This window comes from Pholis gunnellus (genome assembly GCF_910591455.1).
Source record: "Pholis gunnellus genome assembly, chromosome: 3".
Lineage (NCBI taxonomy): Eukaryota > Metazoa > Chordata > Actinopteri > Perciformes > Pholidae > Pholis > Pholis gunnellus.
Window position 1 is genome coordinate 25,999,521 of NC_136529.1, and position 72,089 is coordinate 26,071,609.

The 72,089-nt window shown below is 42.4% G+C and overlaps 1 protein-coding gene across 1 annotated transcript; it reads left to right on the top strand.

Annotated features, from left to right (window-relative positions):
- Positions 1 to 22,663: 22,663 nt before the first annotated feature.
- On the top strand, positions 22,664 to 29,200 carry nicn1 (nicolin 1; the record flags this gene model as incomplete). Its single annotated transcript, XM_079156679.1, has 7 exons — positions 22,664 to 22,677; positions 23,559 to 23,708; positions 24,827 to 25,006; positions 26,626 to 26,739; positions 27,598 to 27,666; positions 27,920 to 28,024; positions 29,159 to 29,200. Exons 2-7 carry the CDS (start codon positions 23,562 to 23,564, stop codon positions 29,198 to 29,200), a joined length of 657 nt encoding a protein of 218 aa, XP_079012805.1. The 5' UTR covers positions 22,664 to 22,677; positions 23,559 to 23,561.
- Between the last annotated feature and the right edge of the window lie 42,889 nt (positions 29,201 to 72,089).

The following is a 72,089-nucleotide window of genomic DNA, read 5'->3' on the forward strand; positions in this document are numbered from 1 at the left end:
ATACCAGCGCGTGGAAAACAACATACGCAGCGTGAATGAAAAGAAAAGACAAAATACAGAACCTGGAAGTATCAGGAAGGTCTCATTTCAGCCAGGAGAGGAGAGGAGAGGAGAGAGGAGAGGAGAGGAGAGGAGAGGAGAGGAGAGGAGAGGAGAGGAGAGGAGAGGAGAGGAGAGGGGAGAGGAGAGGAGAGGAGAGGAGAGGAGAGGAGAGGGGAGAGGAGAGGAGAGAGGAGAGGAGAGGAGAGGAGAGGAGAGGAGAGAGGAGAGGAGAGGAGAGGAGAGGAGAGGAGAGAGGAGAGGAGAGGAGAGGAGAGAGGAGAGGACGACGACGACTTACTTATAAATCCAAATATCACCTCTCAACATGGAGAAATTAATAAAAACATGTCCCGATCCTATAAAGGTGCTCTTAGCCTCCTACGAGCTGATCGGAGGCTCATCTACGATCATCTGTAAGAGCATCTTAAGTATTGACACTCTGAATCTTAAGAATGTCTGTATGATGGATTTAACAATCATCTTATCCTCTAGAAGCTGTTGGGAAGCGAGGCTCTGATCTTTTTTTTAAATGATTCCATGTATTGATCGTTCAGAGTGTTTTTTTGTGAGAACTCATTGATCCCACAAACTGAGACAGACATCTGTCCAAAGGAGCTTTTATGAAAGGCCATCTCAGACTCCACATCCCTTTGAACAGTGTGTGCGTACACCTGTACATGTGCTTCTCCTATTGTGGATACAAGTTTCAGACTGTGGTTGGTTTCACTTCGTCACTGAGTCTAAAAGTGTGTGGACTGCCCCGTCCGTACAGTCTGGTGGTGTTTTTCATGGTTTGGACGAGAGACGCTTCATTCCAAATATTGGAAAATCTCACAGCGTATAATAATATTTTAGGCAATTCTGTGCTTCCAACTTTGTGTCAACAGATTGAGATGGGACCGGATTCAAGGTGACCATGCTGAAGAGCACGAAGCCAGAACCGCTTACCAAAACTGATCTCCTCATAATCTTCTGGAGGAGGAGGAGGAGGAGGAGGAGGAGGAGGAGGAGTGGATGTGTAAAAAAAACAACACAGGATTTAAATGTCCCACGCTTTCATGTCCCATATGAAACCAAAATGTGAGCGTTTTTTACTGACGTTGTGTGACGTAATGTTCATCTGTAGCTCACGTTACATTACAAACATACTAACTTAAAACCAAACAATGATGGTTTTGTTGCCTAAACTACGTGTTAAATAGTTAATTGCAACAGTTTCCCGATATCAATCACACCCAAACCTTCAGAAAAAACAGATGAAAAACAGACGTAAACTAGCTGCAAAGAGACCAAAACAAGTACACAAAGATGTAAAACAACCACGAAGAGATGTAACACCGCTGCAAAGAGACACAGACAACAATAAAGAGACACAAACAACTACAAAAACATATAAAACTGCTGCAAAGAGACACAAAGACACAAAACAACTACAGAGAGGCAAACTATCCACAAAGAAACAGAATAATTATAACACAAGGAAACTATACAAAGGGAGACAAAACGCCTTCAAAGAGAAGCAAAAGAACAACAAAGAGTGACTGAACAACTCAAACATGTAAGAGCGGGACACAGATTGTAGAGGTACTGAGGCCGTGGATGTACCAGGTGCTCATACACAAATACCTCATAATGAGTCAACCACACACACATGTATTCGTTGATGTACGTTCCATTAAGGGGCTTCACTCTGCTCCGCCCTCCTCCTGCACCATCCTCCACCTTCCTCTCCCCCCCCCTCCCCCCCTCTCATGCTGGCACATCCATAGGAAATCGATGGCTGTCTGGGAGAGAAGGGGCGAGAGGTGGCAGCAGCAAAGCTATTGCTCCACCTGCTGAATGCAGCGTGCCTGGAATACCAAAAACATGGGGAAGACAGGAGGGGGGGGAAGATAACAGTGGGAGAGTTAGGAGAGAGCGAGAGAGAGAGAGAGCTGGTGGCTTCAAAGATTTCCCTCCACATGGAAGAGGAGAAAGGGGGAGAGGGAGCGTATTGACTGCAGAGGATATACTGTACGAGGAGTAAAGATTATCTCTCCCTCAGAAGACTTCACGTCTCCATGTCTCTTTCCCTCTGTTTGTCTTTCAGGCCCTCTCACTCGCAGTGTCTCCACAGCTGATGGGGGGGGGGGGGGGGGGGGGGGGGGGCATCAGAATTGGATCGCAGCGATCCCCGCATGATACCATCTTTCTCTGGCGCCAATAATGAAGGATGCAGAAAGAGGTGGAGGGTGGAGGGGAAGGTGGTCGCTGGCGGAGGGGGGAGAAGACATGAAGAGATAAAACGGTAGCAAAGAAGAAGGTCAGTTGAGAAGGGAAGGAGAAAGGAAAGAGGGAGAAGGGAGAAAACAATGATGCAAAGTGGTTAATAGCGAGGGAGAAGTAATAAAGAGAGGGAAGGAGGTACGGAGGCAGAGAAGGATGGGACGGGAAGGTCAATAGAAGAGGAAGGGCGGATGGAGGGTTGGAAAAGAAGGAAGAAGTGTAAAGGAAGGACAGTGAAGATGAGGAAGAGATGGATGAAGGAGGAGGAGGAAGAAAGAGATGGGTGACTAGGGAGAGACTGAGCAGTAACGCTCAGGGAACGGATGGACAAACAATGATTGATGAGAGCAAAACTGAATGAGGAAGGAGTGTAAGAAAGGAGGGAATGAGACAGAGAAAAGGACAACAATGGGGGAAAGAGAGAAAGGAGGCGAGGGAGTAAAGAAGAGGGGAATACAGGGAGGAGGTGAGAAAAGAAGGGATGACGAGCAAGGGTGAAGATGGATGGACGAAGGGAGGGAAAGACCTGCGGGAATCAGGAGAGAAAAAGTACAGAGAGAGAGAGAGAGAGAGAGAGGCTGCACACTGCAGCATTATCACCCTGATTTTCCACCCGCATGCAGTCAGACTTCAAGTTTTAATTTGTTTTTCCGCAGAATTCTCAAAAGGGACGAGCTGAGAAGTCGGGAGGATTACAACCATGCAAGCATATCAATTGGCTTCCATGATGTTAATGACGAGAGAGAGAGAGAGAGAGAGAGAGAGAGAGAGAGAGAGAGAGAGAGAGAGAGTTTAGAGGGCTCTAATGTAGCGTCACTATTTTACAGTAATGGCAGCCTCAAACACAAACCAGTGGATGTAATGGATTTGGTTTGATGGGGGGGGACTAATGGAAATTTGCTAAAACTTGAAGAAATGAGCGCAGTGAAAACTCTTTAAACATGTTTGTTTTTATCAGATTACCATATGTGCGTTGTCGTGTTGATGAGCTGCACATCAGAAGACTTCAAGGGGATAAAGTTTCACAGGAAACTTGAAAGCACATAACAAATTACGAGCCGCCTCTTTTGATCTGGTCTACCGATGCGCGGGATGCACCGCAGCCCTCCACGTGTTATTCTGAGGTGAACATGGCTTCCATGATGTAGGAAAGTGTTTTCCGGCTCAGAGCAGGTGTGTCTTTAATAACAGGTAGCTGCTTTCTATCAATAATGCAACCGAAACGTCTTCCGCTCCTTCTTTACCCAATCAGCGCTGATCACAGGCTGCACCTGCAATGCGCTGACACCGCGCTTACACTTGGCCCGGCAACATCTCACTCAATAATTTACAACTTCACCTCCAATCGGAACAAGTCGAGGCCAAAGAGAAGCTTAACCCCTGCTGGCCTTCAAATGGCCCGAGTCAGCGCTTCAGAAGAATTAACAATCACGGGGAACGTCGGACGCTACGGGGAATCCAAGTTTCATTTCTACGGGGTGACACATTTCTGTTTTTCCTGCAGTAATGATGATATTCATTATTTCATGGTCATTACGTGATAGTGAGTCGAATCGCAGAATCAGCAGCTCTGGCATCTGTCTCCTACGACCAGGACTGCTTAGAGCGGCATCACACGTCACGCTGCACGCTCTGCGTGGTCGGGGGACCCGTGTAGCGTGTCATTCCCTAACCAGCCCTCTCTCCCTAAAAACAAAGTGCCCAAACATAACTGCATTGTGAATTATGTTTGGAGGAGAAAAGGTGTTTTGTTAAGGGTCATGTCTGCTTTTATACCTAATCACAAAACGAGTCAGCAGGAATCTGCATCGGGTGGTTTAGGGTGGTGGGACGGGACATAAAACACGAGGCTTTAAACACGCAGGTGGCTGTTAGTGTCCTGTTTAAACCTCACCAAGTACTTTTGTTTTGTTTCAATTTACAATGTTAACGTGTTTCAAACCGTTTCAAACTAATAAAATACGTTTCTCTTAAACCGCTCAGCACGGACGCTCTCAGTGGTTCTGAGCTTCACGCTACGCAGGCTGGCCTCATCCAGCAAACAACTAAATGTTGCGCCTTCATTCGTAGGTATTCCACAAAATGATTTTTGTTTGTCATCCACAAAATCCTGAATGAGGAAGTATGAAGAGCACTAAAGCAGCCTCGGGTGGACGGGAGGTATAGACGGGTGCAACAAACGGCGATCTTCCAGTCAGGAGGAAAGAGAAGACGATGGTGATGTTTTTAATCACGTGACTTCTGTGCTTCAGGAACAGCGCTTCATTGGTTATCTTCAAAACCGGACTCAGTGGCTTTGTTGCCTTACTGAGTTTCCTGTGAAGTTTATTTTGAAAAGACTGTATGCGTGTAACGAGCAGAAATTGACACGTGTTGCTGGCTTTCAAAGCAAAAACGTCATTTTCCATAGGATAACATACGTACCATTGTATGAGGATAAGTGAACACCCTCTAGGGTCAGTTTGACAAGTTTAACGATTGTTAAATGCTTAATTTTTGTTGTTGTTTAGGGAACAAAACCACTTTGTTAGGTTTAGGAAAAGAGCGTGGCGGATGTTACCTTGACTAACTAATGACAAAACAAGTCACGTGACACTAAAGACTCACGTGACTAACGACTGACGAGACAACATTTCAACTTTACAAGAACAGCGATCTCCTGGACGACAGTCCTGTGTTTGTTCGGACCTAAACCACCATTCATTTCAATCTGGATGTGACACACATACATCCTTTTCTCCTCTGGGAGTGTGTGTGTGTGTGTGTGTGTGTGTGTGTGTGTGTGAGAGAGAGATAGAGACAATGCACTCAAGGGAGACAGAAGGTCCTTCATTAGCCAGCTAATTATTGTGGAGATGTGTGACAGTGGGAAGGAGAGAGAAGAGACGGAGAGATAAACAGAGCTCTCGCTGCATGGAGGGCCTTTTCAAAACATACTCCACTGTCTGTCTAATAAGTCACAATATCCATGTACCTCTGTGATAAACTGTTGTACTTGTACACGAAGGACTGCCACGACATATTTCTAGATAGATATATGAATATTCTTTGGAGCCCTGAGTTCCGTTTCTACTCTTTGCGGATGATGTGGTTCTGTTGCCTCTATTAGACCTTCAGAATGAGAGTCAGTGCCTTCCAGTCTGAGGTCACGGTCCTCTGTCACAAAACGGTGGACTGTGGCCTCCGCTCGGGTTTGGAGTGAGTCACTGGCCCACAGTGAGGGAGTTCGAGGATCACGAGTCTTTGTCACGAGGGAGGGTAACATGGAGAGTGAGATGGACAGTAAGAAATAACACAAACACAAGTTCTCATCCCGACTGAAAACACTTGCTTAGGTCGAGGAAAGAGTTCATGGTTTGGCTTAAAATAAGTATGTAAACTAAGTAAACAACGTAACACGGAAAACACATAACTTCTGATAGACTGTATATGTATATATGCAAGGATCAGGACAAGATCATTATGGTTATGAAAAGGATGACAGTAATTGTGGATGATGTATCACATCGCACTGGTTCCTTCAACAGAAAGCCGATGGGATTTTTCCTTTGACTGTTAGATTATTGCAGAAAATAAGCTCTGTGCCAAACAAATGTTTATGATACTTCCGTGTTTTGGCTGACAGTTCTGGCGTTGTGTCATTTTGACACGTTTCGACACACAAAAGCTTCTAAATTCACCACAGGGGTATTTACTGACGTATTTTATATCCGAGAACAAAGTGTTTAAATCTCTGCAGCTTGTGTTAAACAAAGACCTTGTTTCAACCATCGAACCAAAATTCCTTTTAAAGAAGATTGACTTTGAGACGGGGGAACCAGAAGTGCAGAAATGCTGACTCATTTCCGGGTTTTATGACTCGTTCTTCTCACAACTTGTTTGTCCACAACTACTCGCAGCTGACGGTCCATGCTGAGCCCTCCAGGTCACACAGCAGTGGAAAAAAAAGGATACAATCTTCCATTCTTCCACATCCTGCCTCATTTTAAAAGGGGTTAAAAAAAAGTTAATAACACCAAATCTTGCATTACGGCAGCAGCAAAATCAGGTTATAAGCTGCAGTGAAAACGAGGAGAGTAATCGACACCTTCCAAAGCTATAACAGCAGCCGCAAGATGGTATCATGGAGAACGGGACTGGGAATGTGTGTGTGTGTGTGTGTGTGATGGTGTGTGTGTGTGTGTGTGTGTGTGGGAGAGTAAAAGAGAGAGTGAGCATGTGTGTTCTACAAGGTGAAAAATGCAAACAGAGAGCTTGACTGAATTGCTTCCCTGGACTACAGTATATGCAGTGGTAGAGCACAAGAAAACACACACACACACACACACACACATAAATGTGCACACACGGTTAAAGCAGGTGACTTTCAGAAATGTAATGAGGTGAAGCAGCAGATAGCAATGTCATCTGTCTGCTCAATTTTCTCACAGGATTTTTGGGGAATTGCAAAGACACAAAAACTGGTCCTTGTGGCACAATTATTGGAATTCCTGTTGACTTTGAAGATTTCTTTACTGAGTTTCTGGAGCACAATTTATCATTTTTAAATGACAGAAAAGAAATGTGGTGTAGGTACGAAAGATTATATACATTAGTTTAAAAGTGTCCCCGTACACAAATCACTAGATTGAAATGTCAGTACAATACAGTTACTGTGATTATGTCATGTTCTAGATGTGTATTCTAATGAGCACGTATACAATAAGATAATGTGTCATTTGTATATTTAATGCAAAATTGCATTTTCAAAAAAACTTGTAAAACCAAAAGAAAGACCTGCGTTAACGTAAGTAATCAGCCGGGGAGGTTTAACGGTAATATCTCTTTATTATTCTTCACCCAGAGCGTCGCCCCTCAAACATAACTCAGAGCTGTTTACACACTGCTAGTTAGTGGTGTCCATTGGTTATGAGTCAAAGAGATACAATGAATAGTAATGTATCGTATATCATGATATATTATGGTATGTAGTAGTGTAGTGTTTTTTTATTCAGCAATCACACACAATGCAATAAGTTCCTCCAGAAAATAAGATACAATATGAGTGATGTCCAAGTCTCAACATTGGCTGCACACACAACAAGATAAAGCATGTGTGCCCAGAAACACAGTCAATGGCACCACTGCAAAAGAAATCAATTGGCTTTTATAGACCCCGAGATTTGTTTACCTCTGCCTTATACTGTCTTATTGATTTGGCATAAAGCTAAATTAATTAAAGCATGCCGAGCAGATGCAGGAAGGTGAAAGGTCCAGAAAGACACATTTAACAAAGAGGCTGTTTATCGACTGCAACCACGGCAATCATAGCGAGTGAAGACGGACGGCTGCAGAGCTCTGATGGTGGTATCATCTGTACTTTGTCTTTCGTTTACTTCGTCTCCTCCTTCTCAGCGTCTCGTTCTATATAGAGGACACTCACATTGTCAAGCTTGACTGCCTAGCTCTCGCTGGGAACATCTCTTCGCACCAATATGTCACTCAAAGAGAGAGACGGGCTCGGTGAGAGACGAGGGAACCAAAAGAACAGAGTGAGAGGACAAAAAAAGGCTGGGGGAGAATTATGAGTGAAGGACTGGAAATGGAAGATGACCCGGGGGAACGAAGCAGAGGAAGAGGAACAAAGAGAAGAATCAAGACCAAAAAAAAAGACTAATACACGGAGAGAGACGTCACGTGACAACAACACTGTGACAGCATGCCAAGTATGAGGACTGTCGCTGGTAAAATGAAACCTCCAGCCCCAACAAAATCAGTATTTCCAGACAGATGGACAGAAGTTAGATTCAGAATGCAGTCCTGCTCGGTATCGGCCCCCCCCCCCCCCCCCCCCCCCCCCCTCTCTGATTGGTCTAGCCCCCCAGCTGCTGGACTCAGTTCATGCTCAGAGTGCAAATGGGCTGATTGAAGTGTTGATTGATAAATACTCCAAAACCAATCGCATCACCGGTCTCATCGCTCTGAAACGGATGAGCCAATCCCAGGGCGGCATGACGCTGACGACTCAAAACAAGGAAGGAAACAGCTTCTCCAGGTGTTCGTAGAGTCGCCTGGATGCTGCGGAGACATGAACTCAAAGCATCACAGACCTGCAGCCAGAGAGGTTTCGACAGTTAATCACGACAAACACGATAAGAATGAATCATTATAAATAAATCGGCGGAACTGGTGATATGATCGCTTCAATCGGGTATGATGTCATACATTCAACACATTTCATCCACAGGATTTTAAATAAACAATTGGCCGCGTTCATTTTCTATCCCACTTTGAAAAGTTTTGACTTCTGTTTAGGATCTTTGACTTGTGATGACAGTGAGTTTGAGATTAGCAGTCGGTGGTGGTGTAGTCGCCTCACAGCGAGAGGGCCCCCTCTGCGTCTTCTCTACAACCAGAGGCTGCTGAAGCGTATTAACAGTTGAACATATAAGTCCTCTTCAGGATCACAGTTTTCTGACAGTGGGAGCTGAGATCTCAAAGTGTTTCACGGCGCAGATAGATTGTGCCGAAGGCGTCGGGAGCAAGAGAGGAACTAAACAAATTGAGTCCTCTGGAATTAATTAGAATTTTGCCAGGTAGTCAAACATTAATGCATGTCCCTGATTGGACTAGAATTAGTCTCTGTTTCTCCCTCAGTCTCCCGGTGTCGCCCTCTATCTCTCTCTCGCCCTTTCTGTCTCCCTCTCTCTCTTTTGATAGCCTGTTGAGGGCAGATAATTAAAAACACATTCAAATGAGCCAAAAATGGAAATTTCTGCATTGCACACGACCAATCTACACACACACACACACACACACACACACACACACACACACTCACACACACTCACACACACATACACATATTAAGGACAGACAGGGGCCCAGATCCCAGCAGACACTGATGTAATCAGTGACCTTTGGATGTGTCCACATTTACATTTACACACAAGGTAGGGGTGAATTCATTTGCCGTTTTAGACAAGAGGGAAGAGGGAGAGTGAGAGAGGGACAACAACAGAGGGGACGGATGGAGGGACGGGCGGGGGGGGGGAGGGGGGGGGGGGGGCGTTCGTAGAGACAAACCGAGTCAGGGAAGCTGAAAGAAATGGACGGTTGAGCCAAATGCTTCCAGCATCAAATTCTAACTTTATTGGAAGCAATGTTTAGCACGCCACATATAGCAGCCACCCTAAAATCATGTCCTCTGACTTTTTAGTTTGGTGTATTGTAAAAAACTGCCATTAAACTTTGTCAAAATGATAAAGGGTTCAAATACTGTGGATCGTATTTCATCTTACCCCCCAGAACAAAGTTTTACTTTTCACACAGGCAGGTGCAAGATTCAGTTCCAAAAGCTCGTCAGGCCCTCAAGAAAACAACTAACTGGCCGTATAGTTCCCACTTGCATAAATCTTTATCGGGCTTTTAAACAGACAGACGGCCACTCGTATATCCCTCCTGCCAAACATTTAGCTCAATCACGGAGGGAAAGTGGGACAAATGAAAACAAACTACAATACACAACTGTATTCATCCATCTAATGCGTTTACACATCACACAGTCATTTTCAGACACTTACAGAAAGAGTATTTCTCAATCTTTTATTCAACACTGACATCTCAGCTTTTAATAACTCAGCTCTTTCGTTCGCCGTCATTTGTCTTCCCTTTTAAGGAGTGGAGGGCCTGCGACTGTTCCTGACTTGTCAGCTGTGATTTACTGCGCCATTACAAGACCCAAGTATAAAACACAGGGCTGATAACAAATGCATGGAAAATAAAAATCTGCAGGTGTTCGCACTGGTGGCTTTGTGTGCCTCTCCAGGCGAAAAATCCGATGGAGTTCCCGAGATCATTTCTCTTCTTCTTTGACGACGCCACCAATCTCTTTCTCCCTCTCCATGACTCTTGATGCCATCTCTTTTTTCGAACTAAATCCTTCACTTTTTTCTCTTTCTCCCTCTGTTCTCCCTCCAAAAGCAATGTGCATTCTTCATTGTATGATTAAGAGGAAGCAGCCATCAAAAATAGACCCAGACATCGCCGAAAAACCACAAAGATAATACGTTTGCCAGAGGGAGAAACAATGAAACATTGTTTCGGTATCTTCTTCAGTATGTGACATTGTGTAAATGCAATCCATCTTTTCAATTGGGAGGTTGAGGGAGGACAAGGAGGAATCAAGTTAAACTAAGCATAGTCATCGTTTTAATGTGTGGAATAAATAATGCCATAAAGTTTCATGTTTCCTCAGTCTGTTCTGGTCTACACGTCTAAACAGATCACACTTTTTGTGGTTTCCGGATATTAGTTATTACATTTTAAGTTGTAGGTTGCATAAAGAGGGAAACTGCTTTACTCCATGCTGCTAGTGTATTACTGTCAGGGTACATCAACCACAATCTATCAACTCTAATGTACGTTGTGTCTTGACAGTAGGAGATATAAGAAAAAACCTGCAGACAATAAAAGTTATGATGGAAGAGTTATGATGGAATGTGTGTCTAACTATAAACCAAACTGCAGAGAAAAATGTTGATTATTGGTTGTTTCTGCAAATCATGGGACACGATGTATATCGACGTTTCATATCAGCCTCATAAGCCGCGGCGTTGCGAAACGATTTCTTTAGGTTGAGCCAACAAAACCAGTTGGTTCGGGCTAGAAAAAAGATCATGGTTCATGTTCAAATATTAACACAAGAACTAAACGTAGCAATGTAACGTTATAAGGTAACATAATGTAACGTAAATAAATAACATGACTTTCTTATGTATCATTAAGTAACTGTGACAATGTTGCCTAACAAGTGTAAAATCGGCACATGTTGGTCTCATACGGGACAAGGAACAGCTGCCACCTTGATAAGAGTCCTGTGTTTGTGGATGGGTCCAACAAACAAGGATGGCTTTCCTTGCGACTGGGTTGCAAAACTTTGATGGCAACCAGGAATATTATCAATGTATCTGCAGCAGTTAGTCTGTACGAAAGCTGATAACAGCAGCAGCCGAGTCAGGTCGGATCAAGTATACGGGTTTGTACGACTGAACGATCTCAGCAGGGAGCACACAGTAGGCCTCCAGGGAGAAACATGTCATTCTGTCACAATGTGCACAGTTTAAAGTATCTAAGACACAGAGGGCCACAGGGAATAATTCAAATGCACTTTTTAAGGTGCAAATAGCAAATACATCTCTTGAATCTTAAAACTTGACTTTGTGAAGCTTCTAATGTTTCACCCGGTTGTTATCAGCGGTTGTCAGTCTCATAGATATGGGTTAAAAGAGGGCCATTCGTATCCATTCACATGGTTGACCACCGATACCAGTGCAGGAAGATAATGCAGACCCCTAAGAGCGAGGGGGGCATGGGGTGGCATCAAGCTGGGCTTTGAAGTCAATTTTCTTAGAGGCCAAACTGTGGATGTACGACTTGTAGGTTCCTGACCTAATGCCATCGGGCCCAAAAACAATGTTTCCTGCAGACACACATCAAGAAAGAGACATCTGTAAGCCAGCAGATTTTTTCTTTTTTTTTGCTTTAACTCAACTTCCCAGTGCGAACACTGAAATAAAAAAGGTTTAAATACACTCGTAGTCGAATCCAAAGACATTTTTGTGGCGTCCTTCATGTGAAGGAGATGATCACATCCCTTCCAAAGAAAGAATCAGTACAAACGATGAAATGGTTCCTGCCAGCACTACTCCTAAAGTGGATTGAGATCTCATCCTTTAAAATTGGAGCTCTTGTGAGGGATACAATTTGGGTTCATCTAAGTCAAATGAAAACAAATCAACTATTTTAATTTGTCGCTTTCTAACGGAGTTCGTACTGTGCAGACGTAATCTCGTCACTGACTGGATGCCAGGGATCCTCAATTTGATATAATTTAGTACCTTTCTTTCTTAGAGTGCTTTTCATCTTTTATGACAATCAATAAAGCCACAAATCATACGAGTCTTAGCTCTGCATTGCTGCAGAGAGGTCCGTGCAAATCATCAAGGTGTTAAGAAATGTTGATGGGGAAGAAAATTAAACTGAGGCGGCGGCGGGTAGTGATGCTGCAAAGCCTGTTTAATTTCTGATTTCACACGATGTCACGTAACATACAAAGAAAAACTAAATCTATGTAAATTGCATATAAACGAAAATCAATGTGTACTTTTGCACTTTTTGTGACAAATATGAATCAGATTTTGTAATGGTGATGATGAAAGGGTGCCATCTTCAAAGCAGTATCACCCTGGAAAATACCTATTGCACCGTACAGATCTTCCAAATCTAAAAACAGGGTGTGGGCCAGACTCCCATTCTTTTGATTCATTTGTTTTTTCAGGTATTTTAGTAACTTCCAGTTAATAAAATACCAGCTTGTGTCTTTTGTCAACCGATCATGCCAGGACGCGTTAACTGTCAAGTCAGCACACTCCGAGATCAGATCTAGCTCGCATTGGGATCCGATCAGCCAGACCACATACCAAGGTGGCCTGGCTGGCTTCGGACAGCATGTGGACACAATCCGGACAATTTATCAAACGTAGCTGTCTGAGTCCTGTTAAGTTAAAAGCTTTTAAATAACAAAATAAAAGGACTTTTATTTTGGTGAACTTATAGGAAATTATGAGAAATTGTGTTTATCAGCAAATTAGCGTAGCTTTGTAACAGGGGACTTTTATTGTGAAGAATTTACAGTAAAGGAAATGCCTTTTACAGCCGCTCCTTACAATATATCCGATCACTATCCGATCAGGCAGGTGGCATTGAAGGATCGTGTGTGGACACACATTTGTCTGGACACAGCTGACTTCTGATCTGGCGAGTCCGATCACAAAAAGTTGCATTCAGGAGACAATTAATAACCACGGCCTGAGTAAGTCAGTGTAAGAGTGGCACAAAAGCTCTGGGATGGAGTGAGGTAAAAGTCTTGAAAAAACACACAATATCTGTCTTGTTGTAGAAATGCCCAAAAAAAACGTAAAGAAAAAAACCACTGACATGTCCCTTTAATGAGCCCACTGCATCCGGAGGCGCCGCTCTAGAGCCACAGATCGATGGGAGGGGAGATGGGTCTGACAAGGTTGACTCACTGAGGTTAAGACAATCACAGCATTTCTCCGTCTGCAGGCCGGAGCTCACTGATCTGTAGAATGAAACAGGGACTTGTCTGCTCCTTCAGAGCTCCCTGTTCTTTGAATTGTTGTTTCAGCTTTTTCCCTCTCTTGTGCTTTCTGGGTTTTTTTCATATGTCATAGCACTCTCATCCCAAGCTCTCACTTGCTGCACTACTCCTCACAGGAGTCACTTTTGACCGTCATGTAATAACATGGCAACAACTTCTTTGTTTCCTCTGTTTTACCATTTACTGTTAACCAACCGAATCTCTCCATCAATCTCAAAATCTCTGTGCTGCTGACAAAATTGAAATGTGTAAACTGTAGTAATAAAGCTCCTCCAGTTACCTGCAGATAACTGTTTGTTTGTCCCCTTATCTTCATCAGATAATGAATCGTATCGTACTGTATGCTGCTTTAATGGGATTATCAACTGCTGAACATTTTCATTTCAGGGTATATTCACCCACAACTTGATATGACAATTATATTCTGTCATGGTAGAAACCTGCTGCTTTGCTTGTTGCACGTTTATCTCCAACAAATCACAAAATGATCACATTGTAAAATACACCTGACAGCGCCATTAACTTTCATTTGACTTTTGAAGGTTTGCTATTTGTTTATAGACAATCTCAAATCTCAGCAACTATTTGATGAATTGCCATAACATTTTGCACAAATATCCATTTTGCACAAATATCCATGTTCCTCAGAGGACGAATCCTACCGATGTAGACGATCCTCTGACTTTTAGTCTCCAATTTTAGAATAGAGTGCTTTGAAATTTGGATCAATTGTAAATCATCATTCAACCGTGAAACATACCAGATAACCTTCATAAACGTTATTATACCAGATAACCTTCATAAACGTTATTATACCAGATAACCTTCATAAACGTTATTATACCAGATAACCTTCATTAACGTTAATATACCAGATAACCTTCATTAACGTTAATATAGCAGATAACCTTCATTAACGTTAATATAGCAGATAACCTTCATTAACGTTAATATATCAGGTAACCTTCATTAACGTTAATATAGCAGATAACCTTCATAAACGTTATTATACCAGATAACCTTCATAAAAGTTATTATACCAGATAACCTTCATAAACGTTATTATACCAGATAACCTTCATTAACGTTAATATACCAGATAACCTTCATTAACGTTAATATACCAGATAACCTTCATTAACGTTAATATAGCAGATAACCTTCATAAACGTTATTATACCAGATAACCTTCATTAACGTTAATATACCAGATAACCTTCATAAAAGTTATTATACAGATAACCTTCATAAACGTTATTATACAGATAACCTTCATAAATGTTAATATACCAGATAACCTTCATTAACGTTAATATACCAGATAACCTTCATAAACGTTATTATACCAGATAACCTTCATAAACGTTAATATACCAGATAACCTTCATAAACGTTATTATACCAGATAACCTTCATAAACGTTATTATACCAGGTAACCTTCATAAACGTTATTATACCAGATAACCTTCATAAACGTTAATATACCAGATAACCTTCATAAACGTTATTATACCAGATAACCTTCATAAACGTTATTATACCAGATAACCTTCATAAACGTTATTATACCAGATAACCTTCATAAACTTTATTATACCAGATAACCTTCATTAACGTTATTATACCAGATAACCTTCATTAACGTTAATATACCAGATAACCTTCATTAACGTTAATATATCAGATAACCTTCATAAACGTTATTATACCAGATAACCTTCATAAAAGTTATTATACCAGATAACCTTCATAAACATTATTATACCAGGTAACCTTCATAAACGTTATTATACCAGATAACATTCATTAACGTTATTATACCAGATAACCTTCATTAACGTTAATATACCAGATAACCTTCATTAACGTTAATATACCAGATAACCTTCATAAACGTTATTATACCAGATAACCTTCATTAACGTTAATATACCAGATAACCTTCATAAACGTTATTATACCAGATAACCTTCATAAACGTTAATATACCAGATAACCTTCATAAACGTTAATATACCAGATAACCTTCATTAACGTTAATATACCAGATAACCTTCATAAACATTATTATACCAGATAACCTTCATTAACGTTATTATACCAGATAACCTTCATAAACGTTAATATACCAGATAACCTTCATAAACATTATTATACCAGATAACCTTCATAAACGTTAATATACCAGATAACCTTCATTAACGTTATTATACCAGATAACCTTCATAAAAATGTTATACCAGGCAACTGACTGATTTATTCCTGGTGATTGGACTGAATTTTCACAACCCAAAATGAAACGTACTGCTTTTGTAATCGTCAACGACATTTTCATTCTCTGTCTTGCCCTTTGCAGTGAACTTCTGTATTCATGGAGGACAGATGCAAAGCAGATACACAACCACATATATGAATGATCAAATAATGACTAGATTATTTCTCCTGGATTCCCAGAGACACGCTCTCGTTTACAGCACGCCTGAGCTTTGAGTTCTGCAAGTTCTCTGGACTGACATGCTATCACATGTATCCATAAAACATGCAGGTCTGTTTGAATTGAGATCTGCATTCAGTCTCCGCACCGTCTCCTATCTCTTCAGCCATGGGGAATATTACAAACAAAGGTTTCTTGTAAATGTCAAGTAATGATTCCAGCAGTGTTTATGTGAGGAGGTCAGAGTGCAACATAAGCAACCAGTCTGTATAGTATATATAATGCATAGATATGTATTATGTTTCTGTAAAACAAATGTCCTGCTCATGTGATATACAAAATGTATGAGTCCCTCTTTGCTGTGGGGCACCTTATCTAATCTAATCCTTTTTGCTTCACTTAATCTTTAATGCACTGCTTCAGTACTGTTTTATGATTGTGTGTGTGTGTGCGGTGGCATAAGAGGTTTTAAAAAGTCCAAGGTTGAACAACTGCCGTCAGGCCTCTATAACTCCACGGTTCCCTTTAACCCACCTGACCTACATCACAAAATGGTTTGAAGGCAATTCAGTTGGATGACAGGCGCATCACTTTTGTCATGATTATTTTTATCTGTGAGTACAACATTGAAAGCTGTGTAGCGATACTGTTGTATCAGTTGAGGTTGAGTGTCTGTGTGCCCGTTATCCACTCCAGAGAAACAACAGTCAAGAGTCAAATCTCTTTTCTCTCTGTTAACCGTTGTGTTGTTTGCTTTCTGTCTGTCGTCCCACTATGCTCTCTGTGTAATACTAACAACATGAATAACATGAAACGTGCATGAAAAACAATGTTTTTGCTGTGGTGACTCCCATATTGATTTCCTTTTCCTCTGAACCTTCTCAAGCCTGTTACGTAGAAAACGTATTGAACTCCTTCCTTTACTGGATGTACACATTTACTGAGGGTGACACAGTTTAACAATGACCATAAAGCAGTTAGCAGATATTCATGTTTTCTTTCTGGATCCTTGATGGCTAAAGGCTTTAATTTTAAATTATTTTTAAATTCATTTTAAATTCATTTTAGCACCTGCTAAATAGCTACTATACAATGACAAATATTACATATTACCCACATATTCCTTCTGCTTCAGTCAAATAGAAGTACAGTGTGTTGGCCTATAGGACCCTGAGAGGTTGGGTTCCCTATTAGACCTTTTATGAACAAAATGTTCTAAAATCCCGTAACAGAAATCCAAATAACATATCTTGGAGGAGTAAAGCATAATATAAAGCTCTGTCAACATCAATCGCAAATATAGAGTGATCTCTGATGTATTTTTGGAGTCCAACCATGAAGTTAGCATCGTGCTGGTTCCCTCTACAACAAGCCAGAGTGATTCTTCCATTGGTTTTGTTTTATTGGAGAAAATAGTCTCATGTGTCAGACAAACATTTATGATTACTTACACGTTTTATTCAGGAAGATAATCTTCACAAATTAACACCATTATTATGGTTTTTGAATGCAATCAGGCAGATGTAAAAAGCTAACGTTATAAATGCTATAAAGGAACTCCACCACGGTCACGTGACTTCACGTTCGTCTATAAAGGAACTCCACCACGGTCACATGACTTCATGTTAGTCTATAAACGAACACCACGGTCACGTGACTTCACGTTAGTCTATAAACGAACTCCACCACGGTCACGTGACTTCACGTTAGTCTATAAAGGAAGTCCACCACGGTCACGCGACTTCACGTTAGTCTATAAACGAACTCCACCACGGTCACGTGACTTCACGTTAGTCTATAAAGGAACTCCACCACGGTCACGTGACTTCACGTTAGTCTATAAACGAACTCCACCACGGTAACGTGACTTCACGTTAGTCTATAAAGGAACTCCACCACGATCACGTGACTTCACGTTAAGTCTATAAAGGAACTCCACCACGGTCACGTGACTTCACGTTAGTCTATAAAGGAACACCACCACGGTCACGTGACTTCACGTTAGTCTATAAACGAACTCCACCACGGTCACGTGACTTCACGTTAGTCTATAAACGAACTCCACCACGGTCACGTGACTTCACGTTAGTCTATAAAGGAAGTCCACCACGGTCACGCGACTTCACGTTAGTCTATAAACGAACTCCACCACGGTCACGTGACTTCACGTTAGTCTATAAAGGAACACCACCACGGTCACGTGACTTCACGTTAGTCTATAAAGGAACTCCACCACGGTCACGTGACTTCACGTTAGTCTATAAAGGAACTCCACCACGGTCACGTGACTTCACGTTAGTCTATAAAGGAACACCACCACGGTCACGTGACTTCACGTTAGTCTATAAACGAACTCCACCACGGTCACGTGACTTAACGTTAGTCTATAAACGAACTCCACCACGGTCACGTGACTTCACGTTAGTCTATAAAGGAAGTCCACCACGGTCACGTGACTTCACGTTAGTCTATAAAGGAACTCCACCACGGTCACGTGACTTCACGTTAGTCTATAAAGGAACTCCACCACGGTCACATGACTTAACGTTAGTCTATAAACGAACTCCACCACGGTCACGTGACTTCACGTTAGTCTATAAAGGAAGTCCACCACGGTCACGCGACTTCACGTTAGTCTATAAACGAACTCCACCACGGTCACGTGACTTCACGTTAGTCTATAAAGGAACACCACCACGGTCACGTGACTTCACGTTAGTCTATAAAGGAACTCCACCACGGTCACGTGACTTCACGTTAGTCTATAAAGGAACTCCACCACGGTCACGTGACTTCACGTTAGTCTATAAAGGAACACCACCACGGTCACGTGACTTCACGTTAGTCTATAAACGAACTCCACCACGGTCACGTGACTTAACGTTAGTCTATAAACGAACTCCACCACGGTCACGTGACTTCACGTTAGTCTATAAAGGAAGTCCACCACGGTCACGTGACTTCACGTTAGTCTATAAAGGAACTCCACCACGGTCACGTGACTTAACGTTAGTCTATAAACGAACTCCACCACGGTCACGTGACTTCACGTTAGTCTATAAAGGAAGTCCACCACGGTCACGTGACTTCACGTTAGTCTATAAACGAACTCCACCACGGTCACGTGACTTCACGTTAGTCTATAAAGGAACTCCACCACGGTCACGTGACTTCACGTTAGTCTATAAAGGAACTCCACCACGGTCACATGACTTCACGTCTCCACCACTAAGCTAAAGGAGGACTAGTGTTCTAGTGAGGACGTTTAGTCGTCTCATTTAGACTCTTTTTAAGATTCACCAGAGGGGCGTTCACTGACCTGTTTTTTATAATCAGAGAACTAAACGTTCTAAACACAGACATGATTTCAGATATCGAACCAAAAAAACATTCAAGAAACAAACTTTGAGAGCCAGAAGTGCAGACATGCTGACTCATTTCCTGGTTTTAGGACTCATCCCTGCAGCACTTTATAGAGTAGATAAAAATACCATCGGATTTAACCATGTTTAACAGCTGGAGGCTGAAAACAGTTGGAAAGCATCATTTTCTGGAGCGAACTTCTGAAACATGCCATTAGCTCAAAATCATGTTTATGAGTAATTATTTTAAAATTGTGAAAATGTATGAAGTATGGAGCTGTTAAGAAGAGCCTTAGATCTCCAGGATCCCAAACACAAGAACATGTAAACACCGTTCCAAAGTGTAGAGCATTGATTCAAATCTGCACCATGACTTCACCGTTTATGGAAAGCGGTATCACACCGCACTCATTGAAGTTTCAAACAAACTGAATTCCAGTTGATTTTTGGTTCTTTATTTGCCGTTTGCCATTTTTGTCTTTTGTGACGTAAACTTCTCTTGAAACTCATATTTCATTGGACTTGCTTGAGGCCTTAATTTGAAATGATTTCAAATAGATTTCACATTTTGGAACCTGAAATTGGGTCTTCTTGTAATTTCACCATGACAAACGTTCTCTCCCTCCCTCCTCCTTTCCCTTTTTCTCAAGGTTATCCTCTGTTCAAAGGCTGAAGCAGCGGGGCTTTGTCAATTGCATGTGTCTTACATAAGAGCGACACCTCAGTGGTGCTCTCTTATGTAAGACACATATCATAGAGCGAGCCAAATTACCCCCCCCCCCCCCCTCATAGGTGCTTTACCCAGCGGGGGGATCCAGGTTCAAATACGAGAGAGAGAGGGAGACAGATAGCAACTCCCAGCGCAGTACAATATCCTGGTTCTGTTTTAGTCCAGCTTTGAAAAAAACAGTTGTTATCATGGAGAAACCAGACAGATGGCGCTGACAACTGGCAGAAAGACACACGGAGTGACAGAAAGAGAAAGGAAGGATGAAATACAGGATGAGAAGAACGATGAAGAAGGGAAGGAGACAGGGGTATATGGGTCTCAGAGATAAAAACCCAGTGGACATTGCTACTTGGATGGGAAACAGTGTCTCTTTTCTCTCTCTCTCTCTCTCTCTCTCTCTCTCCCTCCATCCCTCCCTGTCTCTCTCCCTCTGCCTCCTCTAAGCCCCTGCAGCTACATGCTTGCTTGCACAGACCATCTGGGAGAAACGGGGGATTGTTTTTGCAGAGGGGCCGACGGTGCCAGCTTCCTACACTGACTGATCTGAGGGCTTTGGAAAGCCCTGCTTCCCCCTGCTTCAAACACAATAAACAGAATGGATGAATGTATGCCATTGTACTGTATTTCCAGGGGGGGGGGGGGGGGGGGGGGGGGGTAGAGATAGATAAGGTAGAGCAGCACTTCACTGCTCTGTATACAGATTTACATTTGACAAAAAACACATTATAATAAAAGGGCAATTAAAAAAGATGTCCTCGCCAAATTAGGCCCATTATTCAGTTTGAAGATCACAGGGATTTGTGATTTGAATTGGTTATTTCATATTTGGTGTTTTGCTCTGATATTCAGAATGTGCTTTTGTATTTTGTGCCAAAAGCACGTTAAAGTGAAGATGAGGAGGTCTGTCTTTCCAGTGAGTTCTGGATACTGAAAACAAACATATAAAACTGATCAAGTGCACTGCTCTCTGGATCTCTGACACATTTAAAAACTGCCGGTGCATCTTTGAGTCTGTCCAGAATGCTGTCAGTGGCAGTCCAGAAAATTAATGCTTTGTATATGAGGACTGATTATTGCACCTAGACCACTAGACATTGGTCTTAATGCTGCCGAGTATGTAAACAGATAGAGCTCATGGATGCTAACCCCACTTGCTATTTGGAAGCAGCTTTTCATTTTCATGATGTGATTATTGCGATCTCTTTCTCTCTCTCTGTATCAGGTGTTTGTCAGGAAGAAAAGTACCGTACAATCATATTTTTCTATCTTTTATCTTATCCTCTAAGCGTATTTCAGTGCATTGCTTTGACAGATGTGAATTGTTCATATCTTCAGGGTTATTTAACAGTCCACTCAGATACAATATTCTCCAGTGCGTTTGCAGGCAATTTGTCTTGTTCAGAATTGATATGAAACCTTCTAGAAAAGCGTGTTTCAGTTTTACAGGGAAATCATTACAAGGCCACGGAGAAATAACAGCTGATTCCTGCCGCTGACTGATAAAGCCATAGGTGTGCTGTCTCGCCCCGATACCACGGCTGCTCACCTGAATCTCATTTTGACAGGAGATTGTGCCTGGTGGGGATGAACATATATATCTTTTTTTATTTCGGGGATGGGATGTTTTCATAAAGGTGTGGAGCTTTGAATGAGGGTGTGAGCTTAGTGGAGGAGAGGCCTTTACATTGGAACACACCACCTTCTCACTGACTGTGATGGAGGACTAATACATGGAGTAAGCCTGCCCTCTGCTGCAGGTTTTTACAGTAACATATTAATATCTGTAAAAAAAACTGCAGCAGCTGGCAGTGTACAAAACAGAGCTGTTATGACAGGTACGAATTAATCATCAATGGCCCAATCCAGAATTATATTCATATATTCATTTTTTTTATTTGCCTCTACCAAACTGTTGAGGTGTTCATTTTGGGTAAAAGTCATAGATTATCCTCCAATAAAATGAAATATAATACTTTAAAAAACAAAATCTAATAAACATAAGGGTTTGAATGAACAATAAAAGATAACAAAAAATAAACAAGGGTCATGTGAAAAAATATAGATCATATAATGTGTGTTCTGTTATTGTAAACACAGTGTAACTGTGCAATATAAAGACAGGAGTTATTCATGTTCATATTAATAATATTAGTATTCTGAATGTTATATGGAGTGCAATCTGTCTAGAATCACATAAAACCTGTTTGTCTGTTTTTTGGGGGCAATGTTTTCTTCAAACCATCACTAAATAGTATTCAGCCTCAAGAAAAAGTTTGCTTTTGACATCGATTTAGACTTGAAGAAGAAGTGTTACTGCCGCCAGTGATCACAGTGAACGCTCAATTTCCACAACTGTCATTACAATTATAAGTATTTCCTGATTATCAGTGTATTCATACCCACATAATAATTTCATCAAATATGTCATGCTGTTAACAATACATGTGCAATACCGGCAGGGTGTGTGTATAATACTGAACATGAAGAAGCAGCCGAGAATCCTATTTATCAGGACCGGGTCAGGAGCGAACGCAGCCCGCTAACAGCGCTACTGGCCCTTTAAGACGCTCACCGTCGCCTCGGTTACAGGCAGGAAGGAACAGCGCGTCATTAGCATGTCAGTGTATGCGACTTCAAGCATTTCGGTCCTGCTTTTCTTGTCGCCGTCGACTCAAAAGAAAGGTGAGTGCTGAATCAATACAGCGTCACTTTGTGGATTTCTTTCGACCCCATGTTTAACCAGCAACGCCGACTCGTCCGTTAGCCCGTCTCTGCACCGGTAGGTTCCGTGTTAACGTGACGTTAACGTCGTTAAACTTCGTGTGTGATTTGCAGCATCACGACGTGAAGAGTTCACGCTACACGCCGTCAGTGCTGCTGCTCAGTTGAGCTGCATGAGTCCTGCTGTGTGATGCAGTGTGTCGCTGTCCATGGTGCTAGCAGAGAGAGGACCAGCTAACGCTAATAATGCTAAATATGTATCACACATAGCTACACCAGTTTACAGTCACGAGACTTTCTTTGTTATGTGCAAAGAGAACTATACAACCAGTCCATCTCTTATCTGCTGCAGCCTTGTTACCTGCATTGGAGGACATAATGCATAACAATGTAATATCCACTACAGACTTGTTTTAAGATATATGCATGAATTGAAAATACTTTATGATAATTTGTGTGAATGCTCAGACTACATGTCATTCTCTTATGAACCGTTTACCTGCTCGGCCCCAGATGTCCTCGAGCAGTCTGTTCTCAGTGTGACCCGGAGACTATGATCCTGCTATGGTATGAAAGGCAAGGCAGGAGCCAAAATGCAAGAAGCATGAGAACACACACACACACACACACACACAGGTGTATGCAAGTGCATGTGCAAATAGCCCGGGGTGCATCTACGGGTAATTGTAATGAAGAAATCTCCTTTTGTACGGATACGTCAGCACTGTGGTGTCGGTGGGTACTACGAGTGCTCAGCCACTAACAAAGCGTTTGCTCTGACCACTTTCAACACATTTCTGTGTGTCATTTTAATCAAGTGTGTAACTCTTGTGCGTTTCCAGAAGATGAGCGGCAGCAGTGACGACGTCAAGCCTGTGAGCTGCACCGTCAAGCCTCCGGTCCACCTGCAGATCGGAGACACCAAAGCGGACGCAGCTCACTCTGGGGTCTGTGTTGTAGACGTCACGCTGCCCTTTGGGAAGCCTGTCAACGTAAGCTGCTTCACTGTCTTATTATATATTATATATCTATTAATGAATATTAAAATAATCAGGTCTGGTTCTCAGAAGAAAATGTCCAACAGATTCAAGTAACTCGATCACTTGAATGCTGTTTCTTTACAAACTAACCCCGGTGTTCACGAAGCTGTATTTCCAACCACTCCACTGATCTTCACTATATGTCGTGAACCAACACCGGGCTTCTCTTATAGAACAAGTCTTATAGAACTGTGAGCTCACAGGGGGTTTCTTCATGAATAGCACTGGACCGGTAGCTCCAAATGACCCGAGAACCGACGGTATGACTCGTGTACTGCAGCCCTGCAGAAGACAGCGCAGCGCATCACTGAAGAAACGTGTGTAATCTCTTCACAGTTAGATTCTCTTGGCCCCCAGCATGCAGTTCAAATAAACTCTCAAAGCAGCATTTTCCCTCAACCTTCATTTTATTCTACATCCATGTTTCTGGTGTCTTCCTGCGGCACCGTCACAAAATACACACGCACACACACACAAACACACACATGCAAAACATTTGTTTAAATATTAAGCTGCATTCCTTGCTCGAGAGAGAGACTTCAAACATTTTGGGGCATTGACCTACTTTTTAGTATTTAGTCCTCATTAAAAATCATTTTTTTTAATGCAGAGTGACTCCTCATTAGCTCAAAGCTTCGAGCTTCAAAGGCGTCGGCTTGGAGCAAGTTTATGCATGAAGGAATTATCTCTGCCAAGCGTTTGTCTTTAGGTTTCAATGTGCTGTGATTTGGCAGACTCAGTGTTTCCTAAAACAGAAGGTTTAGACCCGGTCTGTTTCTTCTGGGCACTACAGTCTCATAAACAGTGCAAGACCATATGTTTGAGTTTCATTTCATCCAGCAGGTAACCAGAAAACTTAAATTTATTTATAATCGACGACCCTGTTATGTGTGCTCATTTTACGCTAAAACACTGAAGCAAGTCGTTATTATTCATCTCAAATAGGTTATGCTACACAATCTACATTTGTAATACATGTAGCAGAATGATAACGTAACATGGGGAGCTATTATTTGTCATTGTTTGCCCCCAATTTGTACAGTTTCCATAATCCACGGTCTGTGTTTCAGATTCAGGAAATCACCTTTAAGAACTACTACACAGCCTACGTGACTGTCCGCTTGCTGAGGAGAAGCCCCGGACAGGAGGCCCCGGCCAGGTGGTGCACCGCCCTGAGAGACCTGCCGCTGATGGACAACCCCCACACCGAGGGAGGCTCCCAGGACTACTGCTCCGTCCACAGGGCGCAGGTGGGAAGTGAAGCTCGGTCTGTGCGAGCTTCCGCTCGTTGGCGCGCACACACACAAAGGCGTTTATGCTCAACGCGCTGTTCGTTGCACTAATCTTGCAAGAGAGCGAACAAACAAAATGATCTGTGAAGAATCAAGAAGACGACGAGTGTAACCCAGAGATATGCCCGTAGACTGTAGGTGTAACCGGCCATGAACCAACCTCCACAATGCCGAGCAGATGTTGTGAGATGATGTTGTACAAGCCCTGGAAAGAAAGAAGTCAAGTATTACATGTATTATAAAGAAACAAAGGTTCAATATTAAGTAAACAATTTGATTTGGCTGCAAAATATGTACTCAAATGAAGACATTTTTCTGTACGTTATAGGAATAGCATGCACACCTTTGTTCAGTTTGGTCACAACACTTCCTGTTGGATCACAATCCGTCCTCAAAGCGTTCTGGGTGAATTCAAACCCGCGCTTTCATGTGGTCAAGCCAGGCGGCAACATCCAGGTCTGCTGAGTGAAGCCGATGCGGAATTATCTTAAAGCTGCATTCTCTCTAATGTCCACCAGGGGGCGACTCCTCTAGTTGCATAGAAGTCTATGAGAAAATGACTCTACGTCTCTCTTGATTTATTACCTCAGTAAACATTGTAAACATGAGTTTATGGTCTCAATCTCTAGTCTTCTTCAATACAGCATGATGTTCATTTAGTAAATGATGGTCCATTTAGAGTCAAACAGACCATAATGTCTGCCGAACTCAGGGATTCATAACATCAGTCCACAAACCAATGAGTGAAGTCACGATGACTATACGTCCACTTCTTATATACGTATTCTAATGCAAGAGCTGTGATTAGTGATCGATCTTCCAATCAGTCCACTCTGAAGGGCTGACTACACCAGAGCATGAAGACGGGTAAACATGTGATGGACTCGTGGACGGTATTCTCTCGGCAGCGCTCAGGTGTTGTTTATTCTCCTCGTGTTGAAATGATGATTTCACACCCCTGAGTATTCCTGTTTATTTGTAATTCCTCTTTCATCCCACTGAATGTTCCACGATAGCCCCCCGACCCGAGGCTGCTCCCCGCTGAACCGCACATCCGATCTGTAAACCAACAGACCCAATTGGGCATAAAACCAACGCGGCCTGTCGGAGATTAGTGCTGTTTGTTTTGCCTCTCAGCCGGCGTTGGAGGAAAGCCAGCCGACTCTGCAAGAAAGGCTCAATAAGCATTGTAGTGGTGATCTGTGGAGACAATGCAGACTGAGTAGTCTCTCTCTTCCTGTTTCCTCTGCATGCAAATAGAGCCAGATGCTGAATGGGGATTTAGTTTGTGTTAACTTCAGAGGCTGCTCCGAGTCTGACACAGTTTAAAAGGTTCATCTTGATGGCGTACATTATGTTTATTCACCTTTTATTACCTGTTGTTGTTGTTGGTCATATCTAGCTTTCCGGGTGCTCGGTGTATTGTGTTACTGCAGTAAATGATTTGTATGGAACTAAAACACAAACTATTATTTGCTCCTCCTGTCTTCATTGTATTTAACTCTCTATACGTCGTACTCATTCGTCGATTTCACGTCTGGCGTGACTCACGTTAGTCTTTCATGTCGTTGGTGTAGATGCAGGTGGAGCCGGATCACGTGATCTCTGTGAGACTGATCCTGAGACAGCCGTCCTCCGCCTGGCTCACCTTCAGCCTGGAAGACATCAACATATTCCCTCACGTGGAGCCGGTCAGTTCTTCTTCTTCTGTTTTTTATAGAGAGAGAGGAAAGTGTGCTCACTGCTTCTGAGTATCAGAGTAAACTAACATGAATCATTATTCACTTAATGAGGCTGAGCGTGGAGGCAATTATTCAGTAATGAACATATTATCAGTGTAATAGGATGATTTGATTTGTAGTGTAATTAGGCTTCAGTTGTGGCATTAATAATAATATTAATACTAATAATTATTATTATATTATATAATAATAACAATAATTAAAAATATTATTATTGTTATTATTATGTTATGGCTGTATTATTAATATTATTATTCTATTTTATTATTCTACATATCTATCATAATATTACTTGTTATTGTTGCTACTGTGGTTGTTAAAATTATCATTAATATGATTATATTAGTATTGCTAATAATAACCATAATAATAATTGTAATACATTTTATTTTATTTATTTGGGGGGGGGGGTGGGGGGGTTATCTGGTGGGTTTTAACAGGTGGGTTTGGAGGATGTCTGAGGTGTAAAGAGTTAATTAGGTTGGTGTTATATGCAGCTAGTAATATGTTAAACTTGCACCCTTCAGCTCAATATTCATACGTCAAAATAAAAGCGTATGTATTTTGGGGATAAGGAGACAGATTTCTAGTTTCATCAGGAAATGATCCGTAGTGACTCAAAGTGAGTTAGTTGGAATCAGAGGGATGAGCTGGACAGCAGCTGGACAGCAGCAGGACTCGTAGCGGTTGACTATGTGTCCTCCGTTCTTTATTCTAGCAGCAGATGGAGCCAAAGTGAGGTCGAGCTGAAGTATTCCAGCATTGTGATTGCAACATTTGACTCAACCGTGCGATTTGAACTTCCAGAACCCGGAGAAGGAGGTTTCTGATTGGCTGTCTGACCTGACGCTGGTGGACCAGCACCCTGACCTGGAGGTATACATCTCGTTTTCTCTCTGTCTGACTGTCCTTCTGTCGGACATTCTTTTCATACTTTCTAGTCTAAATGTACCATTTAAAAACCCCTATGGGATTATTTGAACAATCCGGTCGTCTCTCAACTCAAAGTCTGGCGTCTGGAGTTGCTAATCGGACGGGAAACAATCAGCAGAGCACGGAAAAAGGACGTCTTGGTCCAGATACCCGCCGGCTGCTTCACATGTGTTTCCTTTTCTTTTACGTCTCACAGGGCCTCCCGGACCCCCAGACCGTATCATCCAGCATCCAGCAGATGTGGGCTCTGACTGAGGTGATGCAGACCAACCAGACTACAGCCTCCATCGGACGATATGATGTGAGCCTGAAACACACGGATCAGCTGCTGCCTCCAGCCCCATGCTGAACATACGCTTCAGTTCACCCAGACAAAGCACACAGCCTCTTGGCTTCTTCTATATCTATAGATATATTATATTATAAGTACATATATTTTAGGAAAAATAAATTATAATAAATACTACATCAATACTTTATCAATTGACTGGTACTTGTGGATACAATGTGTTTATATCTCTCAAGTGAAATATAAACAAAAAATGTTTTTATAATTTTATAATAATAATATAAACTATTTATATAGCACCTTTTAAATGCACTGTTTAAAAACAGAACACATTTAAAACTCAAAGAGAATGAAATGAAGTCAGTCAAAGGTAAACGTATATAATAGAAGAATAAAGTAGAATGAAAGAAAAGCAGCTTTTTAACAGTGATGTAGAAGGTGAGACAGAGTGCAGCCCTGATGGACCTCAGGTCACGCAAAGGCTCTGTGACCTTCATGTCACAATCTGAGGACCTCAGTGTGAGTGCAAGGACTCACGAGATCTGACAGAGGACTTGGGGGCGGGGCCTCTCGGGGCTTTTATATATAATCAATAAAAGGCCAGTTTGAGCTGAGCCAGTCCGGATCACAATCGATGCGCACAACGCATGCCGGTGAGATTTATGTTCTGCTCTGACGTCATGAACACGAGGTCAGCGATGACCTCACGAGATCGAGGCGGCCACAGTCACACGAGATTGTTGGCTATTAGTCTCAGGTTTAATCAAAAAAACATGATGATAATAATACAAATAATAATAATAAAGCTCATTTATCAAAACGAGCATTCAAGTGTTTTACAGGCATTTCCACATACAGGTCGGATCTAACAGGAAGTAACTCTTTCTGTGACTTCCTGTTTATTCTTTGAAGGCTGTTGAAGTCATCTGGCCGACGCCCCCTTCTGCTCTCGTCCACTTTCCAGGCGAAATATCTTAAAATCAGTTGTAAGAAGCAACACGTGTAACGTAGGTGTGGTCTGTGGTCTGTGCACGGCCATCGGGACGTCCGATCAGCCAGGACGACAGAGAGCACCTGTGTGAGTGTTCACAGCCCGTTAAAGACACGACGAGGGGAAGAAATCCTGTTTCCTTGTCTTTGCTGCAGGTGGACGGATGCTACGACATCAACCTGCTCCCCCTGACGTAACGCGGCCGTCGTGATCTGATATGGAACTCACTTGTGGAAGAAGTAACGACAAAGAAAACAATAAAAATGTATTAAACAGTTTCAGAGAAGAACAAAGACAAAGTATTGAGTGTGTGTTGCTGGAATCGCAAAGATGAGAGAACTATCATAACTTTTATTTTATTGTGAAACATTGTTATGCACCGAAGTCTTTACCAGGGCTTATACATTAAAAATAACTGTATTAAATGCATTTACTGATGCAGTTATTTGTTAAAAAGTCTACGTCCTCAGCAGTGTGCTATGGTGATGCTTTCTGCTGGCAGCACGAGGAGGCTCCTCCCTCTTACTGGTGACTGGGTTGAGCGTGGTGACGGGCTGCAGGAGGTTCTAATCATCATGACTACATACCGAACACCATCAGTCTCTGAATGTATCAGAATATACTGTACGTACCGAGAGGAAGCTGCTGCATAGAGCAGTGGATTATTGAAGAGGTGTGTGTGTGTGTGTGTACACTGTTAACGTCTATCTTTGTGAGGACAAACTTAGGTTAAAGACCTCGAGAGGACGATGAGGACTTACTGTCAGAGATGTGATGCAGTTGTGATGGTTTAGATTAGGTTGAGGCACTATTTAAATTATTATTTTATTTGTTTAGTCGGACTCTCTCTGAGCAGGAGGATTTTATTTGTATCTGCTGGAATATCACTAAATATTTAACATCTTTACTGTTGTTAAAACTCGCTGCCTCATACGCGACCAACAACTTTAATCGTTTCTAATTTGAATGTCTTTTTTTTGTGCCGTTATTGTTGCACAGAATAAATGTATTGTCTGTGGCGGATGGTTAAAACAATGGAAAGAGAGTTTCAAATAAAGTCAAGTTAATGCCTTAATGTCTCATTGGTGTTTGTCGGTATTCGTTTGCTCGTAGAAATCAATCCTGCGACACGCTTTGATTACTTCATGACGACATCTCTCATCGGACACTTTTATGGAAGTGTGTTATGGTTTGCATGGTCATCATTCTGTTGCCCGTGTGTCATGCAGTGTGGGTCTCGCCCTGTCCTGGTCTCGGCTGGGCCTATACCCCTCAAAGTCTCATCTCGGTCCCGATACACTCCGGTCCTTGTCTGGATTACGGCACACAAGCTAAAAAAACATTAAGTCAGTGATTGTCCTCACAAGTACGGATGTACGTGTGTGTGTGTGTGTGTGTGTGTGTGTGTGTGTGTGTGTGTGTGTGTGTGTGAAAAGACAGGAGTGTACTTTATGTTGTTATCCACAGCTGTTGTTGCCGTAATAAAAACTAATATCCTCGTCTCTGCTGTGCAGAAGACTGAGCAGTTATCCAACAGGAGTATTAACGTGGCGGCTCGTCGGGGAATGTGGGACGCGGACTCTATTCATCAGCTGCTTCTTAAAATACATCAGCCGTGTTCTTATTTCAGTTGAACTGCAGAACAAGATCGTAGACTCCAGAGGTTCCCTCGACGACGCCGACAGAAGGAAAGAGGACGTGTGCTTCCTGTTTTACTTTGCAGAGAACAGCTCCGTGTTTACAGACCTTATCCACGTTACTGTGAATGTGTATTCATTTTGCAGGGAAATGCACATTTGTTCCCCTCACAGTTAGACATTGATTTGGTTCGTCCCTGATTAGCACTCTGCATGACTTCATTATGAGACATCCTCTAAATCTGTCAGGATGTTACAGAATACTGTTGGAGGAGGAAGAGGTGGTGATTCCCTGTAGTTCAGTCTCTATTACGGACTCTGATTTCTAATTATTCATTTGGTGACCATCAATTGTTGCATCTGATTTGCAGCAAGAGGTAAACACAGGAACACAGGAACGTGTCAGCTTGTGGTTCCACACCCTCGATGGCCGTGGTTGTTTCCTCTCCTCGTCTCCTGCTGCTTGTTGCCTTTATCGCTCGTTGAGACGTTACATTGGTTGTTGGGCTTCACACATAAAGCACCCAGACTCACCTTCAACCCACAGCTTCCAGCAGCAGAGCTGCAAATAGCAGAGCAGGTTAGGAAGAGCAAACGAGAGAGGGAGAAAGGAAATTGAGCCGAGATTGAAGGAACAAATTGAGAACGGACAGGAGACATGTCTGCCCCCCCCCCCCCCCCCCCCCTCCCCCAAAACAACCAGCACACACATACAAATCAGCGACTACAAAAACTGAGGTAAGCGCAAATCTGCAGAGCCCATGGTGCCTGCTCGAGTGCACTTGACATTTAAACTCATACAGCCGGCTCCTCTTCTCTTCTCTCGCTCCGAGCATATTGATGCGCTCTGGAGAAAACAGAACATTTGTTAGTGAGCGAGACCAGGAGGAGGGGGAAGAGGGACACTGTGCTGATGTGCAGAAGGGAAGGACAGACCATTAAAGAGACAGACAGACGCTCTAACATCATACAAATCTCCTTCAATCAGCTCTGAACCCAGAAACCTCCATCGTCCTCCACATTGGAGGCCTCTCCAGTCAGTCCCGGGTTACACTTGTCTTTTAAATGGCACTTCTGTGATCGGATGCACCGCATTGAAACCCTGTGTCGCCGTGTGTGTGTGTGTGTCCACACCGGACACTTCAATGGTCGGATATATATTCTGTGCTCACCCGTCCTCCCTGCGGTATTTGTAGACTGTTCATTATTGAAGAATAAATCGAACAAAGCTCCACTGATTGGTTGATGAACACATTTCATTTCCTGTAAATATTAAAGCCCCTGTTACACTGAATGCTTCCTGCAGTGTTGACTGATGTGAGCTGAAGCGGAATCTTGACGAGCAAACGTTGATCTTTCAAACTCCGAGCGGGTTTCTCCTCGCAGCAGCTGTTATACGTCATGGAACTACAGTGAACTTCAGAACTACAACAAACTGGAAATGATGTGAATTCAGAGGCCCTGATGTTTGCATAAGTATGCTGAGAGGTGGTTTGGAGATCATCTTTGCTCGAGGCTCAAATCCTCAAACTCCACTTTCCCCTGCTGGCGTTGCAGTAATCCTAAATGAACTTGGACCGGACAAACTCAGAGAGAGTTTGAAGCATCAGCCAAATAAAAGAATCCCCAACAGGAGCTTTTCTTTGTTGGCGTCACTTAGTTGAGTTGGAGGAAACAGGATGTCTTCTGTGGGCCTGAGTCACTGCTGTCGTTCTCCCTGTTGGGTGCAGTTTGAGTGTTATTGAGTTCCAGCGGATATTTAATAATGTAAATGACATCTCGACAGAAAAGACAAGAGAGTGCTTTACTCATGACAGTAGAAGACAATGCATCCATATATCCATAATCCATATATCCATATATCCATATATCCATATATCCATAATCCATATATCCATGTTTTTGGACTAAAATGAAATGCGTTTTGCTGCGTTAGGAGACAAATCTCGCTCTCTTCCGTCTCTCTCCCATCTCTCTCCCACCTCTCTCCCGCCTCTCCCACCTCTCTCCCGTCTCTCTCCCACCTCTCTCCCGCCTCTCCCACCTCTCTCCCACCTCTCTTCCACCTCTCTCCCGTCTCTCTCCCATCTCTCTCCCACCTCTCTCCCATATCTCCCACCTCTCTCTCATCTCTCTCCCACCTCTCTCCCACCTCTCTCCCATCTCTCTCTCTCATCTCTCTCTCACCTCCCTCCCATCTCTCTCCCACCTCCTCCTGTCGTTCCGACTCAAGCTTTCAACCTCCGCCCATCACTCTCTGTTTTCTTCTTGCCCTCCACGTTCAAAAAATGTGATTTGATCCACGCAACATTGCATCACTTTCCAAGTTGAGATGATGAGCGATGCGGCTTCTCAACCCGACGCCATGAATCATTGATTGAGATGAGTGTGTGACAGCGGTGTCGTAGCCTCTCTCTGATACCTGACAGCCAGAACAAAGAGACGCTTCGTGCTGTGAATGGAATGCTTTCTGCTGCGCTAACAGGGAGAAACCTGCTTCATGGGTGCTTCTTAAGGACGTTGGGCTAAAATGTAGTTTTTTTTGGAAATGCATGGATTTTGGGTGTTCTTATTGTTTTTATTACTTGTTGGGCATTTTTAAAACAGGAGGTGCTTGTTCTCTTCATTCTTTTATACTCCAGTTGGTACAGTAGGACCTCAAAAGCAAGACGAATTGTTATGAAATAATGTATTCCTATTATATAAAGTCAAATATAATATATATATATATATATATATATATATATATATATATAATATATAATATAGTGAACGTTCACTGTCCTGAAGGCACAGCTGGACTGTACTCAATAACACAACCTCAGGATCAGGATGTGCCTCTACTGTATTATTAACTAATAAAAGAGGTTTTAACAGATGTTGATATATCTGACAAAATCATTTTTACCCCAGTTTGTCCTTTTATAAGAATAACAAGTGATGTGCACATAGACAGAAGCTTCTGTATTTAATATATATACTTATAATACACTAACGAGCAAACATTTGTTTCCAGAGCAGTTAGCGTTACTGAGCTCACTGCTGAGTTACAGTAATACATCGTTAAAATGATGAACGTAATAACGCCGTCTTCCTGCCGGGCCTCACACGTGCAGTGAATTACTGCTTCTCATAATTGGAACGGAGGTGATGTGCGATGTGCTTCAAAGCTGATTCTTTATTTGTTTTTTGTTTGTTTTGTAGAAGAAATGCAAATAGCTTCCAGATGAATATGGAAGCCCATCTGAAGGAATAATAACGTCTTAATGGAGAAGAACAACCTCAATTAAAACTTCCTAAGAAATGGTGCTAATGCAGAGACTGCACCAGAGAGTTTCCTGCTGGAAAGATGAGGCTATAACAAATAAAAATAAGTGCTAACTAACGGGCTCAGAACATTTTAGAACATATTTATTAAACACAAACTTGTCCCATTGCATAATTGAGAGAGGGAAGAAAAGACAAAGCAGCGTGTCGTGCGTAGTAGCCTCAATTCCTGCGAAGACTAATTTAAGTTCCACAAATAACACCAGCGCCACCTCAGCAAAATAGAGACAACAACAATGAATACATCAGGAAAACTCTGCTCAGGTCCCGAGACAGTTCAGGTTCAGCCAAAGTCATCCGAGAAGGAACATCACATTTCCTCCAAACGTCTTAGCTCAGCGGAATCTGCCTCCGTGTCCTCGGGTAGTTTCTGTGTTTTTGCTCTCGGCTCCTGCAGGAATCTCATGAAGCTGCAGGACGGAACCGTGCACGTTACCGACAGTACATGCACAGCATGCAGGTGTGATTACTAACCACATACAGACAAGCAGGTGCTGCATATCACAACTTGAACTAAAAGATATTTCATTGGGACATTTTGCAAGTGTCTCTGTACAAACATCTCTGTTTAATATGAAGGACTTTTATTTTCCAGAACAGGTCACTTTGTGATATTCAGGAGATTAAGGACCAAAATGATTCTCATGCACATACAGTGGAAACAAAAGTTACAAGCTTGAATCTGTTGGTTGCTCGGTGAAATTGAGAACGAGGTTCACGTTTAGTTTTACTGTCTATCTACCAGGAAACAAGGGATGAATTCTTTAGTAAAATGACTTCCATTCATGTTCATGTCTGTTAGCTGGATGAAGAACTTGAGTTGTGCTTCTTTTGTAGGACATTGTAATTGTCAGGCCTGCTAGAGAATTATTTTGTCTAAGACCAAGTGCTGAAGTAATTTTGTAAATAAATTAAACTTTTTGAAATGTGTGTCCACTGCAGCTGGGGGGGGGGGGGCATTAAGACACAAGGAAAAATAAACCCATTTCCACTCCATCATTCCAAGCAGCGGAGCGCAAACCAACGCGATTAAGTTGAGTAAGCATTAAAAGTCAGTCTAAGTGTTTGAAAGACAAAGAGAGTACGAGAGAGAGGAACCACCTGGGGTGTAGCGTTCGGCCCCGTCTTATTCTCAGAGCATCGAATACGGATGTTTTTGCTGTTTAATACCGAAACACGGTGATTTTTTTTAGACTTCATGAGGCGCACCCAGCTTTCTAGTTACTCTTGTAGTATATTAGACGCTCACAGCAACTGCTCTGGACGTCAGGGTGGCGTAGAATAGAGAACAATAGTCAGGTAGGAAGTCAGGCTGGATGGGTGGGTCGAACAAACACAGGACTTTCACCCAGGAGACCACTGTTTGTGTCCTGAGTGAAAGCATCAGTCAGTGTTGAGCAGGCCACTTCCCGTTAATATGTAGCCTACTTACTCCACACCGTATACGTAACATGAGCTACGTAAATGAAGCCACATAACCAACGTACTTTATTTTTCTCCTAACCGCGATCTGTTACAAAACCTAAGCATGTAGTTCTGTTGCCCAAAACTTAAAGTGACAGGTGGGTTGTTGACAGCCAGTTGCACGGCTAATTTGAGCAAAACTAGATCAACAGCTGAGAGCATGTGTGTTATCATACCACCAAACTTGCATCATCAATCTTTGGCTAAAAATAAGCAAGTTTAGTGTGTAATCTAAATTACGGCTGGAATAACAATAAGTCAATGTTGACATTTGGTTGCAAGCGGGACTTGAACAGCGGTCTCCTGGGTGACTCGCCTACCCCCCCCCCCAAGCAGACATCCATGTACTCTGATTAGAAATGCTTTTCTTTTCAGAAACCACCGCAATCAACGAAGCAATCACTTTCCTCGAAACATAATTAAGAGTGCAGTGCAGTCTGCTTGAGAGAGACCAGGCTGCCTGAAGGAAATGAATGTGTGAGAGAGACAAATACATTTGTGTACTACGAGGATCAACCCGTCGTAAAGATAGGTTGTTTGTCAACTCTCTGGCTAAAGCAGTAACTGTAAAGTAGTAAAAACTCTTAAATTAACCAGGACAGCCTCTGAGGAATATATATATTTTGTATTTTCCAAAAGCGTGCTGGCCAAGATAAGACAAGATAAGGCTATTTGATTGATCCCTGGGGGTAATATTAACGAATACAGAGACAAGCTAAGATTTGAATGAAATTAATTCAAACTCAAATTAAAAATCTGACATCTGTAGTGGCAATGTTGACGTATGAAGCTGGAAGATAATTCCACAGATAAGGATTGAACCCGGGTCTGTCAGCTGGGCCAGACAACCTCATTAAGCAGCAGGCCGTCCTGCTACACATCTCTGTTCCCTGCACGAAGACCATTTAACAATCCTTTGTGTTTGAAATGCTTTTTCAAGTTAATAAGTAATATATTCTCCATTGAAATGTAGGGAAGTCAAATGATTAAGTAGCATGAAATGTGAATACTAAAGACCTGCGAGCCACATTGCCACCAACACTTTTTATAAGGTGATGCGTTTGAGCCACACACAACACTTTCTCCTGGAGGAAACGTATTTGGTTTCTTAAAGGGCCGGTAGTTAGCAGTTCAGGGGATTTATTACCAGTAATGGAATATAATTAACATAACTGTGTTTCCATTAGAATATAATCCCCTGAAACTAAGAACTGTTGTGTTTTCCTTAGTTAAGAATGGAGCATTATCTACAAAGGGAGCGGGTCCTTTTCATGGAGTCCACCGTGTTCCCTACAGTAGCCCAGAACGGACAAACAAACACACCGGCTCCATGGAAGGCTTTTTGTGTTCGTAAGTTATCTAAAGGTAAACAGGCAGCAGCGTCGCCTCCTCCATCAAGGAGCAGAGAGCTTCGCCTCGCTGCGGAACCACTCTGGTGTTCTTTGCAAGTCAACTTTTAAAACAGAGATTCAAACAAAACGGAGGAATAGTTTACCGTTAGAACCGTTAGAACCGTTAGTTCTTCGACATGCTTGTGAAACTGCGGCACAGTGAGCGACGAGTGTAAAACCGCGGCGCTGCTCCTAAACCACGGATTTGCACTCGGCGACTTGCGTTACCGAAGACTTGTAAAGGGAGGAGTCAGCGGAGGGGTATTCAGTTGGTTGCAATCTGCAACCTCCCCACTAGGTGGCACTAAATCCAAGTCCCTCGAATTATAACTTAATCATCGTTAAATAAATGTGATAATTTCAGGTCTTCTTATTCAATTAGAATTGCATTATATGCATTATATAAATAGCTTATTAGTCGATTCAGGAAACAGGTTTGGATGTTTTAGCTTCAGCTTTTACCACCAACTACTGAAACAAAAGCAAATGAATGAATGCTGACTTGACCGGGTTTTCCTTGCAGAAGAAGAAAAGACAAAATTGTGTGATGTCTGTCTGTTTTTTCCCATGTAAAGACAAGTGGGACAGGGCGCCACATGCAGCCGGATGTGGCCAGTTGTGGCCCTGATGTGAAACTTTAGGACTTCATGAAGCTGTAAGTAACACAATATCGTCACCAAACAAGTTTTCTTTGTAGAAAATCCACCATAATTATACCTCAATGCTCCACCGTAACATGTCAAACACGAGGCTCCACTACAGATGAACATGTACAAATGATGCACAGCACGTCAAGAATATTTCTCCTTTAAATGGAGCAACAACACAAAACCTGCATCTTGTATTTTCTGTCAGTTATTTGTCGTCATATTATTGCTGTTATTACCAAGGTAACGGGATATCAGAGGTGACAGCTACACCGGCCCCACTAGATGGAGCTGCTGTTCTACGCTCTGCCAGCTCTCCTCCTGCTGTTGTAACACTGAAAGCTTTCTGCTGGGAACATTTTCAAGGGATAAACTCTGGGGTTTTTTCGGATCACCATAATCAAGTGATGCTAGAATACACCATGAAGCAGACGGGCTGCACGGAGCCTCAGCCTTCGCTAAATAAGCGACACTAGCGTGTCAGAGCGACGGCGAGGGTCTTATGGAAACCACTCTGGACCAAAAATCCAATTTCCAAAGCGCTGATAGACTGTCAGAGCGATGCTAATTGCTCTCTCTCTCCCGCCAATAGACAGAACAAAGACTGGCAATCAAAGTCACACTCATTACTGTCCATTTATTTCAGATGGCTTTTCACCCCTTTAAAAGCGTCACAGCCGAGCGTTAACGACGTTATGTGGGGATGCTATAAATACTCCCGGAGTCCGGGGTGAAATTCAATGCATCGGGAAAATGTTGTTGGACTTGTGGAAGCTGCCGCTGTGTCGTGTCACTCAGCCTCACCTGCCTGAATGTGTTCAGCCGCCAGGTACATCCAGCAATAAGCTGCTGGGTTTGGACGGCGATGTGATGCATGAATGCAGCAAAAAAAAAAAAAAAAAAAACAGAAACGGGAGATTATACAATGTGCAAATCTGTCCAAAACGAACAATTTAACGCTATCCAACAATTCAGAATATGCAAGGAAAGCACGAGGACCGGTAGATTAGTTTTACTCTAAGCCTCTTGAGAAGCAGAGAAGCAGCACATCAGCAGGATATCATGAGGCAGCAGTTTCTTCTTTCCGGGTGCACGCTCTGCAGTGAAACCCCACAACGTACACCAACACCTGTGAGCACAGATGCAGCCATTATTCTCACATTATCCGCCGTAAAAAGAGGCGAGATTGTGCAAAGTGGGTACACAGCATTTATTTTTATTCATTATTTAAAACAATTGGGTGTAATTGATTGTCAAGTAGAGTTATTGAAACGAATAAAGAGAGAGAAAGGCTGTGTTGGTTCACCAGAAGGATGCTAATTAATCACGAGCCCACCAGCTGACTAGTAACAAGTCACAACTTAGTTACATGATCAACTTTTAACTGGTTATGAAACAGTATCAGTCTAATACTGACGCCTCTATACGACGTGTAAGTAAGTGAAATAATCAGCGAGTAATTTGGCTATTTTTATATTGTTATTCTTGATGAGATTCTGACAAAATTAGACAAAATCCTGCAGGTTCAGCAAAAGGATCCTTCAGCTCAGACTCCAGCAGAGACCTGGTCCACTGTGGACAGACCCAGATCCTCCAGCAGAGACTTGGTCCACCGTGGACAGACCCAGATCCTCCAGCAGAGACTTGGTCCACCGTGGACAGACCCCGATCCTCCAGCAGAGACCTGGTCCACCATGGACAGACCCAGGTTCGGCTTCACCTGCAGCCTTTGACCTGCAGTGTGATCTCCGGAGGGAGGAGGAGAGCTCAGCTCCCGGCAGCAGCAGCAGCGTCTCCTCCTCCTCCTCCTCCAGGAGCAGAGCTTCTCCTCTCTGCTCCTCCGGTCCCCGCTGGGAGCCAACACCAACAACGGTTCCTCAAAGTAGCTTTAAAGTAGCCGCCCAAACGTCATCAAGTGAGGATGCAGAGCGTTTGTGTCATTATTATATCAGAAGTGTAATTATTATTTGTCTCTCATATTATTTCCGTTGTTTTGTACATGTTGTGGCAGACAGATGAGCAGCTTATTGTTTGTTGTTCCCTGACAGCTGATTGCACTTTGTGCTAATTGAGGGTCAAACGCTACAACATGTATGTTATGTTTGGTTGAGTTGGAGACGTTTAATTATCAATCAAGAGAAACTGTGTTGAAGGCTGATGGAACCACAACAACACAATTAATCCTGCTTGTTCCTCTGCAGTCACAGCTCTGTGGCGTCGTGACCTCTTGTCATCACCACCATGAGAAATTCACGAGGTCACCCGAGTCCAGCTGGGGAACGGTGTTGCACGAGCTGCGTCTCCGTAGTAACAATCAGTGACACCTGCTGACAGCTGACAAAGAGACAAACAGCTCAATGCGCGTCCTCTCACAGAGCGTCAGAGCGAGTAATATGAAACAAAACTGTGTTTTGACAGAAGAAACCTCCTCGGAAACTGTTCACTTGCTTTAGCTTCAGATCATTTAAACTGCCGTGTCCTCACTGGTAACTTGTTTTCTCCTGAAGTGAACAAACCTGTCAGCCATGTTTTCAACTTTTACAAGAGTCCTAATTTCACAGTTCAATATGTGTTTGTGTAAATGAATGCCTCATGTTTTTTTGATATTTTAGTAAAAATGAAAACCAGTGGTAACAAGTAATAAAGTATGTTTACTGAAGTACTGTACTTAAGTACAATTCTGAGGTACCTTGATGTATCTAGGAGCCAAAAAGTATACTTTTTAGTCCACTACATCAACTTATCCTCATACAACGGTTCATTTCATATAAAAAGTGTTTTCCTACAAAAGTCCTGTGAAAACTTCCGTCTTCACAGGAAACACAGTTCGGTTTATCCAACAGAACGACTGAGTTAGGTTTAGGAAAAGATCATTGTTTGTGTTAAAAAGATTCAGAAGTGCCAACACTGAAGTACGCAAGTTAAGTGACAAATAAATCAACATTGACACTGAAAGGTTGCTGCTTGTTGGACCGGTGTGTGACTTAGCGGTCTTCATACTTCCGCCTTCAAGATTACGTGAAAAAAAATCATAGTTATTTCCACGAATGCTGTATGAGACCAGCCTGATGACATCTATTTGACGGTTGTACTTACTGGTTACTTTAGAGATACATCAATCATACAGAACATTTCATCAGTGAAAAGAATCGTACATTTCCTTATAAAAGCCCCGATGGAACGAGTATTACCTGGTGACCTCTCGTAGAAATTGCAAAAGAATTTTTAATTTATTTTTGCAGTCTCCATCTGGCTAATATATATATGTATATATATATATATATATATTTTTTTTTTACACTGTTATTTCTACTTTTACCACCGCTGATGAACACCCCGTTAGATGGAGGTGTGAAGACTCCCGTTATACACAGTTCATGTGGTTTCAATGAAGGAGCACTCACTGTGGAGAATTGGAAGTTTCATTTCTGCGTGTGTGCACTTCATCAAAGTGCAGTGCAGTCAGGGTTGTAACGGCTCTGCTGCACATCGTTGCTCTTTGGACAAAGGGCATCGACCATGTGACCGGGAAGAGAAAGAAAAGGACAAAGGACAGCAGGTGTGTATGCACAGAAAGCGAGTGCTGGGTTATCTTCTCTTCCTGGAGGACGGAGCACTCTGCAATCATTTTCACAAGACTTTTGTACCTTTCCTGTGGAGACAGATGTCACTATTTGAGGGGGACAAAAATAGGTCTACTGTGGAAAATTAGAACTCTTCATTATTTCACAATGCTGCCTTAGATTGCCACACAAATGATCTGATTAACTTTGCAGTGATCTGCAAATCCCAAAGCCAGCTTGTTTTCCTTGTATTCCGCTTTCATCTTTGTATCAGTGTCACAGTCAGTCAGTCAGTCAGTGCCTCCACACGGTGTGTGTGGGGGGAGGGGGGGGGCTCCTTCAGTTGATTGACTTTGTGTCTTCCTTTCCTTCCATTGGGATTTGCAGCAAATAGAGCTCATAATTGACTCGCTCTGTCTTTTGACAATGAGCTCAGTTACTAAATTAAATCAGGAGGTTGTTGTGTCGGATGCTGGTTATGTTGCTGGAAAAAATGAAATAAAAAACGATCACATGTGATTTGGTGATTGGGTCAAACAAACACTCAAGGGACAGGAGTTTATATCTCATATGAAACCAAAAAGTTAAGTTAAGTTAAGAGTTTTACAGACAACTCTGTGACGTGACACCACTGAGTCACATGACGTCCGTAGCTCAAGTGTACCTTATTTTAAGCGAAACGTGATGTTTCTAAACCTAACTGAAGGGTTTTAGCTGCATTTCTGCCAAGAAGTTCCTGATATTTGAGTCCCGGGACTAGATTTGGAGACCTACGAGATTCCTTAAGCCCATTGCTGTAAAGATGTTAGAAAGATGATGTACACACAGGACTCACAGGACCAAACCGTTCAGTTCATTTATTTGCAAAGTAAAATAAAACAAATAATACATTTCATTATTAATAAATTGGGCTTACAAAAAACACACCAAGACAAATTGGTGAAAGAGACTTGGTTTCCTAATGAGCGGGTTCTCGATCCAGACCAATCTGGACTCGTTTTGTGAATAACTGTCATCAGGTAGGTTCTTCCTAAATCTAGGGGCTTCGGCGGCAATTGCAGAGTTGACACTGAACAGAAGAGAATTGTGCGTCAGATAATATTTGTGATTGCATTGACAGAAAAACATGTTTTTCTTCTCTTTAGAAACAACAAAGAGAAGCTGTCATTAGTAATTGGGAACTATTATCACGGTGAGGTTCACAAAAGCCTCGTAGATTTCCAACAAGCCTCTCATTTAGGTGCAGAACAACTTCTTAAGAAATAATGAGGTGCAGAGATTTGGCCTCAAATTCAAATCTAACGAGGGAGGTCAAGGTTAATAATATGCCTCTTTAATATCTGGAAACAGGGGGATGGCAGGCTTGATCAAAGCACGGGTTAGCCACACATTTACACACGATGCAATGTCAGCAGTACAAGATGCAGAATGTGTTCAGGTTCTGTTAATAACAACAGGTTCTCATTTAAGACACCCAGAAAGCTTCAGACACAGCAAAGTGTGCATGTGGAGATCAGGAATATATGTGGATCCATAAAGAGGCCTCACCGTTAATGGAGTTCCGTAGCAATTTTGAAGAAAGGTCCCTGAGAATCAACGCTGCTCTCTGACACGCTTCAAGCGCAGTCCATTGATCTCCGGCTGGAGACCTTATTGAGGCACTGCAGGACACGCTGGAGGAATACAGAGGTGATTCATCTCTTGATGAGCTGTGGCAAGGCATTGTAGGCACAGCAAAGTCGTGCAATGCTGCAGTAAAGACTGTTCTGACAAAAAGGCTGCAAGAGGCAGCTCTGCACTGAGACGATAAATTGTGAAACCGACAGTTGGGCAGCATCCTGTAGACTAAACGATGGGCACAAGGACGGGTTCAGCAGAAGGTTATTCTATCCCACGTTAAGATCACGTGAATGCAGATATGCAGACGGGTTTCAGTGGCACAAGCACTGAACTCTGGGTAAAAGCTTTCTGCTAGTTGAAAATGTTATTACATGGCGTTAGGTAATTATGTGTTTCAAGTATTGTCAGAGCAACCAAGGAGCCCAACCTATCTGCACTACCTGAAGAAAAACTAAAAAGCAATTTCATAAAGAAGCAGACAGAAAGGTCGACAATATGCGTTTGAAGGCTATATCAGGATGTCAAAACTATTTCAGCAGTGAAAAGGTTAAAAAGATAGAAATAGAAGCTAAAGATCACATCACCTGGAGATCCAGACAGAAGACAATGAAGTAAAGCGGGTAGGTCTTTATTCACTGTTACAATCAATAAAAAGCAAAAGCAGCATGAAGGCATTCAGTATACCTTGAGTAGCTAGCGTAGCATAAAATTGCCAATGCTAGTTAATGATGTGCTAATGTGTTCTGCTAATGTTAGCTTCACAGATTTGTAGGTAGAAACGTAACGTTTTAGAAACGTTTATCTCCTTCCAACCTCTCCGGGTAACGAGTCTCACTATCACACAACGTTTAACCACGACGAGCTCCAAATCCACTAAACCAGCCTGAACATGAAGAACACCTGAAACCACCGATGAGTCCGCGGAGCAGAGCCGGAGAGTTGTCGGACCCTGGTCAGAGCTGGATGATGCTACGCTATGATCGGCCAGTCTGCGTTCGTCAGTTCTAGTAATTATCTTGTCCTTCAGGAGCAATGGAAGAACTCAGGTTTAACAGGATAAACCAACTTGTTCTCACTTCCAACCTGTCAATTAATGCAGCTTGGTCATTGCCCTTTGGTGTGTGATACCGAGGCTTTAGCGTCTATATGGGACACACCAGGGTTTAAACTACCTCTAATGTAAGCTCGTCTTCATCATTATTACACCTGACGTGGTATAAAGACCTGCACAGGGCGGGTGGAGGATTTGCTGCACGGGTCAAACAAACACAGGACTTTCACCCAAGAGACCTCTGTCATGTCCCGTGTGAGAACAAGTCAACATTGACTTATTTTACCTCGGTTTTGTAACGTAACATCTGTACTTAACTATTGACAGTTACGGAACTAGCAGACATGTAAAAAAAAACATACTTCTTTGATCCCAAACCTCAGTCTAGTTTGAAGCGCTATTCTGCTGAGTTGGGAGTGAGAACGTGTTGAAGAAACGGCAGATTGTGTCATATTTCCTCCCAACAATGAACGTTGGTTTCTTTGAACCATGACCACCATCTTTCACTTAACTTTTCGTTTTTGTAACCGTGGCGGTTTGGGTTTAAGGTTAGGCGACCTTCATCATGACTTTATCCAGAGCATTGTCACATCAATAGTTTGTATTTTGATACAGAAGACTGTTTTTAATAATAATAATACATTTTATTTGTCTGGCGATTTAAAGGCTACTCCGAGACAATTTAAATGGAAAACAGAAACAATAAAGACAATTACAATACAAAGAAAACACATGACATAACAATGAGGAACAGCACAAAAACATACACAACTAACTTGACAGGTTAAAAGCAGGTTTAAATAGATGAGTTTTAAGTGCAGTTTGTGAAGGGGCGAGTGACGGAGAATGTGTGAGGTGCTGGGGGAGGAGCTCCACAGGGAGGGGGCAGCAGTGGAGAAGGCCCCGTCCTTTTTAACGTGCATTTGATTGGTGATGATTTAAAGAAGTCAGTTCAGCTGAACAAAACAATCCCAATCAGATAGGTGATTTGTAATTACCTCCTTTGTTTTGTGGAACCAAACAAAGAAACCTCTTAACGGCTTCACCTCAAGCCATTCTTTGTTTGAAGTTGTTCTGTCGAAAAGATGACAAACGACGTCCTTCTGCAGAACTCCTCTTTGCCCTCCTCCTCAGCATAAGGCCCTTGAAGAGATGGCAGCCAATTTAAATGCATATCGACGAGGGTTAGACGGTCAGGAATGATGTGGTGCCGTTTGGCATGTGGCAAAACTGGTTAAGCAGCCTTCTTCGCTTCTTTCTGTGGGAGCAGTCAAGAGGCGATGCAAAATCAATCAACATCCTGCTTTGCAACTCTGGAGCATGGGCCACACGCCTCGTATATCTCAACCATATTAAAATGCAGCAACATGAGAAGGTTATATGTGCACCGAGGCTGCATCTGCTGGCGTGAAGAGGTGATCGAAAGCACGGAGAGACGAGATCTAATCAGACATTCCTGAAGTGTGTGTGCAGAAAACGTGAAGTGTGTATTACTTGGAGATCCACCCTCGCGGATGTGCTGCTGTGTGTCTCAAATACAGCCGAATCAGCTCTCCTCTGCTGTCAGATCTCACAGATCTTAATGAGAGAGCGTCTCTGCCCTGAATGTTAAACCCTCCCAATTTGCAGCGAGTCGAGGTGGAGAACCTCGATCACCGTGGGGTAAGTTACAGAGTGATTTTGAGTGGGTTTTTTTCTCCCCGCTTCACTCGGGACGCTAACAGAAAGAGGCAGTGTGTTCACGAGTGTGAAGTGTTATTTGTTAAAAAGGTTGCGACCCACCGTAAGTGATTTCCTGCCGTTTATCCGTTCCTCTCACTCTGTGTCACGGCCCTCCTCTGCGTGCGTGTCTAATCCCCCAAATTTGACGTTTATTCCATCTGAGAACACAAAACATATTTGAATTGTATTAACGAAAAAAAAAGAGAAATTACATTTAGCCTAACGTGTTTATGGACCGACAGGTGGAGATAACAGCAATGTCCCAGCAGACACTTGATTGAATGAAATCATCTCTTTAATTTACAAAGAATTGTGGCAAGACTTCCACAGAGGTTTGTGACGTGAGCATCTTTCCTCATCTGTCTTTAGTGATTATTTTCTTACTGCTCCAAATGTTGAATATTATTAACATATTTGCTTTACTTCTTTAAACAACTATTAGATAGATTACCATTCAATTTGGTTCAGACATTCATGGTGCCCAGAGGATGAATCCTACTGATATTGATGATCCCCTGACTTTTCCAGGAGGCACCAAACCCGTAACTGCTAAACACTTAAACCATTGGATATTAATGAAATACTACTTTGTCTGGAAACGTCTCAACAACAGTTTGATCAAATGTGGTTCAGACATCAGGTCAACACTTTATTGTGTCTAATACTTTGGTTTATAACTAAATATCTGCAGAACCAATGACTTACCTCTCATCCTCAGCGTCTATGTGTTAACTAGGGACGTCACAGTACCAGACATTTAGTAGTCGACACCAATATCAGTGAATTATAACATTATTGACATCCAATCCAACACCACGGTTACATTTAAACACATAATAACATATAATTTACCTTTGCATGAACCAATCATAATGTAACTCAATATAACCTCCGTACCTGTTAGCTGCTAACAGCTAACAGCTAACAGCTAGTCATGTTTTCTGAATATTGGCTTGGTACCGAAGTATCTGTTCTTGTGACTTCCGTCGTCTTTACTGCTGATGATCTAATGTTAGCATGCTGACGTTAGGATTAAGCTAAAGTGACATTTAAAAATTCTGGCACGTTGTCTTTACACACATAGATCACATGTCACAAACCACCTGTCAGATACGGTATTGGTACTTTCACCTAATAAGTGCAGCACTTTTCTAGTCACAGTGATGTTTTTAATACATTAACTTTATGATGTTAAGTTATTTTAACAATAACCGTGATCTTGTTTTCAAACCATAACCAACTAGTTATTTTGCCTGAACCTAAGCAATCATTTCACAGTGTTTACCATGTGCCTTCCTTTAAGCATGATAACAACGTTCAACATATCCCGTTGTTTGCAAAAATTACAAAGCCAACATTTGTTTCTCTGGCGACGGTTGAGCAATGATAGGGGCAGAGAGTGGAGGGCTGTGTGACACGGGGCTCCTCTCTGCTGCTGCTGTCTGACACTGCTTTCTTTTCTCAGCAGTCAACCAGGGCAACTTGTCAAAGCACCAACTGACAGCACTGTTACTGGCATTCTCGCTACCTCGCCATCCCTGTCATTGTGTCTGACTTTTTCTTAGACTCTGCATCTGCCTCCGTATCAACGGTCTCAGTTTCTTTTACCGCTTGTGTTTGCAGGCCAACCACCACGAATTATGGACAGAGAGACTCAGAGAGTTTTCCAAAATTGGGCCCTTTATCCACACCCACTCCTGCACCACAATCACCCATCCACCCTCATTCCTAAAACCAATACGGGAAACCACGATCGCCAGTAATGTGAAGAAGATGCTCTGTGAGTATGCACAGATCTCTGCATTCTGAGTCGCTCCAATGGGCTCAGATTCTTGTGAGAAGATGCGGAATGTTGCGCACATGACTCCTCTCACACCAAAACTTCCACTTCCATCAAAATATCTAGTGAAACGTCTTGATGTTGAGTTTCTGACTCTGACCGGTCTGTGTGAATCTATGGCAGTGATTCAGCAGTTACAAAGCTGTGAGCATGTTATATAATCGTGTCTCCCTTGGTCCCCTTGTCTCCTTCACTCTGCCTGTATTTGTCTTTTTCACTTTTACTTATCTCCCCCCCTCCCCGGCCTGCGCCGTGCTGAACAAGGCTCGGCTGACCCAATAATGCTCTTTGATATGTAAAAATATAGTTGAGATGTTTTAGAACTCAGCAGCAGCCAGTACCAATTTTATTTTTTTTAATTCTGCTGCTTTTTTCAAAGCTGCTTCATATCACTTGTTGGCAGGTTCTGACCTATATATGGTCTCTAGCGCATTCAACCCCATCGCACCAATTTCATGTCATGTCTTCTGTATGTTGCCTGTCTCATACTCTGGGACTCACTTCTCTCTCTACAGTCGTAAGAGCATGAACTTGTTTTGCTTCTCCCTCTGGCAGACTCTTCAGCTAATATGTCTCTCAGTGTCTGTCGCTGTCGTTTGTTTAACCTCTCTCTCTCTCATATAGATATACACATATAGGGGACAAACAAACAAGACTTTTACTCAGGGAACCAGGGTTCCTGTCCCGTGTGAAACCAGGCGGCAGCCTCCAGTACCTGCATTCTCTCTAATGTCCACCAGGGGGCGACTCCTCTGGTTGTATAGAAGTCTATGAGAAAATGACTCTACTTCTCTCTTGATTTATTACCTCAGTAAACATTGTAAACATGAGTTAATGTTCTCAATCTCTAGTTTCAAGTCTTCTTCAATACAGCATGATGTTCATTTATCCATTTAGCGTCAAATAGACCACAAAGCTAAAGTATGCTGTAGGGCGGGGCTTACTGTGAAAGAAACCAATGGGACACGTCCCGACGACTACGTCCACTTCTTATATACAGTCTATGTGTGAAACCAAAAGTTAAGTCGTTTTTTACTGATGTTATGTCCCGTGACGCTGCGCCAGAGTCACGTGACCTTTCCCTGTACCTGACGTTCCAAGCGTATTTATTCTAAGCCGAACCCATGCTTTGTGGTTTATATTCACCACATTTCACAACTCTAACCCTCTGCATTAAGATACGACGCAAAGGTCTGCCCCCACTGGGAGCTCCGGATTAAGCGGAAAAATACGATGAGTAGGGATTAGATCTGTTGATAATGAATAAAATGTTGTCATCGGCACGAGGAATAAAGGCCCAGAACTAAGAAAAATGAGACCCGGGTCGTGGGAAAAATGTCTTTTAAACTTTATAATTCTCAATATTCCATTAAAATCAAACCCATATTTGATACAGATTGTTTTTTTTAATTCTGCGATTGCCTCACCATATGGTAGTTTTGATTGTTAGTGGCGTAGTCCACCACTGCATCACTGCAACACCCACAAGCGGTTGTCAGTAAACGATGCAGCATGTAATCCAGTGTTATTGAGCAGGGAGTCCTGCCCCCCCCCCCCCCCCCCCCCTTTAGAGGGGGGGGGGGGGGGGGGGGGGTTGTGCGACTGGCCATGGCCGTGACTGCTGATGCCAGAGGATCCTGTGTGCATTAAGTACTGTTGCCTCCCGCAGCTTTCAAAGGAACCCCCTCGGCTCCGAGATCACTTTGAAGAGCCCCTTATCGATCGGTTCCTCTTACGTGACGGTCCCTCGAGGTCCAGAACATTGAGGAAGAGGAGAGAGAGAAGAGGAGAGAGAGAGAGAAAGAGACATTGAGACTTCACCTCCACCTCACCTCATTGCCTCCTGGAAACAAATACTGCATTGTTGCTGTGCTCAGATGCACACATGGACGTATATAAAGAGACACTAGTAGGCACCGTGTACATCTACGGTATCAGAGCTGAACGTTTTCCTGTTTTCAAATTGTTTGCCTCCCGAAAATACATATTTCAAACCAAAACTAGGTTGTTTTGCGCTTATTTCAGGATGTTGTCCTGGTGATTTGAGACATTATGTTTAGTTCAAAAATAAAAATAATAATAATAAATAAAATACACTCTGCTTTCTGATTTGGAAGCCTGGATGTTTAATCAAGCTATTTGTTCAGGAGAGACACCCCAGGAACTAAAGTGCAGTTGTACATGCGCTGGTCAATTGTGGTATTTTACTATTATTTAAACATAACATTTTAGAAAATACAGAAAGTAATTGAGGTTGTAGATTTATATGAATCCATATTCAGAGCGGTTTATTCCTGTATCCTTCAGAACCGGATTTATACATTTTATTCACAAAAACACTTATTTCTGATGGCTGTTGTACGACAGTATTTTCTGATTCATGGATTGATGAGAATAGATGTTCGAAATGTTTTTAATTTAAGTGTAACTGGTAGTTTCATGGCGAAATCTATTGGTGCAACGTTTTACCACATTCACCTGTATAGCGTTACAACACATAGCTTTAACTTTAAACTGCCTGCATTGTGTTTCCGTGCTGATTTTGACATGATGCTGATGTTTTGTTCGCACTTATTCCTAGATTACATTTTGCCACACTGCTGGACTGTAAACTGCTACGACGAGCACATTGTGAGAAACTGCTGCAGCTGAAAAGTTGATCCCGTTGCATCACCAGGATAACATTTACAAAGTCAAACCTCAGCGCTCAGCTTCAACAGTGTCTTTGTTTCTTTACACAGACACGCACACGACTCAGGGTCGTGTGCGTGTTTTGGTGTCTTATTTGACAGATCTATTCTCCTGTGTGTGTGTGTGTGTGTGTGTGTGATGAGCTACAGGTGGTGTCTTATGAGTGGACTGAAATTGCTGCATGCTGATTGGACGGCTGATGACGCCCTTCAGTATTTAAAGCCCAGCTGACAGCAGTCAGTGAACATTCACGTCGTTCTGTTTCGGGCAGCTGAAGTCTGTGACTGAACAGGTTTGAGGCTGTTCTGATTCTGCTAGTTTGTAGTTGAGCGGTGTGTAGAGTAGTGGCCGTCTGCTGAAACAGCGCAGAGGGCTGCGTGTTGTTTAACGAGCCACCGAGACAATAAAAAAATTATGATAAATGCTCGTCTTGTTCGTCCCTCTAAGATCACTGCAATAAATGAATTATCTCATTCCATCTGTTGATCCATTTCCTTCCGCTTATCCGGCGGCCGGGTCAGCGGGCTTAGCCGGGTATTCAATCTTATTGTAGAAAGAATATAAAGGCAATTTAATAAACTTGGAAACACTGTCAGAGAGCCAATTCTCAGTTGTCTCAGATCAGATCGCGATGACAGAAGAAGTTAAATAACTCTCCAGCCTCAGTGATAATTCCACCGGCAGTTTCCCTCATTATTTTCTCCTCTGCCTCCCCAAGGAGCAAAGAATCCAGTACAAGATTCTCCTCATTACATACAAAGCTCTCCACAACCCTGAACCCCTTCATACCTTTCTGACCTACTGCATCGACACTCCCACCTGCAACCTCAGATCCACCGATCCCAACCTCCTTGCCCCCCTACTCGATCCAAGCACTGGACCTGGGGGGACAGGGCCTTCTCCATTGCTGCCTCCTCCCTCTGGAGCTCTCTACTCCAGCACCTCAGACATTCAGACACTTTCAAAACTGCACTTAAAACTCCTGTGATGCGAGTTATGTATGATTTAGTTTTGTTTATTACTGTTATGTCATTTATCTGCTTTGTTCATCTTGTTATTGCTTTTATTGTTTCTGTCTTTACCATGTAAAGTGCCTTTGACTAGCGCTATACACAAGTACCCTGTTGAAGTGTCTTTGAGCAAGTTCTCATGTCTTTAAGGCTGTGCTTTGTTGCTGAGGTCTGGCCACTTCGAGGATGGAGTCTCCGCACTGCTTCCTGAGGATGGAGGCGGTCACGGCGATGCTAATCGTTCTTCCTCGTGTGAAGCGGCCGCGCTCCCGTTTCGTTCCGGCGGCCCGAGGTTGAGAGTGAGTGCTCGGAGGACGGTGAGAACAGCCTCGAGCACAGCGCGGGCCAAAACTTTAGCTCTGGCTTCACAGTGTCAGGGTGAGTTGGGGGGGGGGTAGGTAATCCTTTTCTCTCCGTCTCGCTTTCCCCCTCTGCAAAAAAATCCTCCTCCTGCAGAGCAACAAGCTCGGGGTCACCGTATGCCGGATTAGCACCTGTATCGCCTCAGATCTGCCTCGCGGTGTCAGCGCGCATTTCCACATTCACAGGTGGACGGTTTTGTGTCATTTAATGCCAGAATATACTCTGTGTGCTTCTGTCAGTGAAGCTGGTGAATAATTAACAGTTTGTGAGGAGATTTTGAGGGGGAAACAATAGCAATCCATCATTGTAAAGGTCAAACGTTTGATGCTCGGTGTAGGTGTCCAAACAACCAATGGCCGCTGTCGATCCTCTCTACACCACGATTTAGCTTAAAATGTCCCAACTGTTCATATTTCATTGTTTTATTGTTCATATTTCATTGTTTTATTGTGGAATCTGTTTCAGCACAGATGGGAAAAAAACTGACTACACTGACATTTACAACACGTAGATTTCAGTGCAGGAACATAAACAGGAGCGATGGATGGTGCATCATGACAGATGGGCTGGCTGAAATCTGAATGGTTTGTTCTGCGATATAGGCAGCCCACAAAAAAACTGCCTGGTTTGTCTTTTTTTTTTTACAGTTTGTGGTTTGGAAGGAACTCCAGATATCCAAACGGATGTGAACACTGAAAAAGTTAATTTTTCATGATATGTCTACTTTAAGTCCTCGTCCAGACTAAACTTATAAAACCAAGAGACTCAAAGACACTCAAAGCATCTATTTGGAGTTGTGGACATAGACGTAGTCGTTGTAACGTCACCCGTTGGTTTGTGGATGTTTTGAAGCCTTGAAGTTGACGATTTGGCCGTCGCCATTTTCGCTTTTTGCAACCAATGAACGGATGTGACCATGTTTTGAATGCGGAGGAGTGACGTAAAAGAGAAGCTGTAAACTGCTCTGATGTGTCAATCACTGTGTAGCCCCGCCCCTAAAGCATCCCCTGCTTTATGGTCTGTTTGACTCTAAATGGACCATCATTTACTAAATGAACATCATGCTGTATTGAAGAAGACTTGAAACTACAGATTGAGACCATAAACTCATGTTTACAATGTTTACTGAGGTAATAAATCAAGAGAGAAGTAGAGTCATTTTCTCATAGACTTCTATACAACCAGAGGAGTCGCCCCCTGGTGGACATTAGAGAGAATGCAGGTTTAACACATGAATCTGTGGCTTCACTTGTCAGGACTGGAGCTTGCCGCCTGGTTGAGACGTGACGTCTCTTTTTGTGAAATGTTGTGGGTGAAGGTCAGGGGATCCCTGACACTTTAGGCCCCTGGGTCTGTGGCCACCAAGTTATCTATCCATGATTTATATGTAACAGTCAGTTGGTGAGAGACAATCAGTTTCCCTCATTTACCAATCGGCTAAACTCAACCACACTTTAACACAGAACTATTTAACTATTTAATTCAAAGGTGCGAGAATGAAGATAACTTTCATATGAAATATGCGATGGGAAATGCTCTCAGGAGTTACACTAGTCTGCATCACAATTAACTCAATACTTCATTGAGAAACCTAGAAACCTTAAACTTAACGAACATCAAATTCAGTGCAACCTTGCCTCGGGCGTACTTCGTTCGGGCCACAACGGCTGAATTCCAAAACTTGTATTTCACCCCCTCGCACACTCAAATACATTAAGTTGTCACGCTTGGCGTGTGGATGAAATTACACCCGAGGAAATGTCCCAGCGTGGGGTTCTGATTGAGAGCGAGTGGATTCTTATGATGGGCTCATTACATTGAGGGGTGTTGGTCTGTGAAAGTGAGTGGGCTTAATTGGGCAATTGCAAGTGATTAGTAGGAAGAATAAAGGGAGGCTTGGCTCCGGTGAAATGACTCGGCTATTAGAGACAAGCCATAAACGAGGCCATACGTACGTAAAACACACACACACGAGCAAAGACACATTTATTTACATGCAGCTCCCTTCACACAAATCTGAATTCCTATTGTCAAACTGAACACATTTATGAATATGCTCATAGGGACTCCTGACTCACACAGACTAAATTGTTGGCGTGCACCCTGAAATCACACACACACCCACACACACACACACAGCTGTATACTCCTGACACGTTATTATTCCACAGTCGTTCAGAAGGCGGCTCTCTGTGACTTCCTCCATTAACTTGTAATTGTTTCAGGGCGAGGAGAGGGGTACGTATTGGATGTAATTAAATCTGACCTTTCCCCAAAGCTGTTTTACCCCTTCTTTGTAAGTGTGTGTGTTTCTCTGTAAATACTGCGCAAAATAATGCATGTTTAATTAATTGCCAATCAATGCACAGTCTGTGCATTTCTGCCTTGAGGCAACTTTTGGATGTGTGTGTGTGTGTGTGTGTGTTTACTCTTTATATTCCGCATGAGCAATGTTATAATTGTGCACAAATTATGGAAACACACGTTAGGTAACGTTTCTGTAAATGTGCCACCGTTGGCCACCTATTCTCCACTGCAGTTAATAAATGGCAAGAGGTTTGAGAAATCAAGAAGGGACAGAGAAAGATATAAAATCAGAAGACAAAGATGCCAAAATTACAACAAAAGCCCCCCAAAAAAGCACGCACAAGCACCATATGTAATATGTTAATACATGTTCATAAAGCCATAGAGAGATGGGGTGAGGTATCCACAGGGAGCTCGGAGTAGAGCTGCTGCTTCTTTCCCTCGAGAGAGGGAGGCTGAGGGGGTTCAACATCTGATCAGGATGCTTCCTGGACGCCTCCCTTTAGAGGTTTTCTGGAGAACTTTGCTGAGGAGAGTGATGTACTGGAATACTCATGCTAATGGTGCGTTCACACCAAACGCGTTAATCGCATCATTCGCGCCGCGTTCACTCGCCGGGGGACCATTTGTGGTCATTCGAGTGAATCGCCCCCATTTGCGTTTTGGTGTGAACGCACCTCAACACTGCCTCCCCGCGACCCGGCCCCAGATGAGCGGAAAAGCATAATGGACGGATGGATGAAGCAGACCATCTGGAATCAGGCATATGACGAGGAACGAGTGAGCAGCAAGTCCAAATATTCATGTCCATCTGAATATCTACAGTGGTGTCGTTCCTTGTATTTCGTTGAGTTTGGTCATGCACGATTGAAATGTTTCTACCATGTCCCCGACCCACTCTCAGACATTGTACATTTCTGCAAACACAGGACTTTACCCTTGGAGATTACCGCTTTTGTGTAAAGAAGTTATCCAAGTCCATGGTTCATCACATCCTGCTGCACACATCAGCATCACCATTTCCCCTCCATGTGAAGGGGAGCTCCAACCTCTATGGAAGACATCCGCCAAGTTAATCTGCATACTGAGATCTGATCACAATGCTGCAAGAATTGAGAAATGAGAACACTTATTGACCCGGATTGTGTGTCATGATCCGGTTCAGGTCTCACACATACAGCTCCCATGTTAATACCAGGTGGAAATGGGGCTTTTGTTTTCTTACAGCTGGTCACAGAACATCGCTCCGTCCCCTCTTCTTGTAAAACACGTAGATTTCTCATCCAGCCTTCAATTTTTTTTTCCTTTCTAGTAATTCACGAGGCTGTTGGACTGGGGACTCGGCTTTGCTCTGCTTGCATTATATGACTACACACTTTATCTGCACTTTTTGGAAGTTCAATCACATCATCAAGCACGTACCGAATGAAGGATTCTGCAGGTGTGGTTTGAATAAGATCAGCTAATTCTGCTCTGAGTCTTAGCAAACCTGATGCAGGGCCTAGATACATACTCTGATTATTGTTTAGCTTCATTAAATTAGAAACCATAAATGGATCAAATAATCCAGGCTAATGGGAAATCTAAAACAACAGCCAATGAGATGTGTGCAAACTGTGTTTTTACGTGGTTATACAATGGTGTGTGTGTGTGTGTGTGTGTGTGTTTAGCATGTCGTGCTCACAGAATGATTGTCTGATGAGCGTCCTCTCCTCATGTTATTACAGCATTAGAATACCAATTGGATTCTCTGTGTCGGAGCTTCTGTATTACCTCTTTGATTGCATTGCGTTTCTCCATCACCATCTCTGATGTTGTCCCGGGGGGGGGGGGGGGGAATTAACATGCTGCACAACTCCCTATGTTCAGGTCACCAGCTAAAAATTAAGGTCTGTCTTGTGTGCATGTGTGTGTATGCATGTGGCCTGAGAGGATTACCGTTGGCATGCGCTCTGTGTGGCTGTGCCCGAGTGTATTTCAGTGGGAGAAGAGATGTGATGTGTGGAAAGTTAAGAAGAAGAAGAAGAAGTAAAAATAATGAGTCAAGAAAAAGGCACAGGAACGATTGAAAGTACCCTGAAAGAAACCCACTTATGGGAAGCTGCAATGAATAAAAGAACACACAAAAACCACGTCCGAACCACGAGGAGGCTTAACAATCTGCTGAACGGGGATTCTCTCTGTAATCACACACGTCCACATGTTGCATTCACGTCAGCACTCGACTGCAGAATGAACAAAAGCCTTCTGCCTCATCTCATGTGTGTGACATGAAATGCACAAAAGTAGCAGAATGAATTAAAGCCTGACTTATATCTTTGTGTGAGATTTTTTATTCCTGCAACATGCTTCAATACACAGCAACCACATGTTGGCATCATAAAGCACAAGCCCCTCTAAATCCCGCCTTATTGATCTGACACGGCTTAAATATACAGCGAAGACGATCGATGGCTCTCAACAGAACGAGTGTATCGTCAAGCTGAGAGCTCGGGAAGTGGAACAGCATTCTCCCGTGATATATCACCGAAGGCTGAGTGGGTGTTTGATGGGGTATTCAAATTGCTCCATTGAGCACCACATTTTCAAAATCCTGAAGAGGGGAAAAAAAAAAAAAGAATCTATACTGAAGATGTTTACAAAGTATAAGGCCTTTACACGGTGCGTGACGGCTTTACAACCGGAGTGTTTATTCACATCCTGGTAAGAGTCACACTGCAGCTATTTGGGTGTTTACTACTGAATATGCTGCTCAATTTAGAAATAGACAGCTAGCCGAAAGGCCTTCTGCCAGAAAGATGTAGTAGTAGTAGTATTACTCGTATTAGAAGAAGGATAACAAGCGACAAAGTGGTATGTGCAGGGGTAAGTTGTGGTGGATTGATGGGTCCAGACTTTAACCCAGGAGACTGGAGTTAGAGTCCTGTAAGAAGCTTATTATTGCAGCCGGGTGTCCGTAGTCCGGTTCCACATTGGCTAATCCGCCAGGGTGCGAGTAGTGTTGTTGGCTTCTGTCACCTGGGTGCTAATAGCATCGTCCATTATTGTGTCTCACACAATATATCTGCTGGACCAAATGACAATGTGTCGTCTCAGGTAGTGAACGATCAGATCCCCCTCGGCTTTACGGAGGTTTATAGTGACTTTCAGCTTCGCTGTTCTGGTTCACTCTCGTTGCTCCAGTAACGCTGTTTTTCTAAATGAAAGCCGCTGCACTACTGTCTACTCAGCAGCAAACAGCAGCCAGACTCAGTTAAAGACTAGCTGGTGAACACAGTGGAGCATTTAGCGGCTAAAGAGACATATTTCCCCCAGGAGATGGATGACACCAAAAACGGAGCTAAAAGAGAGAAAATATTGGACAAAAAAAAAACACAACTCCTAATAAATCATCATGTTTCTCAGCTGTTTGTCAACAACTCTAACAACGTTCTAATTCTTATTTCTACTGACAACTAAAAACCTGAATTGCAGGTTGAACACTGCAGCGATCGACACTCATGTACAGCACGGCTGCTTTTCTTAAATTTTTACCGGCACAAATCCAACAAGTGGTGTTTTAGTAAATAAGGACAATTTGACTGTTAAGCGGTTCTATAAATTCTCGGTAACTATCCTCTTTTATGATCTCAAAAACAAAAAAAAGGAGGTCAAAATGTTTTTTCGAAGCTATCTTATTAAGAACATGTCCATAAAAGTAATGTGCTGACCTTTTTCAGCACATTTAGACTCCCTTCATCCTCTCAAAGGCTTCAGCACTTGAGGACACATTATAGAGACTCTCTCTCCCGCTCTCTCTTATCAGTCCATTGATCCCCAACCTCTCTCCTCTTTCCCCTCGTGTCATTGGTGGTAATAGCTATTGAAAAAGACATTGATGGGATCCAAATTAAAGTAGATGTCTCAGTGAAGTGGAATTTCTAGTTTCCGTCTCAGCTTGGCTCCGTGATGTGTGACTCGGTCCCCAGGAATTCCTCCACTTCTTCCCCCCCCACTTCTCTTGCAGACACTGGATGACCAGAGTGCATGAAGTGTGAAGGCATTGGGTGCTTGGACAGTAAGTGTGTGTCTGTGCTGACAGAGGTAGCTACTGTGGATCTGAGTCCATGTGTGTCTGTCTGTGGAGATGTGGGCCCCTGTAAGTTACCTCTCTTTGGTTTAACCCGATGACTTCTGTTCATATTGGACAATTCTGTAGCACGTGATTCATGTATACCAGTACAAGATCCAGCAGCTACTGAACGTATGCATTCATGTCGGCAGAACTGGTTTCTTAAAGCTTTATTTTCTGACATTTATTTTGATTCTTTTATGTTTAGTCTTTAATTCCAGTTTCCTGTGTAGATGTATTCTCCCTGTTTGTGTTCTTGTGAATGTTTCTTGTTCAAGTCTCTCTTACAGAGGGTCTTAATCTCAAAATAAAATGCCTGATTAAAAGATTGATAAAGATTGAATAAAACTTGACAGCTTCATGACACGTGCGCACGGGACAGTTCTGTTCCTGCCACCGCGTGTATGTTAGTGAACATGTGAGCGATCATTCTAAATACTAAACTGAACCTTTGCTACAAATCTCACGGCACTATAAATTGGTGGCAGTTTACTCCAATGCAAGCGAGTCCAGTGCATTAGTGTCTTTAGAGTTTTAAATATGAAATCTATAAATCCAATAAATATATATATATATATATATATATAGAGAAATTTGTTCCCAGAGTACAATCAATTCTATAATATTGATAAATTCCAATTAGTGCGTAAAATGTTTGTCTGCACGGTTCGTGAATGAGGTTTATCGTCAATGAACGTAATCTTTGTGCCTCGTTGGTCGTGATGGTAAATAATCCTTTTGCCAAAGTAAACACAGAAACACGGAGTCGAGCAGCACTGCACTGAAGTTCAATGATCGCTCTCTCGCTAAAACCTCATCTATACATTCTGCATTACGCTGTCACACGTCTTCTGCACCTTTTTCGTGTCAATGGAGATTGTTGACAACAGTAATGAGGAATTGATGAAAGAGACTCATTTGACTTATCCCTTGTGCCAGGGAGTGATCTCCTGTTCAGTGATGAAACGAGGTGAAATAGAAATTACCTGATGTAACTCCAGTTATATAAGCGCCCATCATCACTTTATATCAAAGTAAAGGGAAATAGTTACTGTGGGGAATATAATTAAATCACACATGATCAGGCATGAAACCCCAGCCACTGTAAACCCCTTGTGTCAAGTATCAATCCAGCCTCACATGGTAACGTTTCCATAATGCTGTTTTCCAAAAAAATCGAATCCTGTGTGCTCAACTTGATGCCACACCTTTGTGACACATTAGATCTCTCTTGTTGTCTCTCCAACACTCAAGGGCCCTGTGCTTGAAGCAGGATTTGGGGTTCGCAGGGTTCGATGACTGTGCTTTCCTTCTTATCGGGGTACATCAGCATTGGTTCATCATTCTGCACACCTAGCCTGCTTTGCCGTCTTGGTTTTTAGAGGTCTCCATCATGTTTTGTTGGCGACCAGAAGTGAGACGACAGGGACGAGCTGGGACGAAGTCAAACCGAACGCTGAATAAGACATTTTTTGGCGAACAAAATGTTACAATTACTTTTCATGAAGTAAAAACACACTGTGAAAGAATTAAAGTTATAAGACGAAAATACCGAACAACTCCCAGACCGGACAACGCCGTGGCAGAGACCTGTCAATCATAAGGTAGCCCCGCCTCAAAGCATCCCCTGCTTTATGGTCTGTTTGACTCTAAATGGACCATCATTTACTAAATGAACATCATGCTGTATTGAAGAAGACTTGAAACTAGAGATTGAGTCCATAAACTCATGTTTACAATGTTTACTGAGGTAATAAATCAAGAGAGAAGTAGAGTCATTTTCTCATAGACTTCTATACAACCAGAGGAGTCGCCCCCTGGTGGACATTAGAGAGAATGCAGCTTTAAGACACTTCAGAATCGGCTTCACTTTTCATAACCGGAGGTTCAACAAGAATACATTGACATTGACATTGACCTTAATGTTGTCTGTTGTTTGGTTCACCACTTAGGTCCAGAATGAACTATTTAAAGAACTTTTGGATGGATTGCCATGACCTTCTGTACCGACATTTATGTTCCCCAGAGGATGAAAAATGCTGACGTTAGTGATCCGCTGACATTTCACGTAGTGCCACCAGCAGGTTGAGATTTGTGGTTTTTAAGCTAAATGTCTCAACATCTATCTATTAGATGGATCGACTCGTAATTTGGGGTCAGACATCCACGCCACGACCCCCTCTAGCAAGACAAAGATCTCAAGCAGCTCATAAACGTCACAACAATCTCACCAGCAGAGATGTCACAATTTAAGGCTGAGGAGCGCAGAAGTCAGACATGTGGTGCAAGCCGGGCAACCTCCGGTTCTGCCAAGTGAAGTCAATGCAGTGTAATACAGTGTAAATACATACATTGCATGTATACATACATGCATAGATAAATATCAAGAGGCTCTGGAAATGTTCAGAAAGAAAGAATGCCCAGAAAGATTCACTGCAGTGACAGAAGCTGCACACTTTGTGGATAATTGTCACAAATACACAGATAATTGTGTGTGTGTGTGTGTGTGTCCCCACCTGCAATGGTTCATGTGTTAAAGCTGCATTCTCTCTAATGTCCACCAGGGGCGACTCCTCTGGTTGTATAGAAGTCTATGAGAAAATGACTCTACTTCTCTCTTGATTTATTACCTCAGTAAACATTGTAAACATGAGTTTATGGTCTCAATCTCTAGTTTCAAGTCTTCTTCAATACAGCATGATGTTCATTTAGTAAATGATGGTCCATTTAGAGTCAAACAGACCATAAAGCAGGGGATGCTTTAGGGCGGGGCTACTGTTCGACAAGTCACTGCCACTACCAGAGACGTATGTGGCGTCTCTATGTCACTCCTCCACATTCCAAATATGGTCCGTTGGCTGCAAAGAAAAACAACATGGCGGCGGCCGTATTTCAAGATGGAGACGGCAAAATCAAGACTTCATAACATCAGTCCACAAACCAATGGGTGACGTCACCATGACCATGTCCACTTCTTATACACAGTCCATGGGTGCAAAGCCATGTTAGGGTTCAGTGTGTGTGTCTTCGAGACAGAGGGATGGGTGAACTGTCAATGGCAGTCAAGTGTGTGTGTGTGTGTGTGTACATAAGGGAGCCTGAGAGACAGGAGATGCGACCATATCAGGGAAGGAAGGAGGGTTAGTGAAGTGCAGATCATTGACACAGCGATCACGTCTTCACTGAGGAGGCCAGTTGGCTCACAGGGCTTCAATCCTGCAGGACTCTCTTTCTCTGAATGTCTTTCAGCTTTCATCTGTTGTTCATTTTCACACGTCTTTCTTTTCTGTCTCAACGCATTTTCTCTGCGGCCGCTGTCCGACTCTGTCAGCGTCTCTGGCTCATCAGCTGTCTCTGTCACACAGCGTCGTCCCTCCAGCCTCACTGACACATGTTCAGAATGCCTCATGTGCTCATCTTTGGTGTCGTTTTTCGTTTACATTCACACGCTCTTCTTCACTTCCCTCTGCTTCATTTTCTTTTATATGAAAGACTCATGAAGATGATTTTAATTGATATTCATATAAACATACATCTCTTCTTCGCCATCACTGTTAAACTTGTATGCACTGAGCAATATTTGTAAAATGATTTTGTCAGACGTCAGCGAGTCAGCGTCCTGCCACATGATACATTTGTGCTTTCAGTCATTTTGTAAGAGATGGTGTTATAAGCTTTTTGCATTGAGGTATGAAATTATTTTCCGAGATGTCTTGCACTGAAAAAAACCCAATTTATTCACAATGTAGATTAACGTAAATCTGACTTGAGCTCCCGAGTTGTGTGTGTATGTCTTTGCATGGCTTAGTCTCATTTATTCTGAGGAGATAAACCATCGAGTAATGTGAGTTTTTTTACCCTATGTTGCTGATTGCAGTGTTTTGCTGGGTGACATTTTTAGTGAGATCTGGGTTTGTGCTGCTTTAGATTTTCACCTGAGTCTGGGAGAGAAGGAGAAAATGGACGAATCGGTCAGTGTTTTCTTTCCCAGTTGTGCAAATCCGGTTTAACGCTGCTGTCATGGCCCAAATTACAGACATGTTAAAGTCGCAGGCGGAAGAAAACAAGCTGCCATTACAGCGACTGGTGCTTTTAAACACAACATTGTGATGCATTTGAAGAATTTCACTTTTAAAAGACTAAATGAATGTCCAGATATCCTGCAGAATCTGTTACATGTTGAAAACAGAGTCGTCAAATGGTATTAAAAGAGGCTGTCAATGAAAACTACAGCGCCAATGTTGAGCCACTCTTACAGCATCGTGTGCTCCAGAGAATTGTGAAGCGATAAATTCTCTCTGATTTTAATCCCATGCTGGCCAGCACAGGTCTGGACTTGTGTCACAAATTTGATGACTTTAGATTTGACTTGACCCCGAAAAAAACTTGCAACTCAATTTGGACTTTTAACACCAATGGCTTGTGACTTCACATGGACTTGAGCCTTTTGACGTGAAGAAACGTTACTCGTGACCTGTTAAACAGTGACTTGGTCCCACCTCTTCTCGTGATGCCTGCAGTTAAACATCCACACTGTGGAGGCCGGTCTGAAGCGCTACGTTATCTTTTTTGTTTCTGTGTCATTATCAGTTTCACACGCGTGTTTGGAAAAAGAACAACTTCCACATTCACACTCAGCAGAGACGTTTATTCGGAGGAATACACGTCTTTTCGAGTCCCTTTACAGCGGGACTCATGAACCAGCCGCAGAATTCTTCTACAGCCACAAAGAGAGAAAAGGTTCATTTTAGGAGTTTTTCTGCTTTTCATCTCGGTTTCTTTTTCATCTCGTTGTCTTCAATCAGAATCTCTCAGACAAAAGCTCTTTGATAGGAGACGGGGTGTCTACAGGCTATTTAGTTTTTTTGTGTGAAACACAAATGTGGCACATGAAACAGTCTGGGGAATTAGTTGACATCTTCGTTGAGCTTATTAACCTTTATTCTGATGGACGACTGAGATAACAGATACGTGGGAATTATTTCTCGCTTGCGGTTATTGCTTGGAAAAGAACTCTGGATGTGTTTGTTGTGATGCTTTGTCAGGGACATCGTTTCATGCTCGGCAGGGGGCTACAAAAGTGACAATTAACAGATATGAGCTTTGACTGAGTGCCCTATAATTAACAAAATGTGTTGCAAAAGTTAAATGACCATATAAATGTCAAGGCAGTATCTATTAATTAAATAAATTACAGTTTACATTGTTCATCCCTGAGTTGGCCTCTTTGAAACTGATCTGTCGGACAACATAATATATATACATTCTTTTGTTTATAGCCCATATCATTTATAATATTAAGTCTAATTTAAGATATGGGCAATTTCACAATGTGGGAGGCAGAAGAGGAACCACTTGATTATTTTTCTATATTGTGTTTAAATGAGGTCAGAAGAAAAGTGTATTTGATGAACAACAACTGGGTAATGTTATTATCACTGTTTTTATTATTTATTCATGTATTTATTGTTTTACACTGATATTATTGTGACCAGAAACAAACTAAAACCAATGGAAACTAAAAAGGTGCAGATCTCCAACAACCGTTGCTGTATTGTGTGACAGAATGAATACAAGCAGTGCTGTAAAGTGTCGAGAAACAGAATTCATTCAAACTCAAAAACAAGAGGCGATGTAATGTTATATGTTATTGGCCGTGCAGTAATCGGCCCAACGCAATCTCCAAAGTCCCCCCTGAAGTCTTCAACCCTGAACCTTCAGGGACTTCTCTGACCTCACCTAGGTGAGTGTGTGAGACTGTGAGGGCTTGATATGGTGTACATACAAATGAGACATATCACGTTACCATGACATAGCAGAAAATATTATGTACAAACGTGGGTATTCTTTTATATTTTTTTACATCTTCCTGGTTTTTACCTCACGAGATGGGAGGTATTTTGTGAAAACAGCTCTAATAAGCTTTTGTGTAAATGTAATACACCAGGCTGAACACACATGTCCTCTTTGTTTACCTTTTTTTTTTTTTTACGTCTCAGGCTTTCACCAGTAAGCTTGGGTTTAATGTCACATTGCTATGAATTGTGGGTAATTCCCTTGGGCAAAGTCTGCAGAAATGCAGAGTTACGTGAAGGGTTCATAACGGGCTCAAAAGGTCTGAGAGAGAGAGCGCTCAAACACGGGGACAGGACTAAACCCTCCCGGACTCTACGGGAACAAGCATCAGAGTCCGTGGGGTGGAGATTGGGATTGGTCCATTGTTTAATATGTTTCATACAATTGTGTCACTTAGCAGCGTCTGAGTGGCGGTGAGGTACAGCAGTGTGTGTGTACGACTAGTTCCGTTAGCTGTTAGCCAAACACGCCGTTCAAAACAATCGCAGTGTGCAATCTGTTTCTGGACCCTCGTGTCTCTGGACCACAGAGAAGCAGCTGATGGTCGTAGATGCACTTTGCTTTCATTTTACTTGAGCGCATCCCACCGGCCCGGGGGGCTGGTTCAGAGGGGCGAGTGACGAGTCAGCACTACGTCAGTATAAAACAGGTAATAAAGGGTGTTCTGAGAAAGTGTGAGTCACCGCAAACACAAAAGGTCCTTGAGCGTGCAGCCAGAACTCAACCCAAAATATGGTGCAGCGGAAAGCGAGATTAGCCGCGGACGGACGCTGAGGTGCACACTCACTCAGTCACACACACACATAACCTCTCCCCGGCCTTACGCCAGGCAGAAATGACTACACACAGGAGTTAATCAACACTGTAGGTTGTAAACAAACTAAAAAAATTCAACGTCTCTTATTGCACCTCCATCACTTACAAGCCACCCCGCCCCCAAACATCCGCCCCGGCTCAGTCCACAATCATCAGGACGCTTTATTTGTTGTGTTTGTTTTATTCACCCAGCTGCATTGTGTGCCACTGTTTACCCTGCCGGCGATGTCCTCGGACATCCATACATCTCGGAAATGGATAATACCTGCCAAGATCTAATTTGCCCCCGCCCGCCCATCCCTCTCTTCCCTGTCAGACCTTGTAGGCAGATCCTTTTTGGTCCGCGGATAATAAATGTCTGATCTGTGCTGCTGGGGAAGAGATGGATTATGGGAAGTAAGGGGGAGGGGGGGGGAGTCCTGGGAAAAAGCTAACAGAGTTGGAAGAGGAGGGGAGACGTTAAATAAAGTGTGTAATAAGGAGGAAACCTGAGGTCTCACAGGGACCAGAGCAGTGTGTCTTTTATGTATCATATTCCAACAAGTGCTTTATGAGTGTATGTCTGTGTGTTTGTATTTTTCTGGGATTTTGGACAATTAACGTAAACTTAATGAATTAATTGAGATCCGTTGTAGCGTGAATGTGCTTCTTTGAAGATCTGTTTATGAAAAGTGTGCGTGTGGAGAACTAACTGTTTGACTGCATGTTGGTATCCTGTGTGTGTGTGTGTGTGTGTGTGTAAAATGTCCACCTCTAGGTGTGTGTGGAATTCTAGGGCAAACATTATGCCCTTTAAATGGAGCTGCTAATGTGTCTGTGTGTGTCTGTGTGTAATATCTCCCTAAGGAACAGCATTTTTAAGACTTTTATGTATTTTTTGTAGACATATTGGTGAGAATGTATATCTGTGGATACATTTTATTCTACGGGTTAGACTGTAAATAACTTGTGTGTGTATGTGGTTCAAGATTTGCCTTTTGAATATTGCAGGAGTGTGTTTGGCAAACATATTAGCTATTCAATCGTCTGCTGCAATTTTTTCATAATCATACTCACTTCAGAACGCTCAGTGTGCGGTTGTTTTGTGGAGGCCTTGGGTCAGTCAGTCTGTCTTAATACCACACAGACCGCTCGTTGTCTCCACCGTCAATCACTCTGTCCCGTCTTCATCACCTGTCTTTTTGTTTTGCACTGACAGTTTATCATTTTTTTAAAAAACTGACCAAGTTTCAAGGTTCACTTTTCCTTTGTACAAACTTCAGCCCTTCTCTCAGGTTTAAAAGACCTGAACCTAAAGTCGTGACCCTATAGACCTATCCAATCATTTATTTTACTACAATGTGGACGACACATTGTGTCTAATACAGAGAGTTCCCAAACTGTCAAGGTGTGTTGTGTAGTTTGATTTCCACACTTTAAATACCGTAGAAATGCAATTAATAGTCTTTTATTTGCTTCACTCACTGAACTCGACCTGTATTCTTTGGGACAGGTCTTTGATTCCTTTCTCAACAAACTCTTGCGCAGCAGACGATTGTAAATACGTTCACATTCTTTTTTTACCCAGCGGGATTACTTGGAGCGTAATCTCACTCCTGTCCATCCTGGCACAGGGATCCTCCACTGTTGCTCTTCCTGAGGTTTATTCCCATTTCGTTGGGCAGGTTTTCCTGTTCTGATGTGAGCGTCCAAGGACAGAGGAGGTCGCATGCTGTACACATGTTAAAGCCCTTTGAGGCTACATTTTATATTTAAAAATACATATGTATATTTGCGATGCTGGACTATGCAAATATAATTGAATTTCATGAAATTGACTATTTGTTGTAAATTTTGTGACAATCCATTGAATAGTTATATAATAGATATGTGAGTGTGGATCAAAGCAGCGGGCCGACATGTTAGCATAGAGACATGTTAGTATAATGACATGTTAGCATAGAGACATGTTAGCATAATGACATGTTAGCATAGAGACATGTTAGCATAGAGACATGTTAGCATAGAGACATGTTAGCATAATGACATGTTAGCATAGAGACATGTTAGCATAGAGACATGTTAGTATAATGACATGTTAGCATAAAGACATGTTAGCATAGACATGTTAGTATAATGACATGTTAGCATAGAGACATGTTAGCATAGAGACATGTTAGTATAATGACATGTTAGCATAGAGACATGTTAGCATAGAGACATGTTAGCGCGGTTAAACATCTGTGACCGATAAACAAATCCATTGACGTTGCTGCTGTTGATCTGAGACGCACTAAACAAACAGGAGCAGCTGCTGATTTCAGCATCTGTCTGTGAGACGTCGTGTGATCCGCAGGACGTGAACGGAAAGAAAAGGGTCAAATAAAAAGAGACAATAAAACCAATGAAGAAGACATTGACGTGTTGCTTTCGGTAAATGAGCTGAAAATATTCTCTCATTCAGGTTGTGGAGAAGTTGAGGATGGAGATCGTGACCTTTATTCCTGTTTAAGCATCTTCCTCCTCAGACGTCTGCACAAAGCCGCTGAAATATTAATATCGTCTTCATAGCGTTCACGTCTGTTTATCATCAAAGAAAACTGGTCTCAAATGTTCAGATTAGCTTCATTTCATCTTCCTGTTTCTGTGTCTCCGTCTCCTCTCGCCACAGCCTTTAAATGTTGTCCTCCCCATCCTCCTGCAGTCGGGCTGATGTTACCCGGCGTTATCTTCCCGCTGACGTCACGCTTCAAACGGAATTCGGGATGATTTGCGTACTCTTCCCCCCCATTTCATGTAGAAGGCGGCTGCATCGGGAGAGACGCAAGCTGTTCAGAAGTTCTGTGAGGGAGTTTCACAGCCGCAGGCGGGGTAACGTGAGGAGAGACGGTTACTATTTTTGTCGCTATCTGTGAGGTGTTTTGTCTCTCTTGGAGAATCTGTGTTGTTTTATTCCTGGTTCTGCCAAAACCGTTCCACGTTACGGAGCAAAAAAGTGAAGCAGTTTTCATGCAAGGTTCACAGAGAGGGAGCATGTCATTCTAATAATAACAGCTAAAAATAAATGGTTCTGGTTTATATGGTGCCCCACATTATAAACAGGATTAGTCAATATCAAATAAAGATGAAATACAAATTAAATATAAAGGATCGTTTGCCCTTAAGGGATTAAAAAAGACGATATCCACTTTTTACTGAATAGTTTAATGTTCATCAAGAGAAATCGTAAAGCTTCTCAGTAGACGGTACATGAAAAATCTGCCAGGACACTTTGACAGCACCTGGTGATTTTACTGAATCATGGGGACATTTTCTGATTCATTGCTGGAACATCTACTTTGAAGAATAATTTAAGTTTTAAAGGGGAACTCTGAACCAATTAAAAACATGTCAAACAACTAAAAACAACCAACTCGTCATAAACGGACGTTTTGGTCACTCAGGTTTAGGCTCCAAAGCTTCTTGGATGAGTTTATTTAAAGTTTGTGGTTTTGGGATAAAATTACGCAACTGTAATTTACATAGCCTATGTTACACTTAGTGACGCCAGTTAACAACCAACGTTACGTAACGTATTTGCGCTAGTTAACAGAGGTGTGGAAGTGAGGCTGACTAACGCACAATGATAACTATGAACTCGAAAAAACTTGCAACCGGTCTCGGACTTTAAACACCAATGACGAGTGAATTCACTTGGACTTGATACCTTCCGCCCAAGACTAAAGATTAAATTCAAATCCTAAAAAAAGATCGGATCAAGTAATTTCCCTTAATTTCCTGAATCAAACATTAACGCTGTTCACCCTGATCCATTATGTTTGAACCAATCAGACGGCATCCAGTCATTTTGCAGAAGAGAACCGTGAAGACAAAAACATGAATTGCAGTATGCAAAGCGTGTGGGTCGAGAATCAGAGTCGGAGACGCAAGTGGGATTACATTTGGTGAAGAGCACGTTATGACTTGTTCAGGACTCAAAAGTCAAAGTTTAGGACTTGAGACTTGCCTGTCTTGACTTAGAACTTGAATGCAAAGACTTAAGACGTGTGGCTTGCAAAATAATGACTTGGTCCCGCCTCTGGTACTTAAAATGAATCAACATTTTGACTTTTGGTTTCACACGGGTCACACTGCCTCCCGGGTGAAGTTCCTGTGTTTGTTTGACCCGCCCCCTCTCCCCTGACCACCAGACCCTTTGGCCTTATTGCTTGTTCTACCACGTCATCATGGACGGTTGGAGCGGTTACTCAGAGTTTCAAATATTGCTGCACAGTGGTTTACATCGGAGTAACTTGACAGCCCGGTGCGGCTCACACAGATGCTGAAGGGTAGACTGTGGGTAGACTGGTTGATGGCCCTGACAAAACATCAGTATGTAAAGCTCTTGGAATGAGACTGGTCTCAAACTAAGGACTACAAAGAGAAGCACATGCTTTCAATCTGGGGATCATGGAGCGAGGCTTCGTGCCCAAAGGGTCCATTGTTTCAATCAGTCCATAATAAGGGGATAATAAAGTTTTTTCATGCAGTGCTGTTGTCTGCCTAACTGAATGTGGACTAAATGCTGACATCTGGCTGACGTTTCCACTGGTGTTAAAAAAAAGAATCGGGAACCAGCATTGTCTTTTTTTCCCGCCTTTGTTACTTCTGGTACCAAACAATAGTCCATTAAGTCAGACGCCAAAACATTTCTCCCTGACACACTGTCAGTTTCCCGATGCTAAGCAGCTCTAACATTGCCATGATACAGACTGTAGACCCACTAAGTACACTGAGAATGTGACAGCTTCTAACAAAGTTCAAATTACTCATTTTTCCTCCGTCTCCTTTTCTTTCCACAGGCCTGTTTTGTAATATCCCCACGTCAGAGTTGAACCTTAATCTCCATTAGGAGATTCTTTTCTTGGCATTATCCTCGTGTTGACATGGTCCTTTGCTCATACATAATAACGCAGGGTTTCAGATGTTCCACTTGAAATTCACCCCGATTTAGTTAAATCGGTAAAGTAGCTTTTAGAATTCATTTTGGTTGGATTTGCATACATTTTTTTTTGAGGGAAGATTAGTGAAGCTGACACAGCTGTGAAACACATAGATGGCATGAGTGAAGCTGTATTGCTATCAAATTAAGGGAAATTTACAGCGAAGACATTCTATACGAGTTCTGTGCAAGCGTCTTGGAAATAAGACTACAGTTAATGTCAAATAGGAATCATGAACCTGGACCTGAACCAAGCCCCCGGTATGGAAGCAAGGCTGAGGCTGACCTGAATACGTCACTATAATGAAGGATCACCGCACTCACACTTATTTATCTGCTGCATTTCAACCATCAAAGCCAGCAAAGTAGAAGCACACTGTTTCATGGTTAGAGCTCAGAGTAGTCACGTCTTCCAGTTTTCACTGGCTGAATATTTATTCATTTACAAAGCAGAAGTAGGACAAGCACACTGGCCACAAGATGATCCCAGTCCAACAATTCAAACACATCAAACACCGTTAGAGAGGAGCTGCAAGAGTTTTGATTGACAGATGGTTCATCCAATGAACTGCCAAGTATTTTCTTTAAAGTGCCTGCACTTTCCCAAACAGTTTCCGATCACGGCTTTCTTTGTAACATCCCTAACATCTTATGCTGACCTGACAGATTGTTTGAGATCCCATTGGGCAAAAGGTGACAGAGAGGTCATGCTTTGAGTAAGAATACGTTGCTTCAGGTTAAAATGAAAGGCACGTACGATCGTTTGCTAAATAAGGAAATTAAATGACTATAGATACCATAATGGAATTTCAACAGGTAATAACATTTGATAATGTGGAACCTAAAATAGCTGTGTGCCCACTGTTTCACTGCAGTTGTGTTACGAGTCGAAAGAAATATGCAACAAATAACTCACCTACAGTACTCCAAGTGAAGTCATTCAAAAACACGTTGTGGCACTGAACAGAGAGAATAGAGCTGAAACAAGAGGTTTCCATAACCACAGACAAAGTCCCTGCACACAAATTTCTCTTCTTAGAAGATGAGAATGATATGAATATTGTGGCTTTTTTAGGTGACATCACTTCACACCTGAATGAACTGAATTTAATGCTGCAGGGCAACGACAACACTTCTAAAATGAAGTACTTTATTTTAAGAGTCACATTTTTCTAAAGCTTTCTGTTATTATTCTTTTAATCCAGTCATTATTTTACTTGAAATGAGAGAACATTTATATACCATTAAAGTATGCATTCTTTATAATTAATCCAGTTCTATTTCAAATCGCAGATTTTATACTATTGAGCTTTCTTTATTTGATTTGACAGTCAGTTGTTGACTACATACATAGGCTGATACAACTGTTAGGCTATATCAATAATGTAATTCGTAGACATCCCACAAATTCAATTCATATGTATTTAACATAATCATAAACCAGAAAGTGAAAAGACCCCAGAAACCAGATGGGTCAAACAAAAACTGTAACTTCTGTACTTAGTTAACGTCACATCCGTAGTTATTTGAGCCCAATCCATGAAATGTTAGTTGCCTCAACCTAATTAAGTTGTTTCCAGTGAAGACAGAAGTTTATTTTGAAAATACTGTTTCCTGCAACGGGCGAAAGATTGACACGTGTTGCTGAATTTTCATAGTAAAGAAATAGGAGGGGTTACAGTTCTGTAAGACATCATAGGAACTGTTGTGTGAGGATACGTGGACTGATACATATTCCATTTTATTTCTGCCAAGAGATCCCACTAAAAGCTACACACTGTACCTTTAAATCATTGAATCCAGTTATTGGGACGACAGCTGACCGGCCTGTTGTTGGTCACATCATTCTATATTTGGTCCCTTTCTGTTTATGTGACTGGGTCTGACAGTGAAAGCGGTTTAAAGCTTGTAACTGTAACTGGAAGAGAAATAAAGAGATAGAAAGATAGATGACGAGAAAAAAAAAACCCTGGGCTGCTCAGTGTGATTAATAGCTGTAATATAAACACGTGTATTACCACAGCTGTACGTGACACACCCTGCATGCACACACAACAAAACCACACATAAACCCAGACGTTTTCACATATCTAGACACAGATGCACACAAATGTTTGAGGGCACACCTCGAAGGCACGTCACATATGCTATTGCATGGACACAGCCACCGTAAATCACTCTGTCACACACAGATCACACACACTCATGTACACACCCGACACCGTCTTCCTTTTGTTTTTCCAACTGCTACTAAATAAATGTGCCTTGTTCTTTCTCCTCGTATACAAACTGATCACAAATAAATCGTGTCCACAGTGTTGCGTGCATGCACATGACCTGCGAGAAATTCATCACGACCTTGTCAGACCAGCATTCATCTGTTTCTGGCTTTTTCATAAAGCTGTGAGGATTCAAATAATCTATGAAATACAGTATATTTCTTTGAAAGGTAAAGAGGAGAAATCTTTCTTTTTCAATTATTTTGGCGGTAATGGGTGGTTTCACACCAAACCTGTCTCCTGCTAAAGCACGTTCTCATTCAAATAAACGGAACACTCAATTGCATTTTGAAGGAACACACATTATTCTCCAGTAATGCTGTTGCAGTGTTGAACAACACATTTGACTTTGTAAATTGAAACAAAACAAAAATGTTCCAACATTATTTTGGTAGGTTTATTAAAAGAACATCATGGTTCGGCTTGAAATA